Source organism: Zea mays, chromosome 5 (genome assembly GCF_902167145.1).
Source record: "Zea mays cultivar B73 chromosome 5, Zm-B73-REFERENCE-NAM-5.0, whole genome shotgun sequence".
In the NCBI taxonomy this organism is placed as follows: Eukaryota; Viridiplantae; Streptophyta; class Magnoliopsida; order Poales; family Poaceae; genus Zea; species Zea mays.
In genome coordinates this window covers 82,083,390-82,155,478 of record NC_050100.1, presented here as the reverse complement: position 1 = coordinate 82,155,478, position 72,089 = coordinate 82,083,390, and the positions used below count along the sequence as shown (strand labels likewise).

The 72,089-nt window shown below is 44.0% G+C and overlaps 1 protein-coding gene and 1 long non-coding RNA gene across 3 annotated transcripts in view; one reads left to right on the top strand and one right to left on the bottom strand.

Annotated features, from left to right (window-relative positions):
- Positions 1-990, top strand: part of LOC109939506 (uncharacterized) — a 3,898-nt gene extending 2,908 nt beyond the window's left edge. The window contains exon 3 of the long non-coding RNA XR_002261969.2: positions 841-990. This is a non-coding gene — a long non-coding RNA (uncharacterized lncRNA). The remainder of the gene's footprint in view (positions 1-840) is intronic.
- Positions 991-11,648: 10,658 nt separating this feature from the next.
- On the bottom strand, positions 11,649-22,657 carry LOC103626620 (sporulation-specific protein 15). 2 transcript variants are annotated; one of them, XR_553036.4, is made up of 10 exons: positions 22,328-22,657; positions 22,040-22,222; positions 15,876-21,935; positions 14,608-15,412; positions 13,794-14,482; positions 13,569-13,698; positions 13,404-13,485; positions 13,192-13,302; positions 12,415-12,776; positions 11,649-12,202 (listed from the first exon to the last, which is right to left on the bottom strand). XR_553036.4 is itself a non-coding variant. In NM_001323078.1 (9 exons), the coding sequence occupies exons 1-8, from the start codon at positions 22,400-22,402 to the stop codon at positions 13,203-13,205; spliced, it is 8,124 nt and encodes a 2,707-aa protein (NP_001310007.1). In that variant the 5' UTR covers positions 22,403-22,563; the 3' UTR covers positions 12,129-12,202; positions 13,192-13,202. The 2 variants fall into 2 exon arrangements, 1 of the variants encoding a protein (NP_001310007.1); NM_001323078.1 differs by lacking the exon at positions 12,415-12,776 and having other exon boundaries at positions 12,129-12,202; positions 22,328-22,563.
- Between the last annotated feature and the right edge of the window lie 49,432 nt (positions 22,658-72,089).

Genomic DNA, 72,089 nt, shown 5'->3' with positions numbered 1-72,089 from the left:
CTGGACAGCAAAGCCTTCTACTGTATTTTATCCTTAGTTAAATATTGAATCACCTTAAGATGTTTATAAATGATATGTAGACAACTTTATTACCTTTCCAGAAAGTCGAGGATCACCTTGTTTGGATGTCTGAATCTTCAGTTATGAATTTTTAAAATCACAAGTCTGAATCTGTCCAAATCTGGACAGAGCTGCTGTGATTGCACTTTTTGACCTTGCTAAGTGTTTAATCATGCTGTGATGAAAATACCAAAATTGTAGAGCACTTTTTAAGCTTTCCAAAAAGTCCTAGTTTGCTATTTTTGGATTCATATTTTAAAAGTTATGATTAAAACAAGTGACTGCTGTATTGCTGTCCAAAAATCTGCAAGTGCCCATTCGATGATTGAGTTCACCCTTTTGGCTAAAAATGGTTGGTTAGCACTTAATTAATATAGACTTGCCATGGCTAAGCTAGAGATGACATGTGTGTATTGTTTTATATGTTTCTTCTTTAATTGATTGTGATATAGAATTTTCATAGACATTGATGCCTATGTCATCGGTTAAACTTGTGTTGAATGATTTTTGTGTGATAAATAGAAGAACTAATGAAAAGCCGTAGCAAATTAAATGAACGCTTGTACTTATGGGGTCGTATTTGTGTTGCGTAAGTATACAAAATGTTTGTCGTCTTTTAGTGGTGTTAACGTTGTGCGCTCGATGATAGGTAGTTAGCTAACACTAGTGTGTGGTTGCTTGGGATGTCTCGCTACTTGGTGTTTAATTCGCTAGCGTGTACTTAAAATATCTTGTGCTATTTCATTATATTCATACATATGCATCTTGCACCTCATATAGGACCGAGAGATGATGATCGAGCCAGTGATGTGGTGCCAACCACAAGACGCAGTTGGTGGACGACCTGAAGAATGGACTTAACCAGTGGATACTCGCCAAGCGAGTACCTCCCCCAGCAAACACTATCTAAGTGTTAAAAATAAAAGGCAAGCCCCGGTTTTATGCATAACCGTTTATATATGCTATTTTACTACACTTAATGTTTGTAGGCTTGTACTGTGCACTTAAGTGTAGGAGTTGTCTGAAACCCTAGTTGCATGAACTCAGGATTCCTTTTGAGATGGATACTAGTATACTAGGTCGAGTAGTGGCTTTGCTAATTAGGGATCTCGGTAGAAGTCGAGTGATTTTTCTAGCACTCGCGCGAGGTCAGGAATTGGTTGTATCCACTTTGATAACAGAATGATGATGGTCTGTGGACACGGGTCCATGGGGACGCGTGGTCTACGAGATGAAAATTGGAATAAGGATTAACGTGCGGATACCTGTGTCAAGCGTTTGAACGTACTAAACATATGCCGAGAAATATGGTAAATCGGTAAGCCTAGTACCTGAGTGAACCTGGCAGTGGACTTTACCCCTCACGCGACCTGAGACGTGGTCTCCCATTCCGGTTATGGTGGGTACAAGTGCGGTCACTGCACGACGGCAGTCGGGGTCAGTGAGGCATTGTACGCCAAGGCGGTGAGCCCTGATCTGCTGACGGGGAATCGATGGGGACGGTTGATGTGTGTGGGGACGGAGTGCCCCTACATATCGTGTGTTTAGGTTTACCTTGCAAGGATAAAAACTCGATTCGAATCGTCTGCTTCTCGCAGCTAATGAGACTGCTTGATCCATTGTACTGCATTGAGTAACAAGTGGAAATGTGATAATGTAGCAAAAGATGTTGATTGTTAAATTTGCTTGATACCATGAATGAGTAGATAGTACACATTTAGTCTTAAGAGAGTCACACTTAAACTTGACAAAGCTAAAACTTGATTTTTAGATTCAGCTAGTGCTTTTGGCAACCAAACCCCACAGCCAAACAGCTGCATGTCTAGAGGTAGAGGAGTAGACTCCTCACACCGGGTAAGTCTAGCTGAGTATTAGTATACTCAGCCTTGCTTGTGGCACAATTTTTGCAGGTACTCCTTGATTGATTGATGGTGTGACTTGGCCTTCATCCCTGCCACCGGGATAGATGGTCGAGTGGGTTACTGCTTCCGCAGGAGAGGACCAGGAGGAGTAGTGTGGCCAGGCTTCGCCATGTTACTCGGTTTTCTCCGTTAGTTATTTCCGCTGCAATAAATTTATGTTTATCATTTTTGAAACTCCGATAATGTAATCACTAATGATACTTATTAAATTGTGGTATTATGTTTTATTGTATTTCTCTGTGCCTCACCTTCGAGTGAGCTAGTGGTATTCGATCCTGGATAAGTGGCTTTATCGGACTAGATCCGAGGGACTGACGGGTTATTCCTGTTTAAGTGTGTTGCTGCCCTTAAGGGTGCGACTTGGGCACTTAAGCTGGAATAATTCGGGCAGTTCCGCCACACCCACTCCCGACAAACATGGGCATCGCCGCCCTTCTTCTTGTAGTACCTCTTCTTCTCCTTTCTTCTCCCCTTCTTGTCATCACCCCTGTCAGTGTCACTAGAAATAGGACATTTTGCAATAAAGTGACCGGGCTTACCACACTTGTAGCAAACCTTCTTGGAGCGGGGTTTGTAATCCTTCCCCCTCCTTTGCTTGAGGATTTGGCGAAAGCTTTTGATGACAAGCGCCATCTCCTCGTTGTCGAGCTTGGAGGCGTCGATTGGTTGTCTACTTGGTGTAGACTCCTCCTTCTTCTCCTCCGTCGCCTTAAATGCAACCGGTTGAGCTTCGGACGTGGAGGGACCGTCAAGCTCGTTGATCTTCCGTGAGCCCTTGATTATAAATTCAAAGCTCACAAAATTCCCGATTACTTCCTCGGGAGTCATTAGTGTATATCTTGGGTTGCCACGAATTAATTGAACTTGAGTAGGGTTAAGGAAAATAAGAGATCTTAGAATAACCTTAACCACCTCGTGGTCATCCCACTTCTTGCTCCCGAGATTGTGCACTTGGTTCACCAAGGTTTTGAGCCGGTTGTACATGTCTTGTGGCTCCTCCCCTTGGCGAAGACGGAAGCGACCGAGCTCCCCCTCGATCGTTTCCCGCTTGGTGATCTTGGTGAGTTCATCACCCTCGTGCGCGGTCTTGAGCATGTCCCAAACTTCCTTGGCGCTCTTTAATCCTTGCACCTTGTTGTACTCCTCCCTACTTAGAGAGGCGAGGAGTATTGTTGTGGCTTGGGAGTTGAAGTGCTCGATTTGGGCTACCTCGTCCTCATCATAATCCTCATCCCCTACGGATGGTACCTGTGCTCCAAACTCAACAACATTCCATATACTTTTGTGGAGTGAGGTTAGATGAAATTTCATTAAATCACTCCACCTAGCATAATCTTCACCGTCAAAGGTTGGCGGTTTGCCTAATGGAACGGAAAGTAATGGAGTATGTCTAGAGGTATGAGGATAATGTAAGGGGATCTTACTAAACTTCTTGCGCTCATGGCGCTTAGAAGTTATGAAGGGCGCGTCGGAGCCGGAGGTAGAAGGTGATGAAGTGTCGGTCTCATAGTAGACCGCCTTCCTCATCTTCTTTATTTTGTCGCCACTCCGATGCGACTTGTGGGAAGAAGTCTTCTTTTCCTTCTTCTTCTCCTTCTTCTTCTCCTTGTTGCGGGACTCTCCCGATAGAGCTTTCTCGTTGCTTGTAGTGGGCTTTTCGCCGGTCTTCATCTCCTTCTTGGCGTGATCTCCCGACATCACTTCGAGCGGTTAGGCTCTAATGAAGCACCGGGCTCTGATACCAATTGAAATTCGCCTAGAGGGGGGTGTTGGAGGATAAAAAGAGCCTGGCGGACGGTCCGGCCCTGAGGCCGGACGGTCCGCGGTCCGGACTGTCCGCGGTGGTGGCGCGGACGGTCCGCGCGCGCAGAGTCAGTTAGGGTTCCTAGTTTCTCGCGGGATTTGTTACCTAAAACCGCGGGATTAACTCGGGAAACAGTTGGAAACGGATCCAGACCTCCCCCTTTATATAGATGAAGGGTTACGGCCGATTAAACCCCCAACAATCGAACAAATCAAGTCTATTACTCGTTTTTACCTTATGCATTAGGAGTAGTTCTAGTCTAGTTCTAGTTTAGCCCTAGTTTAGTATTCCAATCCTCAAATTCTCCGCCTCTCCTCGACTCTACGTCGATTAGGGGAGTCTAGGTCGGCCGGCCCGAGCCTAGACAACTCCTGGGATCTCTCCTCCCCGACGGGGTCCCTCCCGGGAGCGAGATCCAGGCGCCGCCAGTGATCTTTTGCCGCCCCTGCGCACGCGCGGACCGTCCGGCCCTAGAGCGTGGACCGTCCGGCCGTCAGGCAGGGAACCCGGGCTCCTGCACCAGGTCGCGGACCGTCCGGCCCTGTGCCGCGGACCATCCGCGTCTGACCAGGGAGCACCGCCGCCTCACACCAGGTCGCGGACTGTCCGGCCCCAGGCCGCGGACCGTCCGCGCCTGACCAGAGAGCACCGCCGCCGGTTCTTCTTGAGTAATTGGCGCTCCGAAAAGGCGTCAACATACTTTTTGGCGACTCCGCTGGGGAATAGGTGTCTAGATCTGCTAAAAATCGGCCCATAAATGGCCGGTTCTAAGGATCACACCAAGATCTCCACTACCAACATCATCAAGCCGGCCATGGAGGCGCTCCCGGCTGATGACCAAAGGCCCTTTGAAGACCTCGTAATGCGCGATGAGAAGGAGGTGATGCGGCAATGGAACGAACAACGCGACAAGGAAGAGGCGGAACTACTGCATAAACTCTCCGAACGGCGCAAGGAGGCGGCGGACAAGTACTTGTCACACTTCACGGTGGATCGCCACCAGAAGATCGTCCGTCAAGGGGAGATCGATATGGAATCTCTCCTACCTCCACTGCAGGGTCCCGCTGTAAGTACTCCAGATCTATCTCTTACGACTTTCATGGATCAACGAGGAGATCAGTTAAAGCAATATGTAGATGAATCTATTAAAATGCATTTACGTGCATACGAGAAATCAGCTGCTCCTAATTTTCCATCGCGAGAGTCTAATACAATGCCACCCACGTCAAACACATCGGCTATAAACGGGTCACCTTTGACCCAACCATCATATGGTATGCCGATGCACGCTTTTGTGTCACCATCACAGCCGCAATCACTAGGCACGCGGCAGGTACTGGACGCGACCAGACCGTCCGAGCATCATCTCAGACAGTCCGGTTATATCGTGGACCGTCCGGCGTATTTCGCCGGACCGTCTGACCAGATGCAGGCCCACACACAAAACACTCAGGTCGCACCGTACATGGCCGGACCATCAGGGTACAACCCTGAACACTTCGGCCCCATCACGGACCGTCCGACGCATCAAGCCGGACCGTCCGGATATGTTGCGGACCGTCCGCCATCTTACGCCGGACCGTCCGGATATGGCATGAACCGGCCGACGTATTACGCTGGACCATCCGACTCTACACGAGTCCATGCGCAGACTGCCCAAGTCACGCCATATATGGCCGACCCATCCGGGTACAGCCCTGGACCATTCGGCCCGATCGCAGACCGTCCAGTTCTTTACGACAGACGGTCTGGGTACGAGACTACCCACGTAGCACCATATACGGATGAACCGTCCGGATATGCATACGCAGAGCCGAGAGCTGCGCAATACGCACAGTTCCCACATTCATCGCAGCAACATTATGGTGCCCCACCAGCAACACATTATAATCATGTCATACCACCTCATGGACATAGGGCTGAATACTATTCGGCCACAAGAGAGCCTGAGGGGTATAGGGCAGGAGTTGGTGACATTAATAGGACACCTAACACACACCTCAAACATACCTGGGAGGAAAGCCGACAGAGTAATGTCAGGCAACCTGAAATCTCTACCCACAAACTCAATGGATGGTCGCCAGACATGGCAGAGAGGGTCAGAGATGAGGTAGCCGGGATGTTCAGGGACAAACTCGGTGTTAGTGTGTCAGGTACAGGGCAATCGTATCGGAAGCCTTATAGCCACCGATTCGACACCGTGCCATACCCACAGGGAACTAGAATACCAGACTTCTCTAAGTTTTCTGGTGAAAGTGGGAAAAGCACACACGAACATATAAGCCAATTCATAGCACACTTGGGAGAATTGGCTGATGGGGAAGCCTACCGCGTTCGTTTATTCTCGTTGTCCCTTACTGATACTGCATTTGCATGGTACGCAGCTTTGCCACCAAACTCTATTAACTCTTGGGAAGAATTAGAGCAGAAATTACATGAACACTTCTTCTCAGGAGAACATGAGTTAGAATTGGCTGACTTAGCTTCAGTCCGACAGGGGCCTGAAGAATCGGTTAATGACTATATCCGGAGATTCCGGGACACTAGAAACCGATGCTTTCAGATTCATGTCGCAGAAAAACAACTGACAGGGCTAGCTTTCAATGGGTTGCGACCCTACTTAAAAGAAAAATTAGATGGCACCCAATTCTTTTCACTAGTGCACTTACACCAGCGGGCTATGACCTGTGAAAGCCGAAGTAAGGAAACATCAAAATCGGCTAGCCATAAGATGCATCTAGTGGGCTACGATAATTCGGACGATGAATCCACGGATGTATACACCGCCGAACTGGTTTGGCCAGGACAGGCTAAACCTTCAGCGTGTTCTGCTTTACAGTCAATTCGAAAGAATCGACAAGAGGAAGTTAAGTTTACTTTTAATGTTGCCAAATGCGATAAAATATTTGACGAGTTACTGAAAACGGCAACATTAAATTGACTCATACTATTCCTCCTCCTGATGAATTAAAAAGGCGTGCTTATTGTAAGTGGCATAATTCCTTTTCTCATGCCACCAATGATTGTAATATTTTTCGTCGACAGATACAATCGGCCATAAATGAGGGTCGATTGGCTTTTCAGGAGATGCAAGTAGACACACAACCCTTTCCTGTTAATACAATAGAACTCACATGCAAAAAGGTCTTGGTTCGGCCCGAAATGGCCGATAAAGGCAAAGGCAAGGGCATCGTCATCAGCAATCCTCGCATGTCAGATATATCACAAAAGGAGATTGCTCGAAAGGCTTCGGACGAGAAGGCTAAAAGGTCCGAAGACACCGGGGGGGCAGGCACAATTAATAAACCAAACACATCAGCCTAGCCCCAGCATCGTAGATGGTCCGACACCTACGTGCGGACAATCCGGTGCTCAGACAAACGGTCCGGCTAACTCAGCCGGACAGTCCACCTATGATCAAAGGCGTCAACCTCTACACAAAGCAAGGAAAAAGACGCAAGGTCAAAGCACATATAATCGGCTGATCAAAGCCGATCCTACTTTTGATCAGTTGCTCTCCAAAAATACTAGCAAAAAGACTGTTCCACGTGATCGGTCAACAAAGAAACCCCGGTCACCTGCTAAAACAAAACGGTCAAACAAAACGACCCGAAAGGCGACACAACAAGCATCGCCTATTCATTCTATGAGACCAGGGTACTTTCCACCTATTTACTCATCGTCGGTATATTATCCTGTTCAAACATGGAATGGCATGACGATGAATCCATGGTACATGTATAGTCCCTTTGTCTATCCAGGCTGGGGGGCACCTCCATTCTATTCATTTTGATCCATTGATCAAATGGTCATGGCCGAGAAAGATACAATCCAAAACGGTCGTTATACATTGGTGCTTTATTGAATGATCTCTATTTTGAAAAGCCGATGACTTACATCAGGTTTAGTTCATATGCTTTTGGTTCGTCAAACTGCACCAAAAGGCAGGGGGGCATATGTTGGAGGCTAAAAAGAGCCTGGCGGACGGTCCGGCCCTGAGGCCGGACGGTCCGCGGTCCGGACTGTCCGCGGTGGTGGCGCGGACGGTCCGCGCGCGCGCAGAGTCAGTTAGGGTTCCTAGTTTCTCGCGGGATTTGTTACCTAAAACCGCGGGATTAACTCGGGAAACAGTTGGAAACGGATCCAGACCTCCCCCTTTATATAGATGAAGGGTTACGGCCGATTAAACCCCCAACAATCGAACAAATCAAGTCTATTACTCGTTTTTACCTTATGCATTAGGAGTAGTTCTAGTCTAGTTCTAGTTTAGCCCTAGTTTAGTATTCCAATCCTCAAATTCTCCGCCTCTCCTCGACTCTACGTCGATTAGGGGAGTCTAGGTCGGTCGGCCCGAGCCTAGACAACTCCTGGGATCTCTCCTCCCCGACGGGGTCCCTCCCGGGAGCGAGATCCAGGCGCCGCCGGCGATCTTCCGCCGCCCCTGCGCACGCGCGGACCGTCCGGCCCTAGAGCGCGGACCGTCCGGCCATCAGGCAGGGAACCCGGGCTCCTGCACCAGGTCGCGGACCGTCCGGCCCTGTGCCGCGGACCGTCCGCGTCTGACCAGGGAGCACCGCCGCCTCACACCAGGTCGCGGACTGTCCGGCCCCAGGCCGCGGACCGTCCGCGCCTGACCAGAGAGCACCGTCGCCGGTTCTTCTTGAGTAATTGGCGCTCCGAAAAGGCGTCAACAGGGGGTGAATAGGGCGAAACTGAAATTCTCAATTATAATCACAACTACAAGTCGGGTTAGCGTTAGAAATATAAACGAGTCCGCGAGAGAGAGTGCAAAACAAATCGCAAGCGAATAAGGAGTGAGACACGTGGATTTGTTTTACCGAGGTTCGGTTCCTACAAACCTACTCCCCGTTGAGGTGGTCACAAAGACCGGGTCTCTTTCAACCCTTTCCCTCTCTCAAACGGTCCCTCGGACCGAGTGAGCTTCTTCTTCTCAATCAAACAGGAACGAAACTTCCCCGCAAGGACCACCACACAATTGGTGTCTCTTGCCTTGGTTACAATTGAGTTGATCGCAAGAAAGATTGAAAGAAAGCACGATTGCAAAAGCCAAGCGAGACAAGAGCGACAAATAACACACGGATCACTTGCTCTCTCAAGTCACTAATTACTAATGATCTCTTTTCTCAATTGTGAAACTTGGAGAGATGAAGGCTTTAAATGTGTCTTGGAATGGATTGCTAGCTCTTGTATTGAATGTTGAAGGTTGGAATGCTTGGGTGAAGTGAATGGAGGTGGTTGGGGTTGTATTTATAGCCACCAACCACTTCCTAGCCGTTGCTCCATTCTGCCGACCGCGGACGGTCCGCCCGCCTGACCAGGACGGTCCGCGCCTGTAGATCAACGGCTGAAAACACAACGGTCAGCAGTAACGGCTATATCAACGGCTATATTGCATTTAATGCGTCGTCAGATGTCAGATAAAGTCAGTCGCGGACGGTCCGGTCGTGCACCCTGGACGGTCCGCGAGGACGCTATAATTCATTTTTCCGAACCCGTCACCTTCAGGTTTTTTCGGTTCCTTACCTACCGAACGGTCCGCGCCTGAGGCCGGACGGTCCGCGCGAGGTCTCAGACGGTCCTTGCTTTTCCTCCGGACGGTCCGTAGTGCAGACTTGGATTTTTGCATTGGTTCTGTCCGAGGGTCATCCTGGTGTTGCGGACGGTCCGCCGCAAGGGCCCGTACGGTCCGCGCTTGGCCTGTTTTTCCAAAAAGCTTCTCCTGTCCGGAATAATCTACGGTATTCCGGACAGTCGATTTAGTACATTTGTAGATGAACCTTTGGCACCTGTAGAATATATAATCTAGAGCAAACTAGTTAGTCCAATTATTTGTGTTGAGCAATTCAACCACCAAAATCAATTAAGAAATAGGTGTAAGCCTAATTCCCTTTCACTAAGGTTTGAACCCTAATTCTCTCTCCCACAAGCTTAACTTGTAACCACTAGAATACAAAAAATAAGCATAGAACCTAAGGTTCACTCCTCTATAGTAGAAATGTAACATATAAATATCTCTTACATATGGCTAATAGTATTGTATAAATATATTTTGTATAAAACTATATTAGCTTAATTGGTCTTTATCTAAATTATGATTATTAGAATGAAATTCAATTCTAAGGATCTAAACAGGACGTAAAAGATTTCTATGTTTGTTATCATTCAGTGACAAGGGTAGGAGTTTTCTTATGGTTGGGGGAATGATAAACATGTTGACACATGTGCACGGAAAATCAGCTGTTGTAACAATTTTAGTCACAAATGGTAATACTATCAAAGCACTTCACCCATCAGTACATACATTTATCTAAAACTACTGCGTGAAACTATCAATGTATTTTTTGCATTCTTTGCAAAGTTTACAACACGGTATAGCCTGCAAAGAACAGTGGATGGTGATGTTCCTGGACAAGAGACAACCCAGCGAGGTTGCACACAGTCCTATAATATTCTTGAACAAACATTTGCAAACAAGATGGTGATGTTCCTCCCAATACTCTTAATATTCTAATAAGAAGAATTTTTTACTCTATGACAGTCCTAATGGCACATACAGTACATGTTTTAACACCATACATAAATTAGATTTACAGACGTGGTCATAGCACTGAGCATACAGCGAGTGACTGAGGTTAGAAAGACACTGAAAATACAATGACTCACATATATATCATGAGCTCCTGGTATGACATGATGAGCTAGCAACTGAAGGAGCAGTAGGACAGGGAGAGACGAACGGCTGTCCGGCTCTAGCAGAAACAATGGCCGGACAGTGAATAGCAATTATTCAAACGGTTGTTGCTGCTGCTGCATGGTCCATGTGTGCTAGATGGATGATGGTGAAATAGCATCATCTGTTTGGAATGAACTATGTGATCGAGATCACTGAATAAAATGGACTGACAAACGCTTAGAAACCTAATTGCTGTCTTTAAAATAAGAGAGTAAAGAGGTGACCAAACTTTGTCTCAAAAAAGCCATTATGTGTAGAAGTAAAAAAGGGAATATATTGTTGAAAAACCACTGCTCATTTATTAATGATTAGAAGTCCAATCACATACTTGTCCAACAGTAGATCTTTTGTGCCTGATCCGCCTCCATGCACTGTTGTTCGCTTATTTTAATCCGTACCGGCTTCTATTAATTCTACAGCGTTTTTATCTGTATAAGGGGTGTTTGGGAGTGAAGTTTTTTCACAGTTTTGGAAAAATACTGCAATATTCTCAAATACTGCAGTATTATATACAGAATGGTGTTTGGCAAGCTGGTTAAAATCTCTGTTTTCAAAACTGAAGTATTGCAAATACTATAGTTGTTTTAAGGTATTCTAAACTTAGGTCTGGATCTCAGTTTCCAAAATTGTGGTATTGTAAACTGCGGTATTGTCATGACCAAAGTATACTGTAGTATTTCAAAAACTGTGGTTTTCAAAAACTTTGTTCCCAAATAGAGCCTAAATTGTGGGTGCAGCAGTTCAAACAGTCGACTTTAATCCGAAACGAATAGCAATGTAACAGCAATAAGATTTCTGATTTCTTTCTTATTTCGTGCTTTGCATGTGAGCAGTAACTGTTGTTTAGGATTTCTTCGTGACTTGTATGTGAGCAGTAACTGTTGTTTATTTAGTGTTAGCCATTAAGGGGGTGTTTATTAAGATGGTGTTTGTTGGAGATTATAATCTGTCCAGATTATATAACCCAACAAATTTTGAAGAATATTTCGTCATTTGATTTTTGGCGGCAACAGTAGCAAAACAACCGCTGAAGCCTCACAGCATACGCCAGGGCTCAACGCACTCCCCAAATCAGACCTGACATGAACTTTCAGCACTCAGGCTTCACTTGACGTTAATAAAATGTGCAAGCTCCCCCATTGCACACTATGTGGATTACAATAAATGATATAATCACTGTGTTATACATGTAAACGAAAAAGATTAGAAGGCATGATGGGATTGAGGGGGCCAACTCAAGGGAGGGGATGACCTGCTACCATCCCAAAACCCTAACTTCCAAAACTACATGTCACTTCCCTGTAATCCTGTATCATATAGTGTAGTAAGTAGTCGCTAGCATGTAGAATGCCCTCCATCTTTTTTCTAAAAGCAAAGAATAGAGCAAACAAAAATGTATGTACAGGGGGTTCTTTGCTGCTGCTTCCTTCAGTTCTCTTCCATCCATTTGTATCAATTGAACACAAACTAAGCTAGACAGGATTTGCACCAGGATGAAGGGTGAAAATGCATCATGAAGATTTCTGCAGCTGCCAATACGGCTCAAGTATTCGGTAACATTTTCGAAAGGAATCACGGTATCAGTGCAAACTGCTTCTGTTTAGATATAACTTGCTATAGACACAGAGTACTGTACAGTCACTCGCCAGGAGATGGCTACATCTGCATAACATTAAGAGAAGTCAATTAACATGACAAAAACTCGATTTCATGAAGATAAAACATGATAGAACAGTCAACAGTGCACATTTATCAAGACGGTTCCTAGATCGCTGGTACTCATTTTATTGGCCTGTTACCATCCCAAAACCCTAACTTCCAAAACTACATGTCCCAAAACCCTAACTTCCAAAACTACATGTCACTTTCCTCACCTGTAATCCTGTACCATATAGTGTAGTCAGTAGTCGCTAGCATGTAGAATCCCTCCCATCTTTTTCTAAAAGCAAAGAATAGAGCAAACAAAAATGTATGTACAGGGGGTTCTTTGCTGCTGCTTCCTTCAGTTCTCTTCCACCATTTGTATCAATTGAACACAAACTAAGCTAGACAGGATCAAGCACCAGGATGATGGGTGAAATGCATCCTGAAGATGTCTCGCAGCTGCCAATACGGCTAAAGTATTCGGTAACATTTTCAAAAGGAATCACGGTATTAGTGCAATCTGCTTCTGTTTAGATAACTTGCTATAGACACAAGAGTACTGTACAGTCACTCGCCCAGAACATCGCTACAACTGCATAACATTAAGAGAAGTCAATTTACATGACAAAACTCAATTTCATGAAGAAAAAACATGACAGAACAGTCAACAGTGCACATTTCTCAAGACGGTTCCTAGATCGCTAGAATCATTTTATTGGCACAATTTATTTAAGAGAATTACTTGTGCTCGTTCCATTAGCTTTTCATTTCCTAAAACATTGATTCCCATCAAACCAACGCTATGGGTGATGAATGTTCAGTGAATCAGTCCAATATATGTTTATCAATTATCATCAGGTTTATATGCTATGCAGCAACCATTGTAGTTGGAGATGAAACATGAGTGCAAGACTGTCATGTTCCAACATGCACAACATAGTTTGTCACAGACAGCAGGGCCATAACAGTAGAAGGTTAAATTGGTGTGTAGTAAAATCATCACTCACCTTTACAGAGTTCAAATAAAACTAGCAAGCAAAGCATGCAGTGCAATCCAATATATCAAGACGCCGAGTCTTAAGGTCGGTTGCCTCATGAGCAATCTATCGCCTGAGACCCTGTTAATAAAAGAAGAAAAAAAGAAAATTAGTGACTCCACCAAAACATCACGAATCAGTAATCAGTAAAGTAACAAATTAACAATTGAGATTGCAGTTACCACATCCCATCAATTCTGTCTGATACCGGTCGAGTGAATTTAGGAACAAAGCGTGACATAGTCAATGACTTGAAACCATGGGCTGCAATACCAATGTGAAATCAATCTGAGAACAAAACTAAAAGTGCAAAACTGTATGGAGTAGGATGCAGGGCATATGCTTACCTTTGTCATCATCTTCATCATCAAAAGGCTTGTCCTTCTCCATCTCTACATCAATAGCAACTTGGTCATTGATGACTTTTCGTGCGCCTCGAATCTGAGTGACAACTGCAGCTGGGCTTACTTTGTCATTCTGCACCCAAATTGAATATGCAAGTAAGCATAAATAAACTACTCCAATGCATATTAATCAAGTACTTTTATATCCACAAAATAAAACATACTTACCATTTGCTCAATCTCTGAAGTGCCAGGCAAATTTATAGATCTGCTCTGCTGATTGGATGCTCTGTCCCGGCGAAGTAACCCTATCTGGGAATCCTTTTGGCTCAATGAAGCTTCTAGACCATCTGATTTACGCATCAACTCCTCAATTTTGGCCCTCTCAACCTGTAGTAAAGAATCTTTGCTTTGAACTGTAACCCTTAAATCATCTGATTCGGCTATCAGAGATCCTATTTTTTTGTCCAACATATCCATATAGACAGGAAATTGAGTGTAATCATAATCATTGGCACTCTCAGAATGGAAGCCGAACTGCAACAGTTCTCTTTCTAACCACTTCATGAAACCATTTAGCTGAGATGAATAATTTTTGTTGCTCTCTTCAGTGGTTAGCAGTTCATTAGTGCTTTTTGTAACTTCTTTTCGCAGAAATGAGATCTCAGAATCTCTTTCTTGCAATTGCAACTGAAGGTTTTCCACTTCAGCAAGAAGGTTCTCAGACAAGCTATGCAGCTCATCAAATTTGTCAACAGTCGTTGCAAGTTTTGCCAAAGCTTTGGTCCTAGAAACTTCTGAGGTCTTCAAGGCAAATTCTTTCTCTTGCAGCATTTGCTCCAACTGAAGGCTTTTATTCTCCAAGATTTCAAGCTCTTTTTCTTCTTCATCGAGTGCTTGCACCAAACCTTCAATTTCTGCGGAACATATAAAAAGCATATAAATCAAAGGAACAAATGTTTTTTGTTATTTAAAATTACATGAAAATGTGTAGCAGTGACCAAAACACAAGTAATTGAACCAAAATGTTCTGACAGCTCACCTTGATCTTTTCTGCTTAATTCATCAGTCAATTTCTCAATTCTTCCATGTTGTTCACTTGCCATTGATTCCATATTTTTAAGCTCATTTAATTGAGTCTCTAAATCCTTCTTCTGATTCTGCAACACATCAACTTGTTTCTCCAAATTTTGGAGCTCCATTCTTGCATCTTCAAGATCAACTGAGAACTGCTTTGCAGAAGATTCAGCCACCCTTAACTGATATGATAGATCAGAACTGATTGTGCTAATTTGGACATCTTTAGCTTGAAGCTCCTGCTGCAACTCAAGAACAATAGCCTTCAGCTCCTTTGTGCTACCTTCGTTACTGTTCTGAGAAGTTTTTACAGCCATAACTAACTGTTCAACGATTGATTTTATACATTCATCTGCAGAATGTTCAACAGCATAGCTGTGTTTACCAGGATATATATCACTAATTCCTTCAATCTCAGCAACTGAACTTGCGCATGCTTCATATAGCAAGCTCATATTCCTTTGTGCAAATATAATCTCCTTGTCTCTTTCTTCCATCTCTGACTGTAGTTCAACAAATTTTGCTCTCAAAGATTCCAACTCATTATGCTGAGAAGTGAACCTATTCTTTAAGGTGGACATAACATCAAATAGCTCGGTTGCTTTCTGTTCAACTGAAAAGTCATGCTCATCAATGTTTCTTTTGAGATCATTACAGTCCTTAACACAATCAGATAAAGCATGGCATGCAATAGCAAGATGATGCAAAAACTGACTGTCATCCGTATCATCCGTCTTAATTTCCAAAGGAGCATTTGGAATATGAGCCTTCTGTAAAGAGCAATTAAAAAGCGGTTAGGATTTGCCACAAATCAAAAGGCAACTCTTTGAATTTCATATAATAACATCTGTGTGTACTGTTGTTTCACCACAGGAAAAGGCAAGGTGCCATTAATTTTCCATTTTACTATGGATGGAAATACACATTCCAAGGAAATTGATGACTTCCATGGTGAACCAAGAAAATATAAAGATAAGGCTGTATTCGATATATAAATATTACTTTTAAATAATACATATTTCATTTAATAAAGAAAAATAGGCTACAGTTTATCTAACTATGCAAAAAAGGCAAGTTAATGAGCAATAGTACATGTCTTCGATATACATGTGGCAATATGTAGATACAGGTCAACCTTCAAAATGGTATAAATTTTGCTAATCCAAAGAAGTTGTGAGTATTCGAAATGAAGCAAAACATTAAAATAACGTACTTATATAGAGCATAATATACCTTGTTGTTTGTGCGGTTGGACAAAACATGTTTAGAGGCAATCGGTATGTCCATCGTATTTGTGTCATCCATCAATTTACCAGAAGACCTCATGAAGTTCACCACATAGCAGATAAGGTCCACATCCTTACTGAATGTATTAACAAGACAGTGTGAAAGTTCAAAGCAGACTTCTCTTAGTTGACTGCTGGTGGAGTTTAACTCCAGCAAATGATCTGCTTGCCTCCTCCTTGTTTGTGACTGTGCATGCATAATAAGTTCAAGCTGACGAACAGCATCAGCTCTTGCAGATTCTGTAACAATGTATTGTTTAGAAGATTCAGAAAGTGCAGCTTCTGCCTTGACCAATTCCTCCTGCAGGTTGTCAGCCCTTTCATGAGCTTCATTTAACTCAGCAAGAAGCAGCTCTGTTGCTCGTTTTGATTTCATCACTTCGTTTTGCGATGAAGCCACTGTTGACTGTAGGTCAAGGAAAAATTTAGCCATCTTTTCAACCTTGGTGATTGGATCCATATCAAATTCCCGAGCAACATCCACTCTATTTAAAGCATTTAATAGTCCACTCAAGTACTGGTTTGTTTCATGCAAGCTCTTTTCATTCTCAGCCAATCGATCCATTAACGATGATTTCTCGGTCTCAAGTGATTCTATGTGCTGTTTTCTTTCACTTTTAAGTTTCTCTATCACTACATTCATCTCTTCCATAGTTTGCTTCAAGCTGTCTCTGTGTTGCACTAGACCCTTCCCTTTTCTGACAGCAACATTTAGTTTCTCCCTCAATGAGGCACACTTTTGCTCCTCCTGATTTAACCGCTCCTGTAGATTGTCCCGTTGCTTACCCACACTTTCTAGTTCAAGGACAAGCGACTGATATTTTTGCATCTGTTCAGCATCACTTTCCTGCAATTTACTTATTTGAGCATGTAAGGTCTCAATTTCCATCATTAGTGATTGTGCCTTCTCCACAGCTTCATCACGCTCCTGCTCCACTAAGGCCAGATTGTTACGAGCATGATCTAACTCGTTATTTAAAGAATTTAGTTCCATCTCTTTCTTTTGCATTTGTTCAGCATCACTTTCCTGCAATTTACTTATTTGAGCATGTAAGGTCTCAATTTCCATCATTAGTGATTGTGCCTTCTCCACAGCTTCATCACACTCCTGTTGCGCTAAGGCCAGATTGTTGTGAGCATGATCTAACTCGTTATTTAAAGAATTTAGTTCCATCTCTTTCTCGTATGCACCAGTGTCCGATTTAGAGGCATCCTTAGATGGCTTGATATCCTCTAACTGAATGTCTCTCTCGGCAAAATTGCCTTCAGTCGACTTGTACAGAAGAGTGCCATAGTCATCTAAAAGTTTCTTCAGCATTTTGCCCAAGCACAACACAGCAGAAATGCCTCCAGATGAAATTTCAGAGTTAGTGCTATCCTGCAATGTGTTTTGCACCAAATTCAGCAGTTTGTGGACCTCGGTGTCCATTTCATGGTAGTGCCTGCTCTCCTCGGTTTTTTCAGCGAACTTATCCCGCAGTTCAGATAGATCCATTCGCAATTTATCTCTAACAAACTCATCTTGAACAACTTTCTCAGAGAGCCCAAGGAACTCAAATCTCAGTTTCTCTAGGCTTTGTGAAAAGAAATCCTTCTCAGCCTTTATAGCAACCACCTCTGCACTGAGTTCAGATATCCTTTTATGTGACTCTTCTAGATCAGCAATAAGCATTTCTGAGGAATCCTCAAGATGCTCAATCTTCAACTGTAATGAATCTCTCTCCTGTTCCACCTCCAAGAATCTGTTTCCTAACCATGCTAACTTATCTTCTGCTTCCAACATCCTGAACTGTGGGGGGATGCTAATTTGGCCAAGGACTTCTTCCCATTTCTGTATAAGACTGTTCCTCTCCACTAGAGATTGTTCCAGCATATTGTTCTGTTCAGCCAGCTCACAGAATCTCCTATTCAGTTCCTCATATTTGCTCTTTACTTCATCAGATACTGAATTTGAATTTGAGTTCTGCTCATCGTCTATGACATTCATAGCCACACCAGACTCAGAATGCCCATCAACAGAGGATCCCTTATCACCATCAGGTAGAGTGAAAGGAGTGCCAATGGCCATCTTTGACAGCAGTTCTATTTTTTCAACAATATCTCGAGAATGAAATTGCTCTGGCAAATCTAGTTCTTCTAAGACCTCTTCAATTCTCTGAAGAACAGAGTCTTTTAGAAGAAATGAATCCCTTAGAGCTGTAGCTGAATTCCTTATGTATGACAGCTCCGATTCCAAGGCTTCAATTCGATCTGCTTCTGTATAGGATTTGAGTTTGGCTTCCAACTCTTTCAGCAATGTTTCCTTTAACTGCAGTTCTTGTGTGAGTTTCTCGATCTCACCAGACTTCTCCAGCAAAGACTGCTTAAGGCTGTCACGCTGCACTATCAAACCTTTACCTTTTGCAACAGCAATACTAAGTTTTTCCTTCACAGATGAAAATTTCTGATCTAACTGTTCAAGTTCAGAAACCTTTTTCTGAAGCTCAGATCGCGAAGTTCCAAGATCTTCATCCAGCTCTTTCATGCCATCCTTGAGGACTGCAACTTCAGTTTCCAGCTGAATGTTTAGTGCATTGAGCTGGTCGAATCTGTCTTGCAAATCACATATCTTTGGTAAAACTTCCTCTTTAATCAATGTGGGCAAGGGGTAAGACCATTTTTCAAATGAAATCTGGTCAAATATGCTGATTTCTTGCAAGCATATCTTAGACAAACGGATTTCTTCAGCTGCATTTTCAAATTTCTCGATGCATGAAGCCACGTCCGCCTCAATGCATGGGAGAAGGGTGGTAAGAATATGATCTTCCTTGCTAGATCCTTCACCAATATCAGATATCAACTGAACTGTCGAGGAATGATTTGCTGAGCATGAAGCCAACATTTCTGCTACAGTAAGGCATCTACTGTGTAGTTTATCCAGTGTGACGTTTTTACTTGAAGAAGCTGACTTAAGCTCCTCATTTAGAATACAAACTTCATCCAATTTTTTTAATAGAGAACTGCATCTCATGTTGAGCTCCTCAACTTCTTCACATTTACTTAACAGACTCAACTCAAGTTCAGCATTAGTTGACAGCGCGGAATGGTGGTCATGCAACAAATTCTTTAAATGCGCAATGAGTCTTCCATATTGACTTTCAATTGGTTCCTCAACACTATATCTGGCCCCAAATTCATTTGAACTTCCAAGTGAATCACATAGAAGTTCCTGTAGGGAATCATACAGTTTCTTGACAATTCCATCTGCATGTTCACTCCTCTCTTGAGCAACACCAATTGCCTTCCTGAGCTCCACCAGAGAACTATTGAGCTGAGCATTATCTATTTGAGCAGCCTCTAATTTCTCCTGAAGACTTTGAAATGATCTAGCAACAAGGTCCACACAGCTCAAAGTGCAGAAATTGAGACCTTCAATTTCACTGGAACCACTAGGAAATACAGCATCTCCCAAAGAGGTGAGCTTGTTTGTTACTTCACTGAGTAAATCTGATAAAGACATTCTCTCATTCTCAAGAATGGAAATCCTTTCTACCGCATCCTTCTGCAACAGTTCTGCTTGATCAATGAGCTTTCCAGCATTACTGTTTGCATCCTGCTGCACAATAGCAACCTGATTGTGCAGATTGTCAATTGTCTCCTTGTAGTTGCTCAGCTTGCCAGCAAGTTCATCCATTTTGGCCTCAAGAACAACAGTACATTGTCTATCTCTATCATGCTGCACAGTAGACTTGACGTAAAGTTCAATTTTGTTACACAGTTCAGCCAAATATTCTTCAGTTTTTGTAATATCTGAGCTCATTGCTATAAACTTCTCCCCTAGGCATGATAGCATCTCCCGAGTTGACTTTTGTAAATTATCATGCTCCCCCTCAGACAGTCCAGTATCATCGTCACTTCCCTTTGACTCAAAGGATTTAATGAGTTTTGATACCAGAACACGTCCATCAGACCTAGAGGAGATCCTCTCTAGCAACTTTTCAAGGTTATGCAAATCACTTTTTGCCACCTCTAGATGGCCCTTCAGCGACAGCAAAGCAGTTGAGTTACATGAGTCATTCGCATTTACCAGATTAAGCAAACACTGATTATTACCATGGCTATCATGTCTAGGGGTCATAATGGCTCTTTCAGCATTCTCAGTAGTGACTTCAGACGAGTCCAAATGAAGTTCTTGACGCATAATATTCTGGAATTGTCCCAGCACAATATTGTACTTAGTGTCTAAGTCTTTGGTTGTAGATTGGTAAATATCGATGCTAATACTTGTGTACAGATTTTCCTCAATTAGCTGCTCGGTAAGTTGTCCAAAGTATGTTTCTGTATCTTTGACATGTGACTCAAGCTGCTTATGCTTGGCATACGAAACTTCCAACTTGTCATTTAGTTCACGTAAATTTGAAGAAAGCTTGCCCTTTTCATTACATAGATACAAATTGTCTTCTTGGAGTTTCATTTTTGCTTCTCTTTCGGAGGCAGAATTTGCAGACAGCTCCAAATTATCTTTCTGTAATGTTTCCAATAAAGCCTGGCAATTTGCCAACTCTGTCAAAGTATGATTCATATTCTCATTGGAGGAACGCAGCTCACACTCAAAAACATTACATCTGCTACTGCTAGCATCCATTTCCTCTTTCACAGAAGCTAAGCTAAGCTCAAGACCTGACAACTCCGATAAAAGCTTCCTGTTATCAGAAGATAGATGGTCCCGCTGTTCTTCAACTTCTTTTTTGGCTTCTTTCTCAAAAGCAAGGCTTGCAGTAAGCTCCATGTTCTCTTTTTGCAGAGCTTCCAGTAACAATCTGCTGTTAGCTAGTTCACTGTGGATTTGTTCTGTGCTCTCCTTGGAGGAATGTAGCTCACTCTCCAAATATGTGCACCTCGTGTTGCTAGTGTTGATTTCTTCTTTCAAGGAAGCCATGGTCAGTTCAAGTTGCCCCTTTTCTATGTTCACCTTGGAGAGCTCATGTCTACATTGATGAAGCTCTCTGTCAACTGCTAGTTTGCTTTCTTCAGTTTCTTTTAGCAGTACCCGGAGCTGTGTGGTATTGTCAGAAGACTGTTGTGTAAAATCTGAATAAAGGCCAGCAGCCTCATCTAGCTGCAACTGGAGAAAATCCCTTGACAGAGTTGCAGAGAACATATGATTTTGTATATCCTCGAAGTGAAGTGGCATAATGCCTTGCAATACCGCACTTCTAGATAAAGCTGGATCCCCCTTCTGCTCACAAAGTGGCATATCCGCTGATGCTGTTGGCTTGGCCTGAACACTCAAATCATCTATAGTGACAGCTTCATCACTTACATGCACCATGCTTGGATCTTCTAGGAGAGCCTCTTTGTCTACTCCATCGGTTTCATACCCAGTGTCTCTTTCGTACTCAGTACCTCTTGCAGTACTCTCAGGAATCACAATTGAAGCTGCAACAGTTGACTCTTCAAGTGCAGTCTCGGCATCTATTTCAGCAGAAGCTGTGGGCTCGATGTCATGCTGTATGTCTCCATCTAATGGCCTCCCAGAAACATCCATCACCATTTCCTGAGCCCCTTCACCGTGGATATTATCGGCTTCAATGCCTTGAGAATGAATTGGCAACTCGGTGAATTCTTCGAAACTGGAACTTGTTGGCCTTTCAACAGCATCCATTTCCACCTGCTGGTGTTCCCCTAGTTGATTGCAATCACCATCTGCTCCATTACCTTCAGAAGAAGCATTCAGCTCCATGCTATCCACATCACCCAGCTGAGCTCGTCCTACATTATCATCACCAATGCTGTCTCCACTGGTAGCCTGAAGTGATAGATCCCTGCCACCAGCTGTCTGGCTTTCAGGATGCTCCGAAATCCCCTGCTCACTAGGACCGACATGATGTGCATCGGAGACATCATCCGTCTCCTGCTCTTGCACCGTCTCCTGTTCTTGCACCGCATTGGAACTCTCCACAGAGCTGGACTCCGCGGTACCAGGCCCCTCACCGTTGCACTGCTCCGCCTGAGACCTCTCCGCTTCCTGCATTGACAGACATGCATTACACACCCAGCAACAACAACAGCTAGGAGCAGGAGCAGCCCACTCAAAACCCACGCCATCACACTGAAGCGCTCGAACCTCACCTCAAATGGAGTGCTCCCGCCGCCGCCCTCCCCGGCGAGGAGCTTCAACCCAACAGGCGATTTCGGCTCGGGCACAGACTCCTCCGCCGCCTTGGGCGCCCCCTCCCCGGCCTCCGCGTCAGCATCGGCGTCGGCCTTATTGCCGGGACCCCGCTTCCCCTTCTTCTTCCGGAACTGCTGCAGCTGCACGCGAGGTAAACCGTAAACGTAACGTAACGCTCGATCAAAATCCCCCCGAAAAAAAGACACAAAAGAGAACATGGAGCACAAATTCGCGGGAGTCGGTACCTTCTTCCGCCCTGCAGCGAGGAGATCGGTGCGGTTCTTGTTTCCGCCACCGCCGCCGCCGCCCCTGTGATCCATGCGGAGATCTCCGGTCCAGCCCTCGGGCAGCGGTCACGCGAGGCGGGGAGGCATCAACCAATCCCGCCCGCGGAGACCTACTAGGGCGCGGGCCGGCGGATTGCCCGAATCGTAGCGGGTTCTGGAAGATCTGGGAGGCGGGAGGGAGTCGCGCGCTCGGGTTCGGGGATTTGGGAGGGACGAGGAGGAAGAAGAGGGAGGAATCGACAGGAGAGATTCGGGTTTGGACCGGCGCCCGCGCCCGCGCCGTGTCGGGTTGGTGTGTGGCTGGCTGGCCCGCCTGGCCGGTGTCGGTTCGAGACGGGAGCACGGACGGAACGCGACGGTTTTCGCGCGTCTCCTGTCTCCCTGGCGCAGTTGCGGCCTTGCGGCCCCCCGCTGTGGGCGCGCTTCACAGGTTCTGAGTTCTGACGCTCTGTTCGACTGTTCCTGTTCCAACTAGCTAGACTACGGAACACGCACGCACGCAAATATCTCACTGCTAGCTCCTCTCTGATGGCTCTCTCCGCTCCGGTGCTCCATCCGTCAAAATTATGTTCGGATAAACCAGGACATTTGATCCACTTTATATAAAATATATTATCAATATTTTATATTATTAAAAAACTGGTAAATCAATTGTAGCCATGATATAGTTATTTAAAGTTATGGATATTTATGATGTTCTTATACAACTTTTGTTAAAATCATGATTGAATACAGAATTATATCATGCCCACTCTTCTTTCCCCCCCTCACCTCAACCGTATAGTAGATGGGTTTGGGGGGCCTCGGTTTCCTATGCCTACACCAGTGAATTTCTTTTTCGTAGGTGAAGGTAGTATTTATTCCCTCCGTCTCAAAATAGTATTTATTTTAACTTTTGATTTTTATATTTATATTTAAATAGATGAAGATGATTTTTTACGCATGTGTAAAACACATACATTAATAATTTTAATTTTGAATGGAGAGAGTAATATTTGGGCTTTTCGATGTAGCTAAGCTCTAACTCAGATAATTTTAGTTAGTTGAGTGCAAGTGGGATGTGACTACAACGTTGATTGTTGGTACCAATTCACCCTTCATCTCGCTAATTTATCCGCTCAACTAGTGTTGGGTATCTAGAAACATGGTACCCAAAATAAGGCTTGTAAAACCTTTTTTTAACCGACCAAAGTCTTCCTATCGAGCAGGTCCGCGAGGCAGAACGACCACTCAGGTCCCTGTCGAGCAAGTATGCGAGGCGGGGCAACCGACCAGGTCTCTGCCAAGCAAATCCACGAGGCAGCGCGACTGGACAGGTCCCTGCCGAGCAAGTACGTGGCGGAGCGACGGGCCAGACCCCTGCCAAGAAAGTCCATAAGACAGGGTGGCCACCCAGGTCCCTACTAAGAAAGTCAGCAAGGTGGAAACCCAAATCAGACGTCGCGATGTCCACGCCAACTAGGACAAAACATGACACCACAAGATGAGGTGTGGCTGAGGGCAGCCACGTGAACGACAGGCCGAGGGCACGTCGAGTGATTGCTATCGATATGAGTATATGACCACACCTTCCCAAGTACAGTTCAAGACACGCTCCCACTACCTTGACGGGCTGGACGATCCTGTTCATAAACGACCTCAGCATCAAAGCTTTTATAGTGGCCCGAATATTGGGTTCTACGCGGCAGATACACCATACCGGGTCTACACCCACGCACGCCAACAAGTGACGCAGGGTCGTGACGGTGGGCAGGACCGCACGGCTGATCCATGCCACTGACCGACGGGAGCCCCCATGCACTACCACGAGAGTGTCAGCAGGAGATCAGCTACAGGGACCCGTATGATGAGCGGACGGGCTACGCACAACCCTATGAACGGCGCTAGAGGAACTACGTCACTCAAGGGCCACCGACCAAGCTCCTTCTAGTAGAAAACAAGTCCCCAGGAATATCTCTACGTGCAACCACCCGGAGATCTCGCACATAACGTGTGTGCCCATTGCTCTTGGTTGATGTGGCAGTCTAGGTGTGATATTTTATAACCAAATAAATAAAAGGCAAAAATTAAATTGTCGTGTCGCGATAAATAACGCGAAAAAACATGAAACGCGAGCGAGCGAGCGCGTTTGGTAGCCTCCATAGCCCTTTATTTGTCTCATGTGAAGAGTATGAAACACTCTCACATATAAGTTGGTTCTCTCCTACTTAGATGCGCAACATGGGACTAAAGCCCCATGCCATCTCTACACACCACATTGGCTTCCTTATTGAATTGGGCCACACACTAGTGGGCCTAATTTCAACAATCACCAAAGTCAAGGTCTCCAATTGACTCAATCTCTACGCTTTCATATACCAGTTTTACAGGCAGACCCGATACGGGTTGAGCTACACCTTGCATTACAGGATTCACCTCCTCACGACTTTGCAATGGACAAATCCTTGAATTGCCAGTCTTGTGTAAGTTGGTTTCACCTATAGGCATCATTGATACTAGGTCGCCTAAAGCTATGCCTCTGATTGGAGCGTTGCGGTCATGCTCCCATATCTTTTAGTGAATTTATTTGAGATTACTCACATCTCATAGACTGCAACCTCACAGTCAAACTCACATAGGTGTATTCTTACAAGTGTACCCTGTAGGACAGTACCTTACCTGTTACAAGCCTCAGAATACATTAAGACAAAAGTCAACCTTCCTTGCAGCACCAAGAGTATGCATCTTCTAGTGGGAAACGAGTAAAAATAATGTACTCTCTTGTTATACAAAACAGTTTGTTCTTCCCAATTACTAATTCACGGGATCTCCGATTACATAGATTGGGTTACCACTATATGATAACATCACGTGGGCTTTAATCTCATCTCCCTTGATGCTTCATCAATCATAGCACGTGTTAATCCCTTTGTAAAAGGGTCCACCAAGTTTCGAGTAGTATTAATATACTCTACGTCGATCTCTTCAGTATTTCTCAAATGCCTTATTGATTTGATTCGTCGTTTCACATGTATTGAGAACTTTGCATTTTCCTTCGTATTGCCTACAATTGTGATCACGCTTTCATTATCACAATGCAACAAAATGTCTAGTACTGGTTTATCAACCATTGGCAAGTCCATCAAAAGCTCTTTCAACCACTCCACCTCTGTAGTGGCTCACTCAAGTGCTACAAGTTCCACCTCCATAGTAGACTTCGTTAAGATAGTCTGCTTACGAGACCTCCAAAAAACTGCAGCCCCACCAATTGTGAATATATATCCACTTTTGACCTTGATCTCAGCTGCATCTTAGATCTAGTTGGAATCACTATTGTTGATTTAATGTGGGCCTGTCCCAAATTAATATTCAATAATAGTCAATGCTAAAGGCCCACTTTAATACTACGGTGTACTATACTTTAGTACCATACCGGAAGTTCAAGGGACAACTCAATCAACTTAAAAAGGTGGACTTTTGGTGCATCTGTTGAGAAGCTAAGAAAAGGATGAAGGACTACCACACACACGCGCCGACGACATCATCATGACATCACCGATGACGTCATCCAATGCAGCATTGCCGAGTAGGGCCCCGTTGAGAGGATCTTTTCTCACCTGCACAATGAATTTGGTTTCGAGTTTGTTAGAGTTGCTAACTTATAGGATATGATTGTAACAAATAAGTACCAGATTAGATCTATCATGTAACCAACCACCTCCCAGCCTATATAAATACAAGTCAACATAACTCCTCAATCCATCAATCATAGACTCATCTCCTCTATAGCCTCGTAGCAGCACCGCTGCCATCCAAGCCACAGCAGCCCGCCACTAGCTAAGCTCGCCGCCATAAGCCGCCATGACCAGTTCGTCGAAGTTCGAGTTCCTCCCCAACTCTAGCGACAAATCCGACAAGTAATTTCTCCCCGTCTGTTCATCTTGCGTGGCAACATAGAACATCGCCATGACCAGCTCGACGAGAGCTTAGTCACCGCGCTTCCGGTTTGTCGATCAGACCTCCGATTCATCGTCAAAAACCAAGATGACCAGCAGCAATGCGAGGGAGTGAAGAGCTTGATAGGAAGGTAAGTTAGTCGTAGGTTAGGGGCATTTTCCGTATGATAGGCTTGACACTTTCCACCTAATAAATAACCACCACCACATATCTTTTTATATGAAAGACTACTATACAACACAAATTTAATAGTAGGTACAATCATGATAAGTTGGCAACAACTGGGTCATGCATTTGTAAACAAACATTTCCCACTGTCATGTCACATATTTATGTACAACCCTACTAATTTATTAAAAATATGATATCTTCTAGGTCAAATAATTTGTTTTAACATGTTCAAGTTGTGTTAGGTTCATATTAATTTTTTGCGTATGTAGTAATAACATTGTTTTAATTATGACGCGTGTTTTAATTAATTAATCACTTATTTAATGTTAAATAACTAGATAATCTAGTTAATTTAATTTATAGTTCTGACCTACGCATTTTATAAATAATTGTTAATGATTAATACCAACTCAAATATTTTAATTTAATACCTGCAATGCAATATCTGTTAGATCCCATCTATTAGATTTATTGTGCCTAAAATATCGTTTATCTATAAATTCTTCGTTTAACTCCGATTTTAATGGTTCTCGAACCTACGATCTCGTAGCGGCGTGTAGAATATTCCTACGCAGTTTGTTTCTATGTTTAGTGTAATGTTATTTTTATGTACTCATTGTCTATTTGTATGTATTGTTACGAGTAGCAGCAAGGTCACGAGAAACCCAAAGACCAACTTGGTGAAGTACATGTAATCATAAGTATAAGACAAGTTATGCCCTTGATCACTCTTCTTTACCCAATAATATTCTTATTAATCACTGTGACATGCTTAGGTTGATTTGATGGTACCTAATAGGTTTTCCCTAGTTTTCTTCACCTTACACCTTGCAAACAAATGAACTATTGGGTAGACTTGCTATTGCTCTACCTGGTTTTGGGATTAATGCTATATTGAATTATGATCATGTTCCATTGTTATTGTTGGCTTCATTATTGTTTATGACAAGATTATTATGGTAAATGGATGATGAATCTTAACTTGAGATAACAGTGCTACCACAAGGGTGAAATGGAACGAACTTGGCTGACTAATTAGAAAGCTAGTGGAGGACTACCTTACCTGAAAGGGGCAAGGGCGATAGAGGAGCTGCCGGTGTAGGGAGGTTCTTAGGTCGATCATGGTACGATGGCTTTTCGAACGAGGGATTCCTATATCGCTCTTCTCACGAAATCGTAGTGGGTTTTCTGAAGTTAGTGGAACTTTGTAAAGGCTTCGTAGTAGATCCCTAGCCATTCATCTCAGAAGTGTCTAAGGGCCTTGCAAACCTTGGCTAAACAAAATACATGACTTGTGGGTAAAGGGTGCAACCTCTGCAGAGTGTAAAACTGGTATATCAGCGGTGCTCATGGTCAAGAGCGACTCAGGACTCTTGCATGATTAATTTATGAAATTAAATTTAATTTGTCATTTGCAGTGCATTATGAGATTTATTATTAATTGTGATCTCTTATTTTATTGGGATGGTATCTACTTATACTTAGTAACTGCTAATAAAATTTTAACAAACTTCTTAGAAGCAACTATCATCCTTAACTGTTCTCTTTGGTAAGCCTTACACTAGACATGAGCCCCCACTGTAAGTGAGCTCATGCACATTATTCCCCACAACTTGTTGAGCGATGAACGTATGTGACCTCACCCTTGTTGTACTCATACCCCCTAGGTCAAGAACAAGTACAGCAAGATGAGGAGCAGGAAGGATGCCATGATGAGTTCGTGAGAGGTCTAGGTCGTCGTCTCCCAGTCAACTAGGGTTGCAGAGGATCGTTGTCTTCATATGATGTAATTATTTAGGAATTTTGTACAGAATTCCTATTATATAGTAAAGATGTGACATTCGTTTCTGTTCCATGAGTTATCATATGTTTGAGATTTGATCCTAGCACACATTTGACATGCTAACAGAATTTGAGGGACATACTTAGAATTTCCAGCATCAGCAATAGCCATATTTGTAGTTTTCTGACCATCACCTTTCTTGCCCTTTCTATTACGACATTTTCTGGCTATGTGACCAGATTCACCACACAAAAAGCAATTTAGGTCTGCAAGATTTTTGTTCTTTTAAATTTAGTGTTTTGCTTGGCCTTTGGTTTCCAGTTCGGCTTGTTTTTGTTTTTCCCACCACATTTGCCTTCAACCACGTTGGCATTAGAGGTGCCACTATCCATTGAACCAGAACGGGGCACATCCTTAGATCTCGCCTTCTCCTCAACGTCAAAGTGTGCAAGTTCCCCCACCAAAATTTGGATTTCATGAGCCTGTTCTACGACAGAATGGTCATCGACCATCTTGTATTCATGGTGCTATTCATTAACATAAAGTTCACGTCTAACATCTGATTCAAAATACATCCAGTCCAGGGTCTCCCATAAATCACGAGCCACTTTGTCACACCCGGGTTTTATGGACCCAGGTGCAAAATAATCACCAAGTGTGCTAGGATCAAGTCTCCCACATATGATGACTCATGGTATAGAAACGTATGTCACACCTTTTCTATATAATAGGAGTTTTGTATAAAACCGGAGTTCCATACAAAATAGTTAAATAATTACATCATATGAAGACAACAATCTAGCAACCAAAGTTGACTGGGAGAGGACGACCTAGAACTCTCACGAACACATCGTCCCATCCTTCATGTTCCTCATCCAAAAATACCTAGCCTTGACCTGGGGGATGTGAGTACATCAAGGGTGAGCTCACATACGTTCATCGCTCAACAAGTTGTGGGGAATAATGTGCATGAACTCGCCAAAGGTGGGAGCTCATGTGAAGTGTAAGGCTTACCAAAGGAGATGGTTAAGCTGAGCATTGCTTTTAAAGTTGGTCAAAATTTTATTAGCAGTTACTAGGTATAAGTAGATACCAACCCAATTAAATAAGAGATCAAGATTAATAACAACACCCACAATGCAATGCAAATGACAAATTTAGTTTAATTCCATAAGTTAATCATGTGAGGGTCTAAGCCGCTCATGACCGTGAGCACGGCTGATATACAAGTTTTACACTCTGCAGAGGTTGCACATCTTTACCCACAAGTCATGTTACCCATTTGCCACGGGGTTGATCGGACCCCATACACCTCTACCAAGGAAGAGAGGTAGGGTACCGCTAAGAGGCCTTTACAAAGTTCCACTAGCTTCAGAAAACCCGCTACAGTTCTAGAAAGCGCAGTATAGGAATCCCCCGTCTGAAAAGCCATCGCAGAAAAATCAGCCTGAGAACCTCCCTATACCGACCACTCCCCTACTGCCTTGCTCCTTTTGGGTAAGGTAGTCCTCCACTAGCTTTCCTAATTAGTCAGCCAAGGGCATCTCATACCACCCTTGTGGTAGCACTATTTTCCCGGGTGGTTCTCCATGTTCCAATTAACAATATGATCTTATCATGAACAACAATTAAACAACAACATAATTGGAACATGATCATAATGAAACATTAGTTTCCCAAAACCAGGTAGAGCAATAGCAAATCTACCCAATAATTCATCTGGTTGCAAGGTGGGGGATAAACAATGCTAGGGAAACCTACTAGGTCCCATCAAATTAACCTGAGCATGTCACAATGATTAACATGAACATTATTAGGTAAAGAAGAGTGATCAAGGGCACAACTTGCTTGGGACTCGAGATTGCAGGTACCAGGATGATCTTCAGATTCTCGTGACCTCACTACTAATCGTAGCAATACAAACAAACATGGTATAAGCAAAATTAACATCACACCAAACATAAGAAAAAACTGCATAATAATATTCTACGCGAGGCTATGAGTGTTCGAGAAGCACTAAAATCCAAGTTACGGCTAAAGGGTTATGATTTTCTGAAAATTTAGGTGTTCAATATATAATAAACTAAGTGCATAATTTTAATCTATGTCTCATGACAAAATAAGGTTACGAGATGGTAAACATATACTAATATGAAACTATTGCAACTTGAATGGACCAAAAAGGAGTTAAAATAAAGAAGTTATAAATTATCTAAGTTTTGGAATTGTTTATATACCTAAAAATACATTTTTTTATATTTATTCCATTATTTCGGGTACAGTTGGTCGCCAGATACATTATCTAGAAAGCACAAGGTCTTTTTCATAAATGTGAGGACCTAACTGCTATGCTTTTTACAATTAAGTGCATGGCGGGTTGAATCCAGCAAAGGTCAGGGGCTCTTTTAAAAGAAGTGCACGGTGAAGGGGTATGTGTGATCCCTGGCCGCAAGATATGATCTGAGCGGTCCAGATTAGATCAAGTTTTAAGTGAACGGGTACACACACCATCCATTGATCCCGAGATCTGCGGACCAGATTTAAATAAACGATACCTGAGCGCACCCCTCAGATCAAGATCAGACGACTCCCCACTACTTCGAATCGGTACTCGCCACTAGTTAATCATGACCGTTCGTTTACTGATCTATGGCCACGACAGTCTTCAACACCTTGATATGATCACGACCATTACCTATTGATCAACAGCACCCGCGCGATTCTCCTCTCTTGCAGACATGGCGGAGCAGACCTCCCATGGCAGCAAGTTCATCGGGGCATCTCTGACCGGCAACCCAGGGTACCAAACAAAAATATTCCACACACCGCAGTGAACAAGAGAACTAGATGAGCAAGATCCTTACCGAGGATTGGAGTGTCGAGGCCCACTACCGACGGGTGAAGCGGTCGTGGGAGCAAGGAGCCGAGCAGAGGGGTTGCTCGCGCGCATGGGGAGAGAGGAGAGATGAGGGGAGCGGCTGGTGTAGATGAGAGGATTTGGCTCCATGCTGATGTGGAGCATGCCATTTGGAACAGAGACAGGGGGCGTCCGTGACTGCAGTGCTGTGGAGTCCAACGACAATGGAATGCAGAGAGAAGAAGGGCATGGCGGGACCTTCGATCCACCACGGCGGCAGGCTCGCCCACATGGCTCCGGCGACTGAACATGGGTGTGCTCAAGAGGTCACATACCCAGGACCACCCGCATCGCATAACCTAGCACAATGACGTGCGGCACCGAGATAATCGCCCCGGCTGCGCAATCCGATCCCAGGCGCAGCGGGATGACACCCACAACGGCCACACCCATTCTCCCCCGCCCGTGGCGATGTTTAGGCAAGATGGGTAAGAGCGATGGGTTGCTTCGTATATTTATACCAGCATCACGGCCAGATGAAATCGAGCTGGCCACTGGGTTTGTTACGATCGTGGACGGGGTTGGTTGCGACCGATCGGGGATGAAGCCCCTGTAGCCCGCGTTTGGTCCGTGTGGGGGTGAAGCGTGAGGGACAGGTCCATGGGCCCCTCCAGCCAGCGACAGCTGGGTATGCGGGTTGAAGATCTTGCGTGGCTGCCACCCAGGGCCCGCGTGCCAGCGCTCGGCCGTAGAGAGCGGAAGGTTGGGCCGACAGTATAGGATGTAGGTGGGCCACAGGGTGGAGTTGGGCCACATCCAAGAAGAATCCGCCCAAGAGTAGTTTTTTATCTTTTGTTTCTTTTTTTCTATTTTTGATTTCTATTCTTTCTAATTCAGATTCTAATAAAGTTTAAAACTCAAACACAATGCACATTCAAAAATCCATCATGATGCAATATATCTATATTTGTATATTTCTATTATTAACTTATTCATTTGTTTGGTATATGTTTGAAATATGAATATCATTTTGACTGTGGAACAAGAATTAAAAGTTTAATCAAAGTCAATTATCTACTTATTTTGGATTCAAAACCTTCGGAGAATCTTTTCTAAGTCGGAATAGAATTTTAGGGTGTTACACACTTCGTGGTGCATGTGTATGTCATATAGTTGATCTGACAACAGTGTTAAGATACAACCAACACAGGTAGAGTTATCCAACTCGAAGTTACGGTCCTGCTCCTCAGTAAGAGGAAGTACTGGGGAAATCACCCACCAGATCCTCAACGACATGACCCAAAATTTAACCCTAATCTACGATATCTTAAAGTTTTGATAACTAGCAAACCGCTAAGGTTTCAGTGCATCCGAAGGTCCAGCCATGTTAATTATATCAGGTTTCTTGAATGTTGGAAAATTAACAGGGCCTAAGATTAATTTGATAATGCAGCATAAAACAAAAAACCAGATCTACTGGCAGATAGTATCCATGACATTAGAATAGAACAGATCTGAACTACTCAACAAGATTAACGCATAATAGAAGAATCGAGAATGTATCTAACCATAAGACCGTCATCGCAATAAACTAAAAATGCAGATTTACTCACAGTGATTTCCACGAGTGTTGGAGAGTAACCTGAGTGGATGTGCGCGAAGCACTTTCCAAGAACCTGATTCACAGGCACCCGTGCAGGTCGTCAAAACATCGGTGATGGTTTGGTGAAACAGCCCTCCCTTGATCTGTTGCAAGGCAGATGAAGGGACGACATGGCAGAGAAGCTGCGACGTAGAGAATTGAGAAGAAGAGGACGAGTCGGTTGCTATTCGCGTTTGTCGTCTGACTAAAGGACGTCTGCCCTTTAAAGAGGGGCCACTGCAACCTCCTTGATTCGATCTGCTAAATTATAGGAATCGCCCCTAGAATATCTCTATGTGTAACCGCCCAGAGATCTCGTACGTAACGTGCATACCAATTACTCCTGGTTGACGTGGAAGTCTAGGTGTGATATTTGATAACCAAATAAACAAAAGGAAAAAATTAAACTGTCGTTTAGAACATGTCACGACGCGATTGTGCATCATCGCAAGTCATCCGTGTCGCGATAAATAACGCGAAAAATGCGAAATGCGAGCGAGCGAGCGTGTGGTAGCCTACATAGCCCTTTATTTGTCTCATGTGAAGAGTAGGGAACACTCCCACATATAAGTTGGTTCTCTCCTACCTAGATGCAAAATATGGGACTAAAGCCCTATGCCATCTCTACACACCAACTTGACTTCCTTATTGAATTGGGCCACACACTGGTGTGCCTAATTCCAACACCACAGAGCCTCCTTTTCCTTGTCGCCGACCAGAGGCAAGCTCGCCGCAGCCGGAAGCCGCTGATGCCGAGGAGGAGAAGGGCAGAGGCTGCGACCTCCATGTAGCAGATTGGCGGTGCCGTGATGGTTCTTGATTTCTTGGTTTTGATGTGGTTCTTTGCCTTCTTGGATGGATGGGAAAAGTCCAACAGAGCAACTTTTTATTGGGTTTTAGTGGGAACAAATATTATGTATCTTGAGAAAAAGGCGACCATAAGTTTGTCCGATTTTTTAAAGGATGGTGGAGGACCTTTTATTTTCTTTCCTGGACCTTCATTCACTTTTTTATGCATTATTCACACATAGGGTATAACGCTCCAGCGACCCAAACCACTCTAACCCTTGTGTTCTCACGTTCTTCCAGCTAGTCAGGCAAATCCCTAATCCCCTCCTCATCTTAGGATCAGAGCGGGTGCACTCCGCCACCCAGCCGGAGGATTTTCTCTCTGACATTTGGCGTGCCAGGTAGGAGCGAGACGCTGAGCTTCACCCCTTGTCGATGACATCCACTCATACGTTGACGATCTCGGCCGAGGTGGATTCACTGACATTTGGCAAAAGACAGAAAAACGACGTCTCAAGATGCTCATTGTCGATCTCAGGCTGCGCCTCAACAGGTGTGCGAACGCCATTAGGCAGAAGGCGGTGGAAACCTCAAGCATGACACTTGAGGTTACCACCGTTGGCCCTCCTCTAGGCCCCGTCATGCCTGGGGTTACATGCATTGATCCCTGATAGAGCACAGTGGTATTTGAGGTGGTCAGTGGTCACTACCGTCCGGCAGCTAGGCACGAGCGAGGCTGCCACCGGCGATCGCCCACTATGCTCCATAATAGATGGAGTCGCAGGGGATGACTTATTCTACCTGCCAATGGATTTCAAGAAGCCATAATAACAAAGGCTACTCATTTGTTAACATGGTCTCCCTTCCTCAAATCCTTTGGTAGGTCCCCACGGGCCACAGGCAAGTATAGATGGCTAGATGGGTTGTGCCTAATGGGCTAGCTCGAAGCACTGCCCATTTAATATGGCCTTGGCACGATCCGACACGATGAAAAATGGGCCATGTCGGCCTGACACGGGGAGCGAGCCGTGCTTGGGCCGCCTCCTCGGTACGTAATGTCAGCCCGGACCGACACAATTATTTTTTTATTTTAAAATACTTGGTATACATATATTTACAATAACAATACACCATATATGACAACTAAATTGTGGTCGCACCTGTTACCATCGTTCAGCTAAGGCTTTGGCCAAAGCAGCCAAGGTTCGGTCCCTGCTTGCGTGGCCTTTTTCTGGCACGACTAACATGACAGGGTGTCGTGCTTGGGCCTCGGCCACGACACGCGGGCCAGCCTTGCACGACGCGATTAAGTGGTCGGACCTAACGAGTTGTGTGTTAGCCGACTCGTACCGTGTCGGATCAAGCCACCCGTTTGGGCATCTATACGGACAAGGCTAGCAAAGTGGACATGGTGACCGTGTCGGCCACTTCGCAAACTTATGGTGTGCTCAGTCTCCACCATCACCCACTCCTGGAGGGGGTTAAGTCCCAACTCCTTCGGCGTGATGGTGGAGCCCAGCAAGCAAGCCAGAAATGGGCTATGCCTTCAACAACCTCATCATGCATGAGGTGACTAGTAAACCGTGGAGGGCCTTCAAAGGCAGCTCCAAGACCGAACTCATCTGCCACAAGCTCCATGGCGTTCAGGGTAGCAGCCAACAGCCTCCGCCGGGCTCTGCCTTTGGCCATCTCCAAGGCAGAACGAGACGTTGCTCACCCTTCAATTCAGACGCAAAACGGAGCTCAAGCGGTTTAGGTCGGCCCCGAGCCTTACACCCGAAGGTAGCATGAGAGCGAACACTTCCTTTGTAATAGGATTACATTTATCTGTGGTCTAGTCCGGTAAGGTCCACCCTCGTAAGCCCAGTCTCTGGCGCCATCTATGGCCCAGCGCGGTGAGATCCACCCATATAAAGCCAGTCTCAGGTGTCATCTACACAGATCAAATGTATCCAATTGCGAAGTAATAATTAGTTCTCATTCATTGATTTCTTTTCCTGCTTATGCATGTTGATTCCCTCTACCCCTTATGTGGATCTAAACTTCTGTTGTAATCATGAAACTCGAGTTAGTGCCTATTCATGCACCCGGTTTAGAATATCACTTGATAATGAATGAGGATCCAATCACTAAAATCTTGGTCTAGGGAATGGTCCACGTTCGCGAGGGTGGTCCGGAGCTAGTAGTCGCTTAGCCTGTGTAGCACCCCGAAAATTCAAATCTTGAAATTTTCTCAAACTCGCTCTAAATTCAAAATGAATTTTAAATTTTATTTCAAAATTTTGTTTGCGAGTTGATATCAACAAATAAAATATAGTGGTCTATATTATCTCCAAAATCCTCCTCAAAATATCCTACAAATATTTCCTTAGTGATCCCCTTCAAGTTCTTTCGAGAAATACTGCCCAAATACTCCACCGATAATTCTCCAAATATTTTCCTCCTGAGAAATACCTTTGAAATCATTTTTAAAGTCCCTACAAATATTTCTCCATAATTTTCCTCATGCTCATACATATGCGTACGCCTTCGGTGTCATACAGTGAACTCTACAAGTTAATTTCACTTATACATGACTAATACATGCTTATCTCCCACTAATCCTCACATCCTTCCACTAATCCTCGCCTCCTCCCCCTAATCCCCCCACCTAGCCTATAAATAGAGGGGCAAGGGCCTCCCCTCAAGCCACACCAAGCCATTTCATGGCAACTCTCTCCCCCGACTCCCACTCCCACACAAAGCACAACATAAACACAAGGATCGTTCGGTCATTCATTCGATCGTTCGTCCACCTGTTCTTAGTTTGTTCGTTCGTCCGTCCGATCGTTCATGGTTCATTCGTTCGTTCGTTCGTCCAATCATTCGATCGATCGTCCAAATAATCTTTGTTCAGCCGTTATGCTGCCGAAATTCTGATCATTCGTTCGTTTGATCATTTGATCGTTCGTTCGTTCATCATTCCTATTCATCGTTCATCGTCCGTTCATAGTCCCTATTCATCGTTCGTTCATAGTCCATATTCATCGTTCATCGTTACTATTCATCATTACTATTTATTGTTACTATTCATTGTTACTATTCATGGTTAATAATCATCGTTAGTATTCATTGATGCTATTTATCGTTGCTATTCATCGTTACTATTCATCGATCATCCGATCACCCCAAATATTCAACTTCTCATCCATCATGTTGTCCAGCTCACCTAAGACCTGCCAGACCAATATTCCAGTCATACGAACTTCGGTGACTGTGATTTTCCTTCCAGTAAGAACTTTCCATCTGGTCACCCATCCCAGATTTCTCTAAGTTGAGCACGCTTAACTTTGAGATTCTTTCGAACCAGGCTTCCAAACTCAGATTCCAATAATTCTTGTTTCTAAATTCTTATCAAATTATTCCCTATCCAAACATGTCATCCCTTAACAATGGTTCATATTCCAAAAAACTCCGAAAATACTCTTGTCCCATATTTTGCTTATAATTTCCCTGTTCAGACTAAGTCAGACGATTAATTTGCCACTCAACACCCTTAGCCAAGACAAACACCCCACCCACTCAGTTACCCCACTTTGTCGGTTACGCGCATAGTGTCGCTTCGCCTCCAATCCACTCTCCTGGTAAGCACCTCCACTCCACCACCAGTAATATCACAACACCACATGACATAGATTCTGCTCAAGACTCTACCCATCCATATATCACCAATCTGACCACTATACTAAATATTTGTTGATATACTTGCTGGTTTGTATGTTTGCTTGTTCATGTTGCATAGTTATCGGAGCGTTCGTGCCATCTCGTGAAGGCCAGATCTACAAGTCTACGCCAGGCGGTGGAGCCAGAAGCCAGTTCCGCAAGCTCTCACCCTTTCGTCGGTTAAGCAACGACGAGCTCACTGGATCCCTTTGATGCATAAATTACCTATGTTTTTCAACCAAAACCCTCAGCCTGTTATTTTATGCGTGATATGATTTTGCTTCTAAGAGACAAGTTATTATGGCCACCCAGCCTTAGAACTTTGCCGCAATTAATCTTTATACTCCTTGACATCTTTGTTACAAATGATTTGAGAAAAGGTGTGAGTTTTCAAAAGAAAATGTTTTTCAAAATGGGTATGATGAAGGGTTGTCACCCTTATCACCCTTGAGTGGGATGATCAGGGTCTCCCTGGTTTAGGGGAGGGCCTAAGGTGATGGCTCAGCCGGGTTAGGTGTGAGCATGAAGGATTGTCCCTCTCGTGTAAGGACCGGTTTGTCATCACTCCTTACCTATACTCTTATCAAGTACAACCACTCGAGACTGTATGGGCAGTCGCTTGATCTGAACTTGCATGGTCCGAACCCTAGGATTATGACGGCTGGGGAGCACCAGGAGGATAAGGAAGGGGAATGTTTTGTCCAGTTTGGACATGGTGGTGGCCTTCTTCCTTCCGGTATAATCGCTAAGGTAAGGACGTGCAAGGAAGGAAAGAGTTTCAGCATTTGGATCTCACGACGGTGAGATTGCATAAACCGGACTAGTGGATAAAGTGTACACCTCTGCGCAAAGTTTTAAAAACCTATTCAAATAGTCTGTGTCCACGGATATTGTTGGGGGTATGCTTCGTAGCCGAAGATCCTAAAGAAAGAAATACCTTCGGCAGATCCTCTCAAAAGCAGTGCCGAAGCTATCGCCTATAAAGCTTCGGCACAGTGACATGTCTCAAGACGAAGGGGTGAACCGACTTAAAGATGAAATGACCTAAAGAGCCATGGTATTTTGTGTCATTATTATAGTCGGTTGTAAAGGGCATAAATGTAATTATACACAGGATGCGCCCTGTGCCTATAAATAGGTGAACAGTACCCCTGTACTGTTCACGAAATCTGGTAATCGCTGGCACATTACACTTGGCATTTTGCTTTTGCGTCACACTTGTACCCTTACCTTCTTTCGAGCCGAAGGTACATTTGTAATTTGATATCATTTCTATTTTTCCATAGTAATAAAATAGAAATGAGTTGATATATAATTATTCATGTTATCTTTTATATTTCATATGATTCTTTCTTCATTATTATATGTTGTATCGATGAAGGTATGTCCTTCATACCCTTCGTCCGAAGATCATTATATCCTAAGGGAAATAATGCCTCGAAGGACAAAGGGCTTTAACGTTTAACATTTTTTGTTTTGCCTTGTTCTTAACACATAGCTTTTGAGAACAAGTCCCCAACATTGGCGCCCACCTCCGGTGAACTCACTTCCACTTTTTGAGCTAATGGCTTCGTTCAACAACCAAACTGAAGCTGCTTTGGCTACGAAGCTGGTGCTCCCGATAATAGGTGGTTCATGCTCAGAGCCGACCAACAAGAAGCAGAAAAAGGAGGCTCAGAGAAGGGTACAACATGTCGGGGTGCAGGGACCCTTCATCAAGTCAAAATGGTCCCACATACCAATCACCTTCTCCCAGGAGGACCTTCAGCTCAAGGATTACCCTCACAATGATGCTATGGTCATTTCTTGTGTCATCAAGGGATTTCTAGTCCATAATGTTTTGGTTGATACAGGCAGTGCAACGGATATTATATTTGCTAAGGCCTTCAGACAGATGCAAGAGACAGAGGATAAGATTCATGATGCTACACACCCTCTTTGTGGCTTCGGAGGAAGGCAGATCGTAGCACTGGGCAAGATCACGATGCCAGTGACCTTCGAATTTGTCAACAATACAAGGACTGAGCAAATTGTGTTTAATATTGTCGACATGGAATATCCTTACAATGCAATCATTGGTCGTGGGACACTCAACTCTTTTGAAGCAATTCTTCATCCAACATATCTATGCATGAAGATACCTTCGGATCAAGGGCCTATCGCTATTCATGGAAGTCAGGAAGCTGCTAGAAAGGCTGAAGGAAACTGGACAGATTCAAAAGCAATACATAATATAGATGGAGCCGAAGCTTGTGACCGGTATAAGTACAGAAGGGAGAAGGCTGCTTCAGCCGATCAGCCGAAGCCCATGCTTCTATGTGAAGATATAGCAGAGCAGAAGGTATTGTTGGGATCTCAATTATCTGAGGAACAGGAGAAAACTCTAATAAGGTTTTTGTTCAATAACAAAGATGTCTTCGCATGGTCAGCCAACGATCTATGTGGTGTCAACAGGGATGTCATTGAACATTCGCTCAATGTCGATCCATCCTTCAGACCCAGGAAGCAGAGGCTTCGGAAAATGTCTGATAACAAAGTCGAAGGTGCTCGTAATGAAGTGAAAAGGCTTCTCAGTGCTGGAGTCATCAGAGAAGTAAAGTACCAAGAATGGCTAGCCAACACTGTTATGGTGAAGAAGGCCAATGGTAAATGGAGAATGTGCATTGATTTTACTGATCTGAACAAGGCTTGTCCAAAGGATGAGTTCCCATTACCAAGAATAGATTCTCTGGTAGATGCAGCAGCTTCGTCAGAGCTCATGAGTCTACTAGATTGTTATTCAGGCTACCATCAAATCTGGATGAAGAAGGAAGATGAGCCAAAAACCAGCTTCATAACCCCCAGTGGTACATATTGTTATCTTCGGATGCCTGAGGGGCTCAAGAATGCTGGAGGAAGCTTCAGTAGAATGACAGCCAGAGTCCTTCATTCACAGATAGGCAGAAATTAATGTGCTAACATATGTAGATGATATCATAATAAAGAGCACGAAGCAGGAAAATCACATTGTTGATCTACAGGAATCATTTACTAATTTTAGGCAAGCTGGCCTTAAATTAAATCCAGAAAAATGTGGCTTCGGAGTAAAGAAAGGAAAATTCCTTGGTTGTTTAGTTTCAACGAAGGGGATCGAAGCTAACCCGAACAAAATCAAGGCTATTCTTTGGATGGAGCCACCAAGCACAAAGAAGGGGGCTCAACGGCTGACAGGAAGATTGGCATCTTTGAATCGATTCATATCTAGATCAGCAGAGATAAATTTACCATTCTTCGAAGTGCTAAAATCAGCCAAAGTCTTTCAATGGGGATCAAATCAGCAGAAAGCCTTCGAAGAGCTGAAGCAATACTTGATAGATCTAACAACGCTAACTCCACCCACGCTAGGGGCTCCTCTGTTATTGTATGTGGCAGCTTCGCACTCTGCAGTAAGTGCGGCGCTTGTACAGGAGAAGCCTGAAGGACAAACTAGAAAGCAAGTCCCAGTATATTTTGTCTCCGAAGTATTAAGCTTATCAAAGAAAAATTACACAGAATTGGAGAAAGTGTTATATGCTGTATTAATGGCCTCCAGGAAGCTTCGGCATTATTTTCAAGCTTACCATATAATCGTTCCCTTGTCACAGCCTCTGAAGGATATTATGAGGAACAGAGAAGCTACTGGAAGTGTTGGAAAGTGGGTCGCGGAGCTCAATGAATTCACCATCGACTACGTGAATAGATCTTCAATTCAATCTCAGGCGCTAGCAGACTTCATAGCTGACTGGATGCCAGGGGCTCACGAAGAAGGGACAAGCAAAGATACCGAAGCTTGGACAGTGTTCTGCGACAGTTCTTGGGGAACCTTCGGTGCAGGAGCAGCTGCAGTCCTAGTGGTACCTTCAAAAGTCAAAACATGTTTTGCAGTCAAACTGGATTTCAGTTGCACAAATAATATTGCTGAGTACGAAGCACTTCTTTTGGGGCTTCGGAAACTAAGGGCAATGGGAATAAGAAGGGCCATCCTAAAAACTGATTCTCAAGTCATTGCTGGCCATGTGGATAAGAGCAGCAAGGCACGAGATCCGAAGCTTGAAAAGTATCTGGATGCAGTCCGAAGGTTGGAAGCTTCCTTCGAAGGTTTTTTCGTCAAAAATATTCCAAGAGGTGAAAATGAGCATGCAGATTTGCTAGCCAAATCAGCGGCTCAGGGGCTCCCCCTACCCTCCGAAGTATTTTTCGAATCAATAAAAGCACCTTCGGTTGAGCTTATGGAGAGAGGAGTGCTTACTATTTCTCCAGTACACAGTGAAGACTGGAGAACTGAAATAATATCTTTTCTTCAAGGCAATTGTCTTTCAAGTGATGAAGCTTATAACAAAAGAATGGAAGCAAGAACAAGACCATATGTGATAATAGAAGGGGAATTGTATAAACATGGAGTTTGTTCACCACTCCTCAAATGTTTATCAAGAACCGAAGTATGGAATTAATGAAAGAGATACATGCAGGTCTGTGTGGATCACACATTGGATCTAGGCCCTTGCTGGGAAAAGTTTTTCGACAAGGATTTTACTGGCCGAAGGCAGCTTCGGATGCGGCAGAGTTAGTACAAAAGTGCGAAGGCTGTCAAAAATGTGCAAGAGATCAGAAGCAACCTTCATCTCTCACTCAATTAATACAACCTACTTGGTCGTTGCAAAGGTGGAGCCTCGATTTACTAGGCCCACTTCCACCAGCACAGGGAAATCTAAAATATGTTGTGGTGGCGATAGAGTATTTTTCCAAGTGGATTGAGGCGAAGCCTTTAGCCACAATAACTTCGGTCACTGTCTATAATTTTTTTTGGCAAAATATAGTTTGTCACTTCGGAGTGCCAAAGGCTATTACTGTGGACAACGGGACACAATTCGATGCTGAAGCTTTCAAAGAATTATGTGAACAAATTGGTACGAAGATTCATTTTGCATCGGTCAGACATCCGGAGTCAAATGGACTTGTTGAAAGAGCTAATGGCATTATAATGACGGGAATAATGAAGTTAATCTTCAATCAGCCCAGAGGAAAGTGGTCGGATGAATTGATCAAAGTGGTGTGGAGCCACAACACAACAATATCAAGGTCAACAGGCTTTACATAATTCAAATTAATGTTTGGTGATGAAGCAATAACCCCAGAAGAAGCTAAAGCAGGATCAATCAGAACAATGGCTTTGGCAGAGGACGAAGCTGATTGTTCTGTGGCAAAAGATGCTATAGAAGGGATCAGGCTTCAGGCGGTGGAGAACATCAATAAAAACCAAGCTGAAACAATAAAGTGACGTGACAGAAAAGTTCGGCTAAAGAACATTAAGCCAGGGCACTTGGTACTTCGGAGAGTGGCCAACCCAGATACAGTAGGCAAGCTACAACTGAAGTGGGAAGGACCTTTTTTGGTAGTATCTTCGTCAAGACCCGGCTCTTACAGATTGAAGGATATGAACGGCAACGACATTCCTAGATCTTGGAATGCGGATGAGCTTCGGCGATATTATGTTTAGCTGATGTAATCTTTTTATTTTTTCTATGGCACCCTTTTCCTTTCCGAAGGGGGAGAAAGGTTTTTAATGGGGCCATAACATGTAATTTCTCTTTTTTCTTATTCAGCTCTACGAGAGCAAAATCCCCCAAAAATGTAAATGTAAAAGCTCAGCATGCACCATCGAGTGCAGGAGAAAAGGAAAAAACAGGGAGAAGCTCAAAAGTCGTCCCCAAGGGGATGCAGAGCACGACGAAGCTACAAAAAGCCATTCCTAAGGGAGCGCAGCGTAAGTTTTCTGCTCAAAAGTCGTTCCAAAGGGAATGCAAAGCTTACAGCGAAAAGTCAACGCGATACCACCGAAATAGAAGGCGAAGAAGTTCAAAAGACGTCCCTAAGGGGATGCAGAACTTGCAGCGAAAAGTCAGCGCTGATACACCGAAAAATAAGCGGTGAAGCCGAAAAATAAGCGGCAAAGAGACTTCGGTCATTCCCAAGGGGATGAAGGCTATGGTTGTGGCTTTGTATGTATGTTTGGGCATTCATTTGCACGACACATTACATCATACATTCGCATTCATAAACATTCATTTAGACATACATAGGATCGTCATCATCATAACATACAGATACAGGCGGATGCTTCGGCTCTAAAAATAAAGCTTCGACGAAAAAGAGACAAAGAAGTGATAGTCGCCTAGAGGGGGGTGAATAGGGCGAAACTGAAATTTACAAATATAAACACAACTACAAGCCGAGTTAGCGTTAGAAATAAAAACGAGTCCGCGAGAGAGGGTGCAAAACAAATCTCAAGCAAATAACAAGTGAGACACACGGATTTGTTTTACCGAGGTTCGGTTCTCGCAAACCTACTCCCCGTTGAGGAGGCCACAAAGGCCGGGTCTCTTTCAACCCTTCCCTCTCTCAAACGGTCCCTCGGACCGAGTGAGCTTCTCTTCTCAAATCACTTGGGAATCAAACTTCCCGCAAGGACCACCACACAATTGGTGTCTCTTGCCTCAATTACAAGTGAGTGTTTGATCACAAGAAAGAATGCCAAAGAAAAGAAGCGATCCAAGCGCAAGAGCTCAAATGAACACTACAAATCACTCTCTCTAGTCACTAAAGCTTTGTGCGGAGTTGGGAGAGGATTTGATCTCTTTTGGTGTGCTTTGCAATGAATGCTAGCTCTTGTAAAGTGGTTGGAAGCTGGAAAACTTGGATGCTTTGAATGTGGGGGTGGTTGGGGTATCTATAGCCCCAACCACCAAACTTGACCGTTAGTGGAGGCTGACTGTCGTATGGTGCACCGGACAGTCCGGTGCACACCGGACATGTCCGGTGCACCAGCCACGTCACCAATGCCGTTGGATTCCGACCGTTGGAGCTTCTGTCTTCTGGGCCCGCCTGGATGTCCAGTGCACACCAGACATGTACTGTTCAATGTCCGGTGCGCCAGTATGGGCGTGCCTGACTTCTGCGCGCTTCTGGCGCGCATTGAATGCGCCTGCAGGTGACCGTTGGCGCGAAGTAGCCGTTGCTCTGCTGGTTCACCGGACAGTCCGGTGAATTATAGCGGAGCAGCTGCTGCGCGTTCCCGAGGCTGGCGAGTTCCGGAGGCCGCTCTTCCTTGGAGCACCGGACACTGTCCGGTGTACACCGGACAGTCCGGTGAATTATAGCGGAGTGCCTCTGGAAATTCCTGAAGGTGGCAAGTTTGAGTTGGAGTCCTCTGGTGCACCGGACACTGTCCGGTGTACACCGGACAGTCCGGTGTACACCGGACAGTCCGGTGCCCCCAGACCAGAGGTGCCTTCGGTTGCCTCTTTGCTCCTTTGTTGAATCCAAAACTTATCTTTTTATTGGCTGAGTGTGAACCTTTTACACCTGTATAATCTATACACTTGGGCAAACTAGTTAGTCCAATTATTTGTGTTGGGCATTTCAACCACCAAAATTATTTAGGAACTAGGTGTAAGCCTAATTCCCTTTCAATCTCCCCCTTTTTGGTGATTGATGCCAACACAAACCAAAGCAAATATAGAAGTGTATAATTGAACTAGTTTGCATAATGTAAGCGCAAAGGTTGCTTGGAATTGAGCCAATCTAAATACTTACAAGATATGCATGGATTGTTTCTTCTCTTTTAACATTTTGGACCACGCTTGCACCACATGTTTTGTTTTTGCAAACTATTTTGTAAATCCTTTTCAAAGTTCTTTTGCAAATAGTCAAAGGTAAATGAATAAGATTTTGCAAAGCATTTTCAAGATTTGAAATTTTGTCCCCCCGTTTCAAATGCTTTTCCTTTGACTAAACAAAACTCCCCCTAAATGAGATCCTCCTCTTAGTGTTCAAGAGGGTTTTGATATATCATTTTTTAAATACTACTTTCTCCCCCTTTTGAACACAATAGGATACGAATTAAAAATACTCTTTGAAAAACTAAGTTTTTGAAATTGGTGGTGGTGGTGCGGTCCTTTTGCTTTGGGCTCATACTTTTTTCCCCCTTTGGCATGAATCGCCAAAAACGGAATCATTAGAGCCCTTGAAGTACTTTCTCCCCCTTTGGTCATAAATAAATGAGTTAAGATTATACCAAAGACGAAGTCCTTTTGCTCTCTCCCCAAAGATGGAGAGTGACATGGAGCAACGGCGAAGGATGAGTTACGGAGTGGAAGCCTTTGTCTTTGCCGAAGACTCCAATTCCCTTTCAATATTCCTATGACTTGGTTTGAAATTCACTTGAAAACACATTAGTCATAGCATATAAAAGAGACATGATCAAAGGTATATATAAGAGCTATGTGTGCAAGTTAGCAAAAGAAATTGCGTGAATCAAGAATATTGAGCTCATGCCTAAGTTTGTTAAAAGTTTGTTCATCAAGAGGCTTGGTAAAGATATCGGCTAATTGATCTTTAGTATTAATGTAAGAAATCTCGATATCTCCCTTTTGTTGGTGATCCCTAAGAAAATGATACCGAATGGCTATGTGTTTAGTGCGGCTATGCTCGACGGGATTATCCGCCATCTTGATTGCACTCTCATTATCACATAGCAAAGGGACTTTGGTTAATTTGTAACCGTAGTCCCGCAGGGTTTGCCTCATCCAAAGCAATTGCGCGCAACAATGGCCTGCGGCAATGTACTCGGCTTCGGCGGTGGAGAGAGCGACCGAATTTTGCTTCTTTGAAGCCCAAGACACCAAGGATCTTCCCAAGAACTGGCAAGTCCCCGATGTGCTCTTCCTATTGATTTTACACCCCGCCCAATTGGCATCCGAATAACCAATCAAATCAAATGTGGATCCCCTAGGATACCAAAGCCCAAACTTAGGAGTGTAAGCCAAATATCTCAAGATTCGTTTTACGGCCGTAAGGTGAGCTTCCTTAGGGTCGGCTTGGAATCTTGCACACATGCATACGGAAAGCATAATATCCGGTCGAGATGCACATAAATAGAGTAGAGAACCTATCATCGACCGGTATACCTTTTGATCCACGGACTTACCTCCGGTGTCGAGGTCGAGATGCCCATTAGTTCCCATGGGTGTCTTGATGGGCTTGGCATCCTTCATTCCAAACTTGCTTAGAATATCTTGAGTATACTTTGTTTGGCTAATGAAGGTGCCCTTTTGGAGTTGCTTCACTTGAAATCCCAAGAAGTACTTCAACTCCCCCATCATAGACATCTCGAACTTTTGTGTCATGATCCTACTAAATTCTTCACATGTAGACTCGTTAGTAGACCCAAAGATAATATCATCAACATAAATTTGGCATACAAACAAGTCATTTTCAAGAGTTTTAGTAAATAGAGTAGGATCGGCCTTTCCGACTTTGAAGCCATTAGCGATGAGAAAATCTCTAAGGCATTCATACCATGCTCTTGGGGCTTGCTTGAGCCCATAAAGCGCCTTAGAGAGTTTATAAACATGGTTAGGGTACTCACTATCTTCAAAGCCGGGAGGTTGCTCAACATAGACCTCTTCCTTGATCGGACCATTGAGGAAAACACTTTTCACGTCCATTTGGTAAAGCTTGAAGCCATGGTAAGTAGCATAGGTTAATAATATGCGAATTGACTCAAGCCTAGCTACGGGTGCATAGGTTTCACCGAAATCCAAACCTTCGACTTGAGAGTATCCTTTGGCCACAAGTCGAGCTTTGTTCCTTGTCACCACACCATGCTCATCTTGCTTGTTGCGGAAGACCCATTTGGTTCCTACAACATTTTGATTAGGACGTGGAACTAAATGCCATACCTCATTCCTAGTGAAGTTGTTGAGCTCCTCTTGCATCGCCACCACCCAATCCGAATCTTGGAGTGCTTCCTCTACCCTGTGTGGCTCAATAGAGGAAACAAAAGAGTAATGCTCACAAAAATGTGCAACACGAGATCTTGTAGTTACCCCCTTATGAATGTCGCCGAGGATGGTGTCGACGGGGTGATCTCGTTGAATTGCTTGGTGGACTCTTGGGTGTTGCGGCCTTGGTTCTTCATCCTCCTTGTCTTCCTCATTTGCATCTCCCCCTTGATTATTGCCATCATCTTGAGGTGGCTCATTTGCTTGATCTTCTACTTCATCAACTTGAGCTTCATCCTCATTTTGAGTCGGTGGAGATGCTTGCATGGAGGAGGATGGTTGATCTTGTGTATTTGGAGGCTCTTTGGATTCCTTAGGACACACATCCCCAATGGACATGTTCATAAGCGCGATGCACGAAGCCTCTTCATTACCTATCTCATCAAGATCAACTTGCTCTACTTGAGAGCCGTTAGTCTCATCAAACACAACGTCACAAGAAACTTCAACTTGTCCAGTGGACTTGTTAAAGACTCTATATGCCCTTGTGTTTGAATCATATCCTAGTAAAAAGCCTTCTACAGTCTTAGGAGCAAATTTAGATTTTCTACCTCTTTTAACAAGAATAAAACATTTGCTACCAAAGACTCTAAAATATGAAATATTGGGCTTTTTACCGGTTAGGAGTTCATATGATGTCTTCTTGAGGATTCGGTGAAGATATAACCGGTTGATGGCGTAGCAAGCGGTGTTGACCGCCTCGGCCCAAAACCGATCCGAAGTCTTGTACTCATCAAGCATGGTCCTTGCCATGTCCAATAGAGTTCAATTCTTCCTCTCCACTACACCATTTTGTTGTGGCGTGTAGGGAGAAGAGAACTCATGCTTGATGCCCTCCTCCTCAAGGAAGCCTTCAATTTGAGAGTTCTTGAACTCCGTCCCATTGTCGCTTCTAATTTTCTTGATCCTTAAGCCGAACTCGTTTTGAGCTTGTCTCAAGAATCCCTTTAAGGTCTCTTGGGTTTGAGATTTTTCCTGCTGAAAGAACACCCAAGTGAAGCGAGAATAATCATCCACTATTACAAGACAATACTTACTCCCGCCGATGCTTATGTAAGCAATCGGGCCGAATAGATCCATGTGGAGTAGCTCAAGCGGCCTGTCGGTCGTCATGATGTTCTTGTGCGGATGATGGGCACCAACTTGCTTTCCTGCTTGGCATGCGCTACAAATCCTGTCTTTCTCAAAATGAACATTTGTTAGTCCTAAAATGTGTTCTCCCTTTAGAAGCTTGTGAAGATTCTTCATTCCAACATGTGCTAGTCGGCGATGCCAGAGCCAGCCCATGTTAGTCTTAACAATTAAGCATGTGTCGAGTTCAGCTCTATCAAAATCTACTAAGTATAGCTGACCCTCTTGAAAGTCGCCTAGAGGGGGGTGAATAGGGCGAAACTGAAATTTACAAATATAAACACAACTACAAGCCGGGTTAGCGTTAGTAATAAAGAAACGAGTCCGCGAGAGAGGGCGCAAAACAAATCCCAAGCGAATAAGCAAGTGAGACACAGAGATTTGTTTTACCGAGGTTCGGTTCTTGCAAACCTACTCCCCGTTGAGGAGGCCACAAAGGCCGAGTCTCTTTCAACCCTTCCCTCTCTCAAACGATCCCTCGGATCGAGTGAGCTTTCTCTTCTCAATCACTTGGAACACAAAGTTCCCACAAGGACCACCACAAGTTTGGTGTCTCTTGCCTCAATTTACAAGTGAGTTTGATCGCAATGAAAGAATCAAGAAGGAAGAAAGCAATCCAAGCGCAAGAGCTCGAAAGAACACAAGCAAATCACTCTCTCTAGTCACTATGGCGTTGTGTGGAATTTGGAGAGGATTTGATCTCTTTGGTGTGTCTAGAATTGAATACTAGAGCTCTTGTAGTAGTTGGGAAGTGAAAAACTTGGATGCAATGAATGGTGGGGTGGTTGGGGTATTTATAGCCCCAACCACCAAATGTGGCCGTTGGGAGGCTGTCTGCTCGATGGCGCACCGGACAGTCCGGTGCACACCGGACATGTTCGGTGCCCCCGCCACGTCATCACTGCCGTTGGATTCTGACCATTGGAGCTTCTGTCTTGTGGGCCTGCCTGGGTGTCCGGTGCACACCGGACAGGTACTGTTTGCTATCCGATGTGCCAGTATGGGCGTGCCTGACTTCTGCGCGCGCTGCGCGCGCATTTAATGCGCCGCAGGTAGCCGTTGGCGCGGAGATAGCCGTTGCTCCGGAGTTGCACCGGACAGTCCGGTGCACACCGGACAGTCCGGTGCACACCGGACTGTCCGGTGAATTTTAGCGGACTAGCCGTTGGAGATTCCCGAAGCTGGCGAGTTCCTGAGGCCGCTCCTCCTTGGCGCACCGGACACTGTCCGGTGTACACCGGACAGTCCGGTGAATTATAGCGTGAGTGCCTCTGGAAATTCCCGAAGGTGGCGAGTTCGAGTTGGTGTCCTCTGGTGCACCGGACACTGTCCGGCGGTGCACCGGACACTGTCCGGTGTACACCGGACAGTCCGGTGCTCCCAGACCAGAGAGCCTTCGGTTGCCACTTTGCTCCTTTGTTGAATCCAAAACTTGGTCTTTTTATTGGCTGAGTGTGAACTCTTTACACCTGTATAATCTATACACTTGGGCAAACTAGTTAGTTCAATTGTTTGTGTTGGGCAATTCAACCACCAAAATTAATTAGGGACTAGGTGTAAGCCTAATTCCCTTTCAATCTCCCCCTTTTTGGTGATTGATGCCAACACAAGCCAAAGCAAATATAGAAGTGTATAATTGAACTAGTTTGCATAATGTAAGTGCAAAGGTTGCTTAGAATTTGAGCCAATATAAATACTTACAAGATATGCATGGATTGTTTCTTTCTTACATAACATTTTGGACCACGTTTGCACCACATGTTTTGTTTTTGCAAATTCTTTTGTAAATCCATTTCAAAGTTCTTTTGCAAATAGTCAAAGGCAAATGAATAAGATTTTGAGAATCATTTTCAAGATTTGAAATTTTCTCCCCTGTTTCAAATGCTTTTCCTTTGACTAAACAAAACTCCCCCTAAATGAGATTCTCCTCTTAGTGTTCAAGAGGGTTTTGATATATCATTTTGAAATACTACTTTCTCCCCCTTTTGAACACAATAGGATACCAATTTAAAATATTCAACACTTAAGTTTTTTTTTTTGAAATTGGTGGTGGTGCGGTCCTTTTGCTTTGGGCTCTTACTTTCTCCCCCTTTGGCATGAATCGCCAAAAACGGAATCATTAGAGCCCTTGAAGTGCTATCTTCCCTTTGGTCATAAATAAATGAGTTAAGATTATACCAAAGATGAAGGCCTTTTGCTTTCTCCCCAAAGATGAAGAGTGGTTTGGAGCGACGGCGAAGCATGAGTTACGGAGTGGAAGCTTTTGTCTTTGCTGAAGACTCCAATTCCCTTTCAATACACCTACGACTTGGTTTGAAATAGACTTGAAAACACATTAGTCATAGCATATGAAAGAGACATGATCAAAGGTATATAAAAGAGCTATGTGTGCAATTTAACAAAAGAAGTTCCTAGAATCAAGAATATTTAGCTCATGCCTAAGTTTGTTAAAAGTTTGTTCATCAAGAGGCTTGGTAAAGATATCGGCTAATTGATCTTTAGTATTAATGTAAGAAATTTCGATATCTCCCTTTTGTTGGTGATCCCTAAGAAAATGATACCGAATGGCTATGTGCTTAGTGCGGCTATGCTCGACGGGATTGTCGGCCATTTTGATTGCACTCTCATTATCACATAGCAAAGGGACTTTGGTTAATTTGTAACCGTAGTCCCGCAGGGTTTGCCTCATCCAAAGCAATTGCGCGCAACAATGGCCTGCTGCAATATACTCGGCCTCGGCGGTAGAAAGAGCGACCGAATTTTGCTTCTTTGAAGCCCAAGACACCAAGGATCTTCCCAAGAACTGGCAAGTCCCCGATGTGCTCTTCCTATTGATTTTGCACCCCGCCCAATCGGCATCGGAATAACCAATTAAATCAAATGTGGATCCCCTAGGATACCAAAGCCCAAACTTAGGAGTATAAGCCAAATATCTCAAGATTCGTTTTACGGCCGTAAGGTGAGCTTCCTTAGGGTCGGCTTGGAATCTTGCACACATGCATACGGAAAGCATAATATCCGGTCGAGATGCACATAAATAGAGTAAAGAACCTATCATCGACCGGTATACCTTTTGATCCACGGACTTACCTCCCGTGTCGAGGTCGAGATGCCCATTGGTTCCCATGGGTGTTTTGATGGGCTTGGCATCCTTCATCCCAAACTTGTTTAGAATGTCTTGAGTGTACTTTGTTTGGCTAATGAAGGTGCCCTCTTAGAGTTGCTTCACTTGAAAACCTAGAAAATACTTCAACTCCCCCATCATAGACATCTCGAATTTCTGTGTCATAATCCTACTAAACTCTTCACAAGTAGACTCGTTAGTAGACCCAAATATAATATCATCAACATAAATTTGGCATACAAACAAGTCATTTTCAAGAGTTTTAGTAAAGAGTGTAGGATCGGCTTTACCAACTTTGAAGCCATTAGCAATAAGGAAATCTCTAAGGCATTCATACCATGCTCTTGGGGCTTGCTTGAGCCCATAAAGCACCTTAGAGAGCTTATAGACATGGTTAGGATACTCACTGTCTTCAAAGCCGGGAGGTTGCTCAACATAGACCTCTTCCTTGATTGGTCCATTGAGGAAGGCACTTTTCACGTCCATTTGATAAAGCTTAAAGCCATGGTAAGTAGCATAGGCTAGTAATATGCGAATTGACTCAAGCCTAGCTACGGGTGCATAGGTTTCACCGAAATCCAAACCTTCGACTTGGGAGTATCCCTTGGCCACAAGTCGAGCTTTGTTCCTTGTCACCACACCATGCTCATCTTGCTTGTTGCGGAAGACCCATTTGGTTCCTACAACATTTTGGTTAGGACGTGGAACTAAATGCCATACCTCATTCCTAGTGAAGTTGTTGAGCTCCTCTTGCATCGCCACCACCCAATCCGAATCTTGGAGTGCTTCCTCTACCCTGTGTGGCTCAATAGAGGAAACAAACGAGTAATGTTCACAAAAATGGGCAACACGAGATCGAGTAGTTACCCCCTTATGAATGTCGCCGAGGATGGTGTCGACGGGGTGATCTCGTTGTATTGCTTGGTGGACTCTTGGGTGTGGCGGCCTTTGTTCCTCATCCTCCTTGTCTTCCTCATTTGCATCTCCCCCTTGATCAATGCCATCATCTTGAGGTGGCTCATTTGCTTGATCTTCTACTTCATCAACTTGAGCTTCATCCTCATTTTGAGTCGGTGGAGATGCTTGCATTGAGGAGGATGGTTGATCTTGTGCATTTGGAGGCTCTTCGGATTCCTTAGGACACACATCCCCAATGGACATGTTCCTTAGTGCGATGCATGGAGCCTCTTCTTCACCTATCTCATCAAGATCAACTTGCTCTACTTGAGAGCCGTTAGTCTCATCAAACACAACGTCACAAGAAACTTCAACTAGTCCCGAGGACTTGTTAAAGACTCTATATGCCCTTGTGTTTGAATCATATCCTAGTAAAAAGCCTTCTACAGTCTTAGGAGCAAATTTTGATTTTCTACCTCTTTTAACAAGTATAAAGCATTTGCTACCAAAGACTCTAAAATATGAAATATTGGGCTTTTTACCGGTTAGGAGTTCGTATGACGTCTTCTTGAGGATTCGGTGTAGATATAACCGGTTGATGGCGTAGCAAGCGGTGTTGACCGCCTCGGCCCAAAACCGATCCGAAGTCTTGTACTCATCAAGCATGGTCCTTGCCATGTCCAATAGAGTTCTATTCTTCCTCTCCACTACACCATTTTGCTGTGGCGTGTAGGGAGAAGAAAACTCATGCTTGATGCCCTCCTCCTCAAGGAAGCCTTCGATTTGAGAGTTCTTGAACTCCGTCCCGTTGTCGCTTCTTATTTTCTTGATCCTTAAGCCAAACTCATTTTGAGCCCGTCTCAAGAATCCCTTTAAGGTCTCTTGGGTTTGAGATTTTTCCTGTAAAAAGAATACCCAAGTGAAGCGAGAATAATCATCCACAATAACTAGACAGTACTTACTCCTGCCGATGCTTATGTAAGCGATTGGGCCGAATAGATCCATGTGTAGGAGCTCCAGTGGCCTGTCGGTCGTCATTATGTTCTTATGCGGATGATGAGTGCCAACTTGCTTCCCTGCTTGGCATGCGCTACAAATCCTGTCTTTCTCAAAATGAACATTTGTTAATCCTAAAATGTGTTCTCCCTTTAGAAGCTTGTGAAGGTTCTTCATCCCAACATGGGCTAGTCGGCGGTGCCAGAGCCAACCCATGTTAGTCTTAGCAATTAAGCAAGTGTCGAGTTCAGCTCTATCAAAATCTACCAAGTATAGCTGACCCTCTAACACTCCCTTAAATGCTATTGAATCATCACTTCTTCTAAAGACAGTGACACCTACATCAGTGAATAGACAGTTGTAGCCCATTTGACATAATTGAGAAACAGAAAGCAAGTTGTAATCTAAAGAATCAACAAGAAAAACATTGGAAATGGAATGGTCAGGAGATATAGCAATTTTACCCAAACCTTTGACCAAACCTTGATTTCCATCCCCGAATGTGATCGCTCTTTGGGGATCTTGGTTTTTCTCATATGAGGAGAACATCCTTTTCTCCCCAGTCATGTGGTTCGTGCACCCGCTGTCGAGTATCCAACTTGAGCCCCCGGATGCATAAACCTACAAAACAAGTTTAGTTCTTGACTTTAGGTACCCAAATGGTTTTGGGTCCTTTGGCATTAGACACAAGAACTTTGGGTACCCAAACACAAGTCTTTGACCCCTTGTGCTTGCCCCCAACATATTTGGCAACTACTTTGCCGGATTTGTTAGTCAAAACATACGATGCATCAAAAGTTTTAAATGAAATATTATGATCATTTGATGCACTAGGAGTTTTCTTTCTAGGCAACTTAGCATGGGTTGGTTGCCTAGAGCTAGATGTCTCACCCTTATACATGAAAGCATGATTAGGGCCAGAGTGAGACTTCCTAGAATGAATTCTCCTAATTTTGCTCTCGGGATAACCGCCAGGGTATAAAATGTAACCCTCGTTATCCTGAGGCATGGGAGCCTTGCCCTTAACAAAATTGGACAATCTTTTAGGAGGGGCACTAATTTTGACATTGTCTCCCCTTTGGAAGCCAATGCCATCCTTGATGCCCGGGCGTCTCCCATTATAAAGCATGCTACGAGCAAATTTAAATTTCTCATTTTCTAAGTTGTGCTCGGCAATTTTAGCATCTAGTTTTGCTATATGATCATTTTGTTGTTTAATTAAAGCCATATGATCATGAATAGCATTAATATCAACATCTCTACATCTAGTACAAATAGATACATGCTCAACAATGGATGTAGAGGGTTTGCAAGAATTAAGTTCAACAATCTTAGCATGAAGAATATTATTTTTATCTCTAAGATTGGAAATGGTAGTATTGCAAACATCTAGTTCTTTAGCCTTAGCAATTAAATTTTCATTTTCTACTCTAAGGCTAGCAAGAGAAATGTTCAATTCTTCAATCCTAGCAAGCAAATCATCATTATTATCTCTAGGATTGGAAGTTGAAACATTGCAAACATGTGAATCAACCTTAGCATTTAAACTAGCATTTTCATTCCTAAGGTTGTCAATCATCTCACGACAAGTGCTTAGCTCACTAGATAATTTTCCACATTTTTCTACTTCTAGAGCATAAGCATTTTTAACCTTAACATGCTTCTTATTTTCTTTAATAAGGAAGTCCTCTTGGGTGTCCAAGAGATCATCCTTTTCATGGATGGCACTAATCAATTCATTAAGTTTTTCCTTTTGTTGCATGTTGAGGTTGGCGAAAAGAGTACGCAAATTATCCTCCTCATCACTAGCATTATCATCACTAGAAGACTCATATTTAGTGGAGGAGTTAGATTTAACCTTCTTCCGTTTGCCGTCCTTTGCCATGAGGCACTTGTGGCCGACGTTGGGGAAGAGAAGTCCCTTGGTGACGGCGATGTTGGCGGCGTCCTCGTCGTCGGAGGAGTCGCTTGAGCTTTCGTCGGAGTCCCACTCCCGACAAACATGGGCATCGCCGCCCTTCTTCTTGTAGTACCTCTTCTTCTCCTTTCTTCTCCCTTTCTTGTCGTCGCCCCTGTCACTATCACTTGATAATGGACATTTAGCAATAAAATGACCGGGCTTACCACACTTGTAGCAAACTTTCTTAGAGCGGGACTTGTAGTCTTTCCCTCTCCTTTGCTTGAGGATTTGGCGGAAGCTCTTGATGACGAGCGCCATTTCCTCATTGTCAAGCTTGGAGGCGTCTATTGGTTGTCGACTTGGTGTAGACTCCTCCTTCTTGTCCTCCGTCGCTTTGAATGCGACTGGTTGAGCTTCGGATGTGGAGGGATCATCAAGCTCGTTGATCTTCCTCGAGCCTTCGATCATGCACTCAAAACTTACAAAATGCCCGATTACTTCCTCGGGGGTCATTTTAGTATATCTAGGATTACCACGAATTAATTGACTTGAGTAGGGTTAAGGAAAATAAGAGATCTTAGAATAACCTTAACCACTTCGTGGTCATCCCATTTTACGCTCCCAAGGTTGCGCACTTGGTTCACCAAGGTCTTGAGCCGGTTGTACATGTGTTGTGGCTCCTCCCCTTTGCGAAGCCGGAATCGACCGAGCTCCCCCTCGATCGTTTCCCGCTTGGTGATCTTGGTGAGCTCATCTCCCTCGTGCGCGGTTTTGAGCACATCCCAAACCTCCTTGGCGCTCTTCAACCCTTGCACTTTGTTATACTCCTCTCTACTTAAAGAGGCAAGGAGTATCGTTGTCGCTTGAGAGTTGAAGTGCTCGATTTGGGCCACCTCATCCTCATCATAATCCTTATCCCCTACGGATGGTACCTGTGCACCAAACTCAACAACATCCCATATACTTTTGTGGAGTGAGGTTAGATGGAATCGCATTAAATCACTCAAACACAAGTCTTGGAGCCCTTGTGTTTGCCCCCAACAAACTTGGCAACTACTTTGCCGGATTTGTTAGTCAAAACATAAGATGCATCAAAAGTTTTAAATGAAATGTCATGATCATTTGATGCAATAGGAGTTTTCTTAGGCAACTTAGCATGGGTTGGTTGCCTAGAACTAGATGTCTCACCCTTATACATAAAAGCATGATTGGGGCCAGAGTGAGACTTCCTAGAGTGAATTCTCCTAATCTTGTCCTCGGGATAACCGGCAGGGTATAAAATGTATCCCTCGTTATCCTGAGGCATGGGAGCCTTGCCCTTAACAAAATTAGATAATTTCTTAGGAGGGGCATTAAGTTTGACATTGTCCCCCTTTTGGAAGCCAATGTCATCCTTAATGCCAGGGCGTCTCCCACTATAAAGCATACTACGAGCAAATTTAAATTTTTCATTCTCTAAGTTATGCTTGGCAATTTTAGCATCTCATTTAGCTATATGATCATTTTGTTGTTTAATTAAAGTCATGTGATCATGAATAGCATCAACATCAATATCTCTACATCTAGTGCAAATAGAAGTGTGCTCAACGGTAGATGTAGAGGGTTTGCAAGATTTTAATTCTACAACCTTAGCATGCAAGATATCATTCTTAGTTCTAAGGTCGGAAATGGTAGCATTGCAAACATCAAAATATTTAGCCTTAGCAATTAATTTTTCATTTTCATTCTTAAGGCTAACAAGAGATAAGTTCAATTCTTCAATCTTAGCAAGCAAATCATTATTATCATTAAGATTGGGAATTGAAACATTACAAGCAATAGAATCAACCTTAGCTAATAAGTTAGAATTTTCATTTCTAAGGTTGTATATAGTCTCATGGCAAGTGCTCAGCTCACTAGACAATTTTTCACATTTTTCTACTTCTAGAGCATAAGCATTTTTAACCTTAACATGCTTCTTATTTTCTTTAATAAGGAAGTCCTCTTGAGTGTCCAAGAGATCATCCTTTTCATGTATGGCACTAATTAATTCATTAAGTTTCTCTTTTTGTTGCATGTTGAGGTTGGCAAAAAGAGAGCGCAAGTTATCTTCCTCATCACTAACATTTTCATCACTAGAGGATTCATATCTAGTGGAGGATTTAGATTTAACCTTCTTCTTTTTGCCGTCCTTTGCCATGAGGCACTTGTGGCCGACGTTGGGGAAGAGAAGTCCTTTGGTGACGGCGATGTTGGCGGCGTCCTCGTCGTCGGAGGAGTCGCTAGAGCTTTCGTCGGAGTCCCACTCCCGACAAACATGGGCATCGCCGCCCTTCTTCTTGTAGTACCTCTTCTTCTCCTTTCTTCTCCCCTTCTTGTCGTTGCCCCTGTCACTATCACTTGATAATGGACATTTAGCTATAAAGTGACCGGGCTTACCACACTTGTAGCAAACCTTCTTGGAGCGGGACTTGTAGTCTTTCCCCCTCCTTTGTTTGAGGATTTGGCGGAAGCTTTTGATGACGAGCGCCATTTCCTCATTGTCGAGCTTGGAGGCATCGATGGGTGTTCTACTTGAAGTAGGCTCCTCCTTCTTTTCCTCCATCGCCTTGAATGCGACGGGTTGAGCTTCGGATGTGGAGGGATCATCAAGCTCGTTGATCTTCCTCGAGCCTTCGATCATGCACTCAAAGCTCACAAAATTCCCGATGACTTCCTCGGGGGTCATTAGTGTATATCTTGGGTTGCCACGAATTAATTGTACTTGAGTAGGGTTAAGAAAAATAAGAGATCTTAGAATAACCTTAACCATTTCGTGGTCATCCCATTTCTTGCTCCCGAGGTTGCGCACTTGATTCACCAAGGTCTTGAGCCGGTTGTACATGTTTTGTGGCTCCTCCCCTTTGCGAAGCCGGAACCGACCGAGCTCCCCCTCGATCGTCTCCCGCTTGGTGATCTTTGTAAGCTCATCTCCTTCGTGTGCGGTTTTGAGCACATCCCAAACCTCCTTGGCGCTCTTCAACCCTTGCACTTTGTTATACTCCTCTCTACTTAGAGAGGCGAGGAGTATTGTTGTTGCTTGAGAGTTGAAGTGCTCGATTTGGGCCATCTCATCCTCATCATAGTCTTCATCCCCTACGGATGGTACCTGTGCACCAAACTCAACAACATCCCATATACTTTTGTGGAGTGAGGTTAGATGAAATCGCATTAAATCACTCCACCTAGCATAATCTTCACCATCAAAAGTTGGTGGTTTGCCTAATGGGACGGAAAGTAAAGGTATATGTTTAGAAATGCGAGGGTAGCGTAGGGGGATCTTACTATACTTCTTGCGCTCTTGGCGCTTAGAAGTGACGGATGCCGCGTCGGAGCCGGAGGTGGATGGCGATGAAGAATCGGTCTCGTAGTAGACCACTTTCCTCATCCTCTTTTTCTTGTCCCCACTCCGACGCGTCTTGTGAGAAGAGGATTTCTCCTTCTTCTCCTTTTGGTGTGAAGAAGACTTCTTCTCCTTCCCTTTGGAGGAGTTCTTCTTCTCCTTTCTCTTGGTGTGGGACTCTTCCGATGAAGTGCTCCCATGGCTTGTAGTGGGCTTTTCGCCGGTCTCCATCTCCTTCTTGGCGTGATCTCCCGACATCACTTCGAGCGGTTAGGCTCTAATGAAGCACCGGGCTCTGATACCAATTGATATCGGAGCGCCTCTGGAAATTCCCGAAGGTGGCAAGTTTGAGTTGGAGTCCTCTGGTGCACCGGACACTGTCCGGTGTACACCGGACAGTCCGGTGCCCCCAGACCAGAGGTGCCTTCGGTTGCCTCTTTGCTCCTTTGTTGAATCCAAAACTTATCTTTTTATTGGCTGAGTGTGAACCTTTTACACCTGTATAATCTATACACTTGGGCAAACTAGTTAGTCCAATTATTTGTGTTGGGCATTTCAACCACCAAAATTATTTAGGAACTAGGTGTAAGCCTAATTCCCTTTCAAGAAGCAGTTTTATGCTTCGTTGTGTACGAAAAGAAGGAAAGGTGTTTTTCGCCTTCGGCTCAAAAAAGAATGCTAGTTTCGTCCACAGCAAAGCAAGTCAATGCAAGTACAAGTGTTGTTCACATCGAAGCACTTCATACGTTGATGGAAAGGTAAAAATATGTTACAAGGTATGGACAAAGTTTGTAGAGTAAAATCTAATTCTAAAGTTACAGTATTCTTTACAAAGGTTATTACAAGCATTCTTAGAGTCTTTTCCACAGCTATCTATTTAAGCTTCATCATTGTCTATTAAGCTTCGGCTTCGCGTTCTTCAGCTTCGTCAACTTGCTCCTCAGCTTCGTCATCCTGTACATATTTAAGTATTGTAAGAATTATTCAAGTTTAAAGGGAAAGGTAAGCACAAGGTATGATTTTCTTATCGGCTTAAGATGACTTCGAGCTTCATCACCAGCTATGCTTCGTCCACCCTTAGTCTATATTAGTTTTATAAACCTGTTTCCTATGCTTCGGGCAAGATTGGGAATATCAACTAGATCTGCTGGTGACAAACTAAAGTTGGGCCTATTAACAATATTTCCATGTGTACAACCAGATTTCAGGAAGGCGACAGCTGTGCCTCGAGAAGCTACTAGGGCACAGAAGTCACCATGTCCGGCTATGATTTCATCAAGGTCATCAACTTCACTCTCGATATGTTCGAAGGCCCCTGGCAGGTCTTCAGTCGAAGGACTAAATTCTTCACAGCTGGCTCCAACCGAATTGAAGATTTGCTTCAGTTGTTGTACACATAGGCTACTGAACTCCAGACATTTGTTTTGAAGATCTGACAATGATTTTTGTAGATTCAAACTTTTCTCGACCTCAGACTTAAATTTGGCATTTAACTTTTGCTTCTCCTGTTTGAAGCTTTCTGACTGCGAGAGAAGCTCCGTGTTTAACTTTCTAATTTTAGCTTCAGCTTCTGCCAACAAACCTCCTACTGTCTGAAGCTCGAAATCCTTCTTTTCAAGAGTAGCTGCTTGATCTCTTATTTTACTTTCTAAACCCTCAATTATAACTTCATGTTTTTATCTTCGAGATCTTGTTGCATTCTCAAAGCTTTACTCAGCAGCATACTCTGAACACAAGCAACCTTCGTTAGAAAACACCTTCGTTGTTCAAAACAATAAAAAAATCGAAGAAAAGTTTTTACCTTGAAATTAGAATAGAATAAGCTACCAACAAGATGTTGTCGTCGGTAGCGGCTTATGTCAGTTTCAAGCTTCGGGAAACCGATACTCTTTGAAAGAGTACCGATAACCTTCGCTCCGGTTTGATCTCGGACGCAGCCTAACTTTTCATCATCAACACCACCGAAGAGTAGTGCCCTGGCTGATATCCACAGGATATGGCATATTCTTTTAACTCTTCTTTCTCATCCTTCGTCAACTCTTGTCCAACTAAGTTTTGAAAGTTGAAAATTTCCTCTTCCGAAGCATCTTCAGTTATTTTCTTCCCCTTCTCAGGTACTGTAGCCATAGTTTCTTCAGTGGCTGCGACAGCTTCTTCTGTGGCCATGTCCAGAAGTATCTTATCAATATTAGAAATTGTGCTTTCTAAATATACAACTTCGGCCATGGCAGCTTCGACAGCTGCAGCTTCAGCAGGTACAGCTTCGGTCGCTGTTGTGCTCTCAACAACTGGTTCCTTCGAAGCCGAAGCTGTTGGTGGTGTCCTTTCAATAACTTCTGTCACTGTAATGATTCTTCGTTTTTTCGGCCTGGTTACCTTCTTCGTTATCGAGGGCTCCTTTTCCTTCTGAAAAATCTTCGTCAGATGCGGCCCCAGTGGACTTAGCTTGATAGGCAAAGATTCAGTCATTACCTTTAAGATTTCCTCCACGTCGGTGGTAGAGGGTGTTGCAGCAGTTTCTTCTCCTACATCAATTGCCTTCTGCTTCGGAGCTATAGCTTTTCTCTTCTTCGAAGCATCTGTCTTTGGCTCAGGCTTCAGCTTTTTCTTTTTCAATTTTTTCTTCATCGTCTTTCATCGATTTAGTAGCTTCTTTATTCAGAACACTGGCCACTCTCTTTCTCTTCTGCCCTTCGGCATCCTTGTCTAGTCGCTCGTAGTCAGGGTACTAAAAGTCCAAAGCATCCATTACTCGGTTTAACCTTCGCTTCGGACGAGAGTCGAAGGCTGCAGTCATTAGTTGATCTTCTTTTTAGAGTAATTGCCGAGAATTTCGTTGCACATTACTTCAATCGTGTCTAACCACTCTTGGCAAGGCACTTTGAAATGTTTCTTGAATTTATAATGATAGGGCAACCGAATAAGTTCCCCCTTTTTCTTTTCTCCCTTTAGCTTCGGCATGTCCCACTCTTTCAAAGTTGGGAACACTCTGAAAGCCAAGAATTCTTGCACTAAGAACTAGTGCCAATATGCTCCGCAATAACTCAAAATTCAGCCAGAGCAATTTGGCTTGGACTCCCTGGTGTCATGTTGCATTGGGGTCTGGTTTCTCAGAAGATTAATTCTAGCGGACTTTGGACCAGCTTCTCCTTTTCTTCATCAACTTTAACGTAAAACCATTCAGACTTCCAGCCAGCTGGTCACTTGCTTCGGTAGCTGATAACTGGAAATTTCGTATTCTTGTGATAGGCAAAATTGTAGCAGCCAAAGTTTTCATGCAACCCATCTCCTCTAGATTTTGTTTGATAATGAAGCTCGTGCACTCGGCAGAAGCCTTCGGCAATTGGTTCCACCCCTGGCTTCGGAGGGCCCAGATATAAACGCTAAGCCTAACGATAGCGTTAGGAGTTAGCTGATAAAGGTAGATCCAAAACTTCTTCAAAACATCAGCAATCATACCATTTAAAGGAAATCTTAATCCAGCTTTAAAGAAGCTTTTGAAGACCACTACTTCATCCTTTCCTGGCTTCGGGGTAATCTCCTCCCCGCCGAAACGAACCAGCTCCTTCTTTGCTTCACTAAAATATCCCAAATTCATCAGCTTAGACATATCACCTTCGGAAATGGTGGATTTTCCAAACTCCAGGTGGCTGGGTTTAGTTGGCACGGCGTTGTATTCATCTTCAGATTCAATTTCCTCAGCATCAACCTGCTCAGCTTCAGCGGCAGGTGCATCCTCCGATACTACCAGCCCTGACCGTTGCATCACCTCGGAGAATGGAGCGGTTTCGGCACCTTCGGCTTCTTCTCCGTCGCGAGTAACCCTAGCTGTTGAGCATACCCTAGCCATATGATGATTGAATTTCTTGTTTTTTGATGAAGTTGATTTTTTTAACTTTGTTGAAGCTCTTTCTTGTTACGAAGCTTGAGCAAAATGAATAGCTTCAGTTGAGGATGCAATAAACAAGCTTCGGCTATGGTCAAATTTTTGGCAGCAAAACAGTGCAATAGCAATGAATGTTGTGGTAACTTCACACCTACTCGTCTGTTTATATAGTGTCGCAGGTGGGAAGGTGAATCGTCAAGGTCTTCCGCACCGGGCAAACAACCACCCACACTCACTGAACGGTGGGCCACAGAGTCCGAGAAAGTGAATCGCCAGGGCGCGCGTAACTGCTGCAAGATGGGGTCACCTCGCGCTCGGATTATTTTAATCGTTTCTCGGCAACGAGCTCAGAGAAGGTGTTTTCGGATCTTCGGCATCCCGAAGCCTAGAAGATTTTTCATGGATCAAGCTCGTTACGAAAAATGATCTAGCACCGCGAAGGGGCTACTGTTGGGGGTATGCTTCGTAGCCGAAGATCCTAAAGAAAGAAATACCTTCGACAGATCCTCTCAAAAGCAGTGCCGAAGTTATCGCCTATAAAGCTTCGGCACAGTGACATGTCTCAAGACGAAGGGGTGAACCGACTTAAAGATGAAATGACCTAAAGACCCATGGTATTTTGTGTCATTATTATAGTCGGTTGTAAAGGGCATAAATGTAATTATACACAGGCTGCGCCCTGTGCCTATAAATAGGTGAACAGTACCCCTATACTATTCACGAAATCTGGTAATCGCTGGCACATTACACTTGGTATTTTGCTTTTGCGTCACACTTGTACCCTTACCTTCTTTCGAGCCGAAGGTACATTTGTAATTTGATATCATTTCTATTTTTCCATAGTAATAAAATAGAAATGAGTTGATATATAATTATTCATGTTATCTTTTATATTTCATATGATTCTTTCTTCATTATTATATGTTGTATCGATGAAGGTATGTCCTTCATACCCTTTGTCCGAAGATCATTATATCCTAAGGGAAATAATGCCTCGAAGGACGAAGGGATTTAATGTTTAGCATTTTTTGTGTTGGCTTGTTCTAAACACATAGCTTTTGAGAACAAGTCCCCAACAGATATGGATGAGTCATGGCATGGATTTGACAATTAGTGTTTTGTTTTCCAAAAATGCTTTTGAAAAGTGGTTTTAAAAGGTCCGGCGGTTGAGCCGTGAGCTATGGTGGACAGAAAGTCCAGTGGCCGTTTTTGAAAATGAAAACCAGTGGGAAACTGCTGAGATACCTAGATGGTTTAGTCGAGTGGATTTTGTTCTATATTGAAAAACTTCCTGCTCCTTTGGGAGAGGATGTGCTTTGAAAAATATAAAATGTTTTACAAAATAACCCTGCATCAAATATTGCTTTTTCTGCAAAATATCTTGAGCTCCACATACTCCTTGCATTATATCTGATTTCCCCATTTTGTGGGTGAAGGTGGGCTGCTGAGTACGTAAGTACTCACCCTTGCTTATTTGTTGTTTTTCAGAGAAGGAGATCGCTGATCGGGTAAGAGTGACGCTTGTTCCCAACCTTGCATGTGGCTGTTGGACCACTGATTTGCTTCGCTGCGTATATCGGGCTGCTTCAGCCCCACTTTGATGATATGTCTCAAGTTGTGGACCAACTCTTAAAGTTGATCGCCACCTTTATAGGTTTGTCTCGTTTAAGCAAATCTAGAATCATCTGATGTATAAATGTGTTTACTAGTGTTGGGGACTTGTTCTCAAGTGCTAAGAACTAAGAACAAGGCAACATAGAAAATGTTAATCGTTAAAGTCCTTCGTCCTCCGAAGCCTTATTTCCCTTGGGATATAATGGTTTACGGACGAAGGTTATGAAGGACGTTCATTACACAATGACGAAGGTGAAAATGTAAAGGATGTAAAAGACAATATGAACGATTATTTATTAATATTAAGCATAAACAGAAATATTATCAAATTACAAGTGTACCTTCAATCGAGAGGAGATGACAATACAAGCGTGACACAAAAAGTGAATGCCAAGTCAGCGTGAACAGTACGGGGATACTGTTCACCTATTTATAGACACGGGACACAGCCCTTACAAAATTACATTCATGCCCTTTACATTTGATAATAACTCTATAGTAGTCTATCGAGGTCTGAATAGCCTTTTCATCTTTAAGTCGGTTCCACTCTTTGCTGTCGCGCCGAAGCTTTCCTGCTCGCACCTTCGGCTCTGTATCTACCTTCGTACTATTTCGGTCTACTGCAATGCCGACTTTAGTCCGAGGATACCTGTTCACACATTGTACTGCAGAAATACTGTTAAATCCTGTTTTTGAGGACCTTCGGACACCGAAGGTCCCCAACAGTAGCCCCTCGCAATATTAATTTGTTCGAAATAATAAATTTAGATTGCGATATGGACGAAGGCTTTACGCCGAAGGTCCGAAAAAACACCTTCCCTTTGCTAGAATAGCAACATTCAATGACAAGTGGGGTCTTTCAGCTTTCAACGCACCGAGCGTATAAATACGGCCATACCGCAAACTCATTTTGCACGCTTTCTGGCCAACCACTCCCGCTCACTCAATTTTTAGCTCTTGTGGACTGTGATTTGCTAAGCTTTTTAGCTTTGAAGCTTCGGCTTTGAAAACAGTTTTTTAGTGTTTCCGAAGATGTCTGAAGCTGCTAAGAAGGCTGCTGCTGAGATGAAGCTAAGTCTTGATGAAGAGAAGAACTTAGGGTTTCTTATAGCGATGTCGAAGACCAACACAGAAAAGATCACCAAGGAGATTCTGGAAGGGCTGTCTGAAGATACTGGTGACAGTGAAAGTTATGATGTGGACAGCGGTGGCGAAGACTCCGAAGATCGCCCCTGGCGACCAAGCCATTCAGTTTATGGTAAATCAACTATCAAAGAGAATCATCTTGTTAATATGAGAGGAAGGTATTTCCGGGATCTGTCCGTTGTGAGGTCCGACGAAGGGGAGAAGACTTGCCCACACCCCGAAGAGAATGAAGTCGTAGTGTTCCGAAGCTTTTTAAAGGCTGGGCTGCGATTTCCCTTGAGCAGCTTCGTCGTGGAGGTGCTGAAAATTTTCGAAGTTTACCTTCACCAACTTACCCCCGAGGCAATCATAAGGCTGAACATCTTCGTGTGGGCCGTGCGAAGCCAAGGTCTGAAGCCTGATGCAAAAAGTTTCTGCAATATGCACGAATTATCATACGAGACAATACCTTGGGGGTAAGGAACAGTATCACAATAACTTTGGCTGCTACAGTTTTGTTTCTCGGTCTGGGTCAAGCTGCCCCGTGCCAACTTTTCGGAAGAGATGACCCAGCGGCTGGATGACAGAATGGTTCTATGTAAAAAATGATCTGAAAGTACGAGAAGACATCAAAGGTATAATTATGCGTCCTATTTGGCAAAGCTTCGGCCTTCGCAGGCCGAAGGTTGAAATGAATGAAGCTGCCGAAGAATGCCAGAGAGCCTTCGGCGTTGTTTGCTCTTTTATAGGAACAAGGGACTTAGTACAAGAGCATATCGCCTTCAGGGTGTGGCCGCTTGCAGAAAAATGGGAAATGCCACAAGAAACCATAAAAGAGGCCGACGAAGGTGGACTTGTCAGGTTCAAGTACACTTTTAAGTTTGGAGATAAATTTATTGAGCCAGATGATGAGTGGTTAAAAAGCATTGACAATTTAAGTGATGAGCTGCTTGGGACCTACTCGAAGGCCGAAGATACTGCAATGTCAGCAGCCTTCGGAGGCCGAAAAAAGAAAAGGCTGAATCGGGTATTTGATGCCATCGGGTTTGTCTACCCTGACTATTGCTATCCCACCCGAAGGCAGAAGAGAAAAATCACAACCTCTGCGAAAGAAGAAGCTGCGGCTGCTCCTAGCGAGCCAGAACCAAAAAGGAAGAAGATAAAGGTTCTTACGCATCGGCCGCGCTATATTGAACCAGCTTCGGTGCCCGAGTTTACCGGGGAACCTTCTTCGGCCACCGAAGCTGAAAAACCAACCGAGCCAGCCTTGTTGCCAGAAGTCGCGGAAACGGCCGAAGTGCCAACAAAGATAGAATTGGAACAATCAAACATTTTGTTATCAGAAACAAAAGAGAAAACCGAAGTGCCGTCCACAGAAAAAATGGAAGAGGTAAAAGAAACAATTGAGGGCTCCAAAACATCAGGAATTTTGAGTCCTGCAGCAAACGTTGAGATAATAAAAAATCAAAAAGTGCCAGCCGTAACTCCGAAAAGAAAGAGAATGGCTAATGTGCTAGATGTACTGGAAACAATCAAATCTTCAAGCACACCTCCGAAGAAGGCTGCTGTCACTCCTGAAACAGCAATTGAAATTCCTGGTTCTACAGCTCCAGAGCAAGAGATCAAAGCCGAAGCTGGGCCCTCAGAGCCCACAAAGGTAAAACCCTTGGAAAGTGAAGCAGAAAAAATAACAAAGCCAACTTTTGTTGAAGAAACCGGTGTTGTTGCCCCCGAAGCATCCCCCAAAATTCGTGATTATATTTTCCGTCATGCTTCGGGGAAAAAATTATCAGAAAAAGAAGAACAAGAGGCCCAGCACTATGCCCAAAAACTGAAATATCCAAAGGGGGCGTTAATATTTAATGGCAGTGGAGAAGAAGACTTCTTGTATTGTCTTCCCGACAGCAAGGAGATTTCTGTCTGCCGGGAGATAAGCAAGAGCTTCGGATTCCCGACTTTAGAAGACGGGCTCTCAGTGTTATCGAAGAACGATCTGGCCGACAGCCTGGCTTACAATAGCTTAAAGGTACGATACATGAAATCCTTGTATTTTTCCGTTCGTTTAAACATATTGACACACATATTTCTCTTTGCAGGGCTTGATACTTAGCAATGCTCTCAGAGCACAGAAAGATGCTGAAGACGAAGGGTGCACTATAGCCCTGAGCAACCTTCGTTCCGAAGTAATTGAACTGAGGAACGAAGGTCTCGAAAAAGATAAAATATTACACTCATTGATAAATAAAATAAAGGAAGACGAAGCTATTTTTAAAGTTCAAGCTGAAGCTCAGAAGCGCGAAATTGAAGATCTTCGGAAACAACTGGCCAGAGCTAAGGAAGAACGCATACTTGAAGAAACAAAGCGTGAACTCAGCGATCAATGGGCAGATCACCTAGAAGTGACTGTTGAAAAGCTTCGTTCGTCCAAAAAGAGATGCTATGACAAATCTATAGATTGCGTTAAGAAACTAAAGGCTAGCTTCGCCAAGGTCGGTGCATTCTCAAGCGAGGAAAACTTTTCGAGAGGCAATCCCGAAGGTGTCATTGAATGGATCAACCACGAAGCTGATGCCTTTGAAGAAATTTTAAATAGCCGAGGAGATATATGCGCCTTTTCTGGTGCCAGAGGGATTGCCACCATCCTGGAGAAGAAAGGCTGCGAACATGTAAAAATTTTAGCACAATCCGAAGCTGCTTTGTCCTTTGAAGATGCCAAAGATCCTTCGGCCGAAGCTAGTATAATTGGTGGAAATTTTTTTACCGATATCTGGGATAATGGTGGCCGAGAAATGGCCGGAGAAATTGTTCGAAGAAGTGAAAAGGGCATTCACGATGCTAGAGAAGTAGCTGAGGCTGTTGAAAAGAGCGCAGAGGCCGAAGGTCAATTAGGTATTAAATAACAGTTTTTGTCGTGTTGTAATCTTAGGTTTTAAGATTTGTTTGCGATTTGTAATAGCAATGTAGCCGTGTCCTGTCCTTCCTCAGATCCTACTGAAGTATCTCCGGATGCTCGGCCTAGGGGTGACGATGAGATCAAAAAGATGGCTGAAGCTATTTTGGATGAAGTTGTCGATCGACTGTTGAACGAAGCTGCAGAAGTGGTACTCAGGGAAGACTAAATGCTATTGTAAAAACATTTTAAATGTAACATGTGTAATATCTTGTAATTCTGTATGTAATATATTTGTTTTATTTTTCTTTGTGGTTCAATTCTTTACGATGCATGAAATTTTACGTACGTACCGTTTTTGAGTCTCTGGCGAAAAAACACCTTCCCTTCTTTTCATGCTTCGTGAAGAATTGCCATTTATCACAACAATATCCGAAGTATCCCGAAAAGTGTTGAAGCTTCGTAGAAACATTCTTCAAGGCTATACCTCAGAGATCAATATTGTTTCTCCTTGTGACTTGGCATGATTTGCCCCTTTTTCAAAGCGTTTTCCCGAAGATTGATATCATATCTCTTTCTTATGCCACATGCAGTATGATGTATGATGCTTATGTTATGCAAAGATGATGTGATGATGTTATGCTATGTGAGGTGATATTCCGAAGGTACACGCATGTCTGCGCGATAAAACACATAATCTTTTTGTGAATCAGCGTTGACTTTTCGTTGTAAGCCTCCCTTAGGAGCTTCTTCGCCTTTTACTTAGGCGGTATCAGCGTTGACTTTTCGCTGTAAGCTCTGCATCCCCTTAGGAACGACTTTGGAGCTTCTTCGCCTTTTACTTAGGCGGTATCAGCGTTGACTTTTCGCTGTTATGCTCTGCATTCCTTTTGGAACGACTTTGGAGCAGAAAACTTACACTGCGCTCCCTTCGGAGCGGCTTTTTGTAACTTCGTCAAACTTACTCTGCGTTCGTTAGAACGACTTTTTGTTGCTTCGAAAATTTTTTTGATAGTTCGAAGGTCCTTCTTATTATCACAAGACTTTGAACTTCGATCAATTTAAGCCTGTGGAGAAAACAACATATTTTTCTGTAGGAATCAACGAAACTAATTACACTAAACCTAAACAATGTCCTTTATTACAGAAAATAAAACTGAATGAAAAAGATTGCTATTAAGGTAGGATATTCGTCAATAGATGTGCTTTGACTCTAGCACAGTGCTATTGACTGTACGAGCTTCGGACTGCTCTCTGAAGTCCCTCTGGTGTGGAGTATACTGGCTCCCTTCTGGCTGCTGGCCTTGTTGCAACGGAGGTGGAGGCGGAGGCTGTTGCCAGGAAGCTTGAGGCTGACTCGCTGAAGCAACAGAAACTGCAGGATGATTACCCACATATTCTGGGATGTAGGGCGAATGATACGAAGCTGTATGCATGACTTGCTTCGGCTGAGCCTGTTGTGCTGCTGCTTCAGCTATTTCCTTTTGCTTCTGAATAGTAACATGACACATCCTGGTAGTATGGCCTTTGTTCTCACCGCAGAATAAGCAAAAGATTCTTCTCGGTTGATCGCCAAATCTTCCTCCGAAGCCCCTGGCGCCTCTGCCTCTTGGAGCTGGAGGTCGGAAGGAGCTTTGTTGTTGCCCTGAAGCCTGTGAGGAGTATTGTGGCCTTTGCTGCTGACTCCCTTTATCATCATTCTGAGTAGAATTGTGAATTGACCTGACATGCCTCGGGAAAAACCTTCCTCCGAAGCCCCTGGTCATTTCAGAAAACCTGAAAGCCTCCTCCCTTCTTTGACGAAAATCATTGTCAGCTCGAATGTATTCGTCCATCTTCTGGAGCAGCTTTTCCAGCGTTTGTGGTGGCTTCCTGGCAAAATACTGTGCTGACGGCCCTGGCCGAAGCCCCTTGATCATAGCCTCAATGACAATCTCATTGGGCACTGTTGGCGCCTGTGCCCTCAATCGTAGAAACCTTCGGACATATGCCTGAAGGTACTCTTCATGGTCCTGGGTACATTGGAAGAGAGCCTGAGCAGTTACCGGCTTCGTCTGAAACCCTTGAAAGCTAGTTAACAACAAGTCCTTCAGCTTCTGCCATGAAGTGATCGTTCCTGGTCGAAGGGAGGAATACCAGGTTTGAGCAACACTTCTGACAGCCATAACGAAAGATTTGGCCATGACTGAAGCATTGCCACCGTACGAAGACACTGTTGCTTCGTAGCTCATCAAAAACTGCTTCGGGTCTGAGTGGCCATCAAATACGGGGAGCTGAGGCGGCTTGTAGGACGGAGGCCAAGGTGTAGCCTGCAGCTCAGCGGACAGGGGAGAAGCATCATCAAAAACAAAATTCCCATGATGGAAATTGTCATACCAGTCATCTTCGTTGGGAAAACCCTCCTGATGAAGGTCTTGATGCTGAGGCCTTCGGTGTTGCTCATCCTGAGCAAGATGACGAACTTCTTCAGAGGCTTCGTCTATCTGCCTCTGCAGTTCAGCTAGCCTGGCCATCTTCTCCTTCTTGCGTTGAACCTGCTGCTGAAGGATTTCCAGATTTTGAATCTCCTGATCTAGATCATCCTCCGGAGGTGTTGGACTAGTAGCCTTCCTCTTCTGGCTTCGTGCCTCTCTAAGAGAAAGGACGTCTTGATTGGGGTCCAGCGGCTGCAACGTGCCAGTCCCTGCTGCTGAAGCCTTCTTCGGCGGCATGACGAAGGTGATGCTTGCCGAAGGTGTTAAAAAGCTCAAGAAATGGAAGTGAGTTCACCGGAGGTGGGCGCCAATGTTGGGGACTTGTTCTCAAGTGCTAAGAACTAAGAACAAGGCAACATAGAAAATGTTAATCGTTAAAGTCCTTCGTCCTCCGAAGCCTTATTTCCCTTGGGATATAATGGTTTACGGACGAAGGTTATGAAGGACGTTCATTACACAATGACGAAGGTGAAAATGTAAAGGATGTAAAAGACAATATGAACGATTATTTATTAATATTAAGCATAAACAGAAATATTATCAAATTACAAGTGTACCTTCAATCGAGAGGAGATGACAATACAAGTGTGACACAAAAAGTGAATGCCAAGTCAGCGTGAACAGTACGGGGATACTGTTCACCTATTTATAGACACGGGACACAGCCCTTACAAAATTACATTCATGCCCTTTACATTTGATAATAACTCTATAGTAGTCTATCGAGGTCTGAATAGCCTTTTCATCTTTAAGTCGGTTCCACTCTTTGCTGTCGCGCCGAAGCTTTCCTGCTCGCACCTTCGGCTCTGTATCTACCTTCGTACTATTTCGGTCTACTGCAATGCCGACTTTAGTCCGAGGATACCTGTTCACACATTGTACTGCAGAAATACTGTTAAATCCTGTTTTTGAGGACCTTCGGACACCGAAGGTCCCCAACAACTAGCCTCCTAGGACTAGTAATTGTATCACATTTGAGTCTCAGAGGATTGGGACGCTTTAGGTGGTATTATAGCTGTTAGGTTGGCCGCAGGACGTAACCCTTAGGCTTGATCCAAAAGTTTTTGAGTCAAAACTATTTTTTAAAAAAATTCTTGCTCTCATCCCTCCATTTCAAAAATGTTTTCCCCCTTTTCTTCTCTCAGAAGTTAGATGGAGGTCCGCTGCCAAACCAGCTTTTGCCAGAATGAAGATGGTTTCCCCAAGTTGCTGAGAGCATGCACAGTTCGCCTCGGAATCAGGAGCCAGCCAGAGTATGATGGTCGTTAATTCATCGGGCATGGCACAGAGAAGTGTGTTGTGACTGTATACATTGGATCTAGTCCGCACCATGTGGAATGGAGTGTCACTGCTGCGGGACACAGATTTAAAGACACCTGCCAAGTCGTCGCTCGCAAGGCATTGAGGGCCCTGTGTCAAATTTATGAAGAAGAAGTGGCCGACACCCCGCTTAGATTCTTTCCGCCCTTTCAGAGAGACCGTACCGTTTGGATGGCCAGGATGCGTGCATTGGAAGGGCAGCAACTGCTTGAGGACGACCCCACAGTCGTGTACCTCACTGCATACCTGCTCACCCTGGATG

What these genes read in the sequence shown, in the direction of transcription:
- LOC103626620 (NM_001323078.1), bottom strand. Translation starts at nt 22,402, where the DNA reads ATGGATCACAGGGGCGGCGGCGGCGGTGGCGGAAACAAGAACCGCACC. An exon ending in GCGGGAGCACTCCATTTGAG is followed by an intron (nt 21,936 to 22,039) that starts GTGAGGTTCGAG and finishes CTGTCAATGCAG; the next exon opens with GAAGCGGAGAGGTCTCAGGC. An exon ending in CCAACCGCACAAACAACAAG is followed by an intron (nt 15,413 to 15,875) that starts GTATATTATGCT and finishes TGCTCTTTACAG; the next exon opens with AAGGCTCATATTCCAAATGC.